Source organism: Coenobita brevimanus, chromosome 20, assembly GCF_032717465.1.
Source record: "Coenobita brevimanus isolate Jiangsu-jjx chromosome 20, ASM3271746v2, whole genome shotgun sequence".
NCBI lineage: Eukaryota > Metazoa > Arthropoda > Malacostraca > Decapoda > Coenobitidae > Coenobita > Coenobita brevimanus.
The window spans coordinates 2,945,636-3,017,724 of NC_136973.1; the positions used below are offsets into that span (position 1 = coordinate 2,945,636).

Consider the following 72,089-nt stretch of genomic DNA (forward strand, 5'->3'; position numbering starts at 1 on the left):
AATAATAATAATAACGGATAGGTGAAAAAAATCTTTGTATCTGAATTTGAACTCTGCCTTCAGAAAAGTGACTCGCGAAATATCAATAATTCGGTTATTATATATCTAGCTGATGCCTTGGTCACTCCCAGGACACCCCTAGACAACATAACACGTTTATTTATGATGCGTTTGTGTTGATGCTGTGCTATGTTGTGTTTATCTATGTTTATATGCTGTTTGTTTATGTTGTGCTCATGCTGTGTTTATGATTGTTTATGTTTGTGAGAAAAAAGGCAGGAAATTGGCAAGAGAATAAGGGAATGAGGTTCACGGAAGGTAAACAGAATAAAGGAAGCCACTGCCTTGCATTGGATGGGAAACTCGGCTCCTCTATCCACAGAATACGAGAAAAACTGACGAAAATAATAACTCACCGTACTAATACGGCGAATCAGAAGGAGCTCCGAGGTAACAGGCACTTGGTTGAACAGGAAAGACGGGGGAAACACTTGACAGACGCACCACACTGTAAAAATTAACATGTCAAACAATATGTACCGCAACCTCTTCTTCCCTATCGCGTTCGGCAGGGCCTGGGGGATTCCTCGCCCCTTGAATTATTTATCGTTGTAAAAAGGTACAGAGCGCCTTTACATTAACTTATTATTTTCTTGTTACAGTGGATTTCGTTTTGTTGATTTAGCACTTATTGTTTATTATTTTATTTCATCATTCCCAGGCTCCCCCTGTCGCCGTACTATCTCATCTTCCACATGTAAACAAACGACTGAGCAGAGCAATCCGATACGCACTTTCTCTCCCGTGGGAAGTTACAAGTACACTCCGAGTCGTTCTTTTTTTTTTTTCCTAATCACACAGGGAACACACGAGAAATAAAACATGCAAGGAATACATTGAGGTGGTTGGTCCACGAGGGAGCATGGAGCGAGAGACTAACGAGGAGTGTCTGTGCGTGAGGCGATGGGGGTGAGAGGGACGGGGAGACCGAAGATGAGATGGAGGGATGGAGTGGAGAGATATACGAGAGAGGGGATGGGGTGAGCTGAGGGGAGGGCAGCGAAATGGCGGGGGACAGGTAGAAGTAAAACTGAATTGTTTGTGGCCACTCCTTACGGGATTAAGGCGTCTGCTACAGGTAGATAGATACATAAATCATGCGTGTTATGAAGAAAGTGAGCATACAAAGTGCACAGAAGTAAAAATGATAACTGTTTTAACGTCAGCAAGCAAACAACAGAAGTAAAAGTTGCAATTTACTTTTTTCGACGTTAGAAAAAAAAAACAACACTGGTAAATCAAAACTCAGGTAAATTAAAACACATGTAAATTAACCCCTTCGCTTCAAGAGGCTTTCATGAAGGGAATAAAATTAAAAAGAAATAAAATAAAAATCCGCCCTAGAAATGAAAGACTATAAAGAGCAAAATTCTATGCTACTGTGACGTCAGCAATCTCCTGTTGTGACGTCAGAGAACAAACAGAACACAACAGAACTAATGGCGTTGTTCTACGGTTATGACGTCACTAAGAACATAAAGCACGGTAAACATAAAGCAGTATTACATTGTGCAACGTCAGCACACACACACACACACACACACACACACACACACACACACACACACACACACACACACACACACAGGATCACGTACGGGCCTCACAATCAAGCCACTACCATTGCTACTACAAACACTACAAACATTACTACAAAGACTACCACAAACTCAATTTCAGGTGGAAAGGTGGTCAGTGGGTCAGGGAAGAGTTGATTAGATTTTCAGGTGGCTACGAATCCGGATGCAGGAATAAATCATACGTTTTATTGGCGTTGACGGAGGTATGGGCTCTAGGAGAAGGTAACTGGGCAGACTAAGACCGTAGAATTAATTGACTATGTGAGACCGTAAACGTATTCGTCTGGCAGGAAAAAGGAATGACAGCAGTGAATCATAAATTTTGGTGGCGTTGGTGGAGATATGCGTTCTCCGAGTGCTGTTTAGTTTCGGATGAAGAGGGCAGAATAGTAAAGGGGTAAGAGATGGCTGTATCGAACCCCTCCAGCTCAGCAAGACTCCCCTACACTGAATAAAATCGTCTGGAGATGGAGGGAATATAATACAAACTACAACGTTGGGTAATATAAGTAGTAGTAGTAGTAGTAGTAGTAGCTCCAGGTTCATTTGAAACGTAAACTCAATGGACTGTAGGCGGAAGTTACCCTCCTGCAGTCCACCATCATCCTTTTGGGGGATAGGCAGGGAGGTGAGGAACTTTTGTATAACTGGGCAGTGCCGTCTGGTTAAATCGGTGCCACCACGTGAAGGCGTCCCTCTCCACCTCAACGTCATCAGACTGAATGGGTTAAAGGCTCCCCACCCTCACTCCCTCTCACTCAAATACTCCACACTCCGTCATTCCCATTAACTCACTCATTCACTCGCCACTCATCCCCCCCCCTCCCTCGCACACACACTCACTCCCCACCCACTCACTCTTTACTGACTCACTAACTCATCCACTCTCTCTCACTCACTCTCATACAATCCTCTCCACTGTTTCCTGTTCGGTATCAAGGACTTTCTCTCCTTTCTTCGTTGCGACATTTTACTGAACCCTCCCCCTCCTCTCTCTCTCTCTCTCTCTCTCTCTCTCTCTCCACTAAGGCACCTAACCCAACTACGATAACGTCATTTATCATCATCATTATCATCATCACAGTCCAAACAACGAAACAGGGCAGGTAGCAGCAGCAGCAGCAATATACTAGTAGTAGTGGACATTTGTATACCCAGACAGCAGCGCCGACTGGTTATATCAGTGCCACTGCAAGAAGGCGTCCCTGTCATTACATGGTAAGGTAGGATCGAGAGAGAGAGAGAGAGAGAGAGAGAGAGAGAGAGAGAGAGAGAGAGAGGACACTGATTAAGGCATCCAGTCTATATATGTGAGCTATTCACACACACACACATACGCGCACACACACACACACACACACACACACACACACACACACACACACACACACACACACACACACACACACCGCTCGCTGGTGCAGTGGTAACGTTCCCGCTTGCCAACTGGTGGACGGGAGTTTGCGCCTCGCTCAGGTTGCGAAAAGTTTCACTGACGAAGTGGGTGGTTACTGTCCCCCTTGAGCAAGGGGACGGGTGTGTGCGTGTGTGAAGGTCACAGCCTTGCCCTTAGATCGGACTATATGAGCTCTCAGCTCCCTTCCGGGAGGGTAAAAGCTGACGATCACGACCATCAAGTGATCCTGACCGACCCGGTGAATTACACACACACAGAGTCCCATGTATTCAGTCACGGGTGTATGGTTTATTGATGGTTTACAAGAAGACTGGCAGCCGGACCGTGGATGGCTCAGGCGTCATGTCACTGATAACCATTTACAGGTTTTAGGCAGTCAGAGGCGCTGAACAGGAGCCTACACTTGGTGGCACTGTGACCCTGAGTGAAGCAGCTGCGGCGTCCACACGGTAGCCAAACCTGCTCATATATCCCTGCACCTTGCTGTGAGAAGGACCCTGGTCCGACCCTGACGGTGAGGTGTCTACCACTAGGGGGGCCGGATGCCAGCACCTTGTATATGTACAGTACTGTGGCTGCTGGATGACCTCACAGAAGCAGTTACGCTACGGGTACACTCGGTCAGACAGATCTAGGTTAAACAACAACAACAACAACAATGACTTGGACGACAACGACGACAATGACGACGAACACGACGTTACTGCTTCAGCCCCGAAAACAGATAAAGAATCCACTGAGTAGCCCTAAAAACGCCGGTGGACTGCAGGCTGAAGCTGCCCTTCTCCTTCAGTTCACCATCATCTTTTCTGGGGACAGGCAGGGAGTTAAAGGATATTTATTGCTGTTGTTATCGTTGCTCTACTCCGGCCTGTCTGGATAAGCAGACCCATCAACCATAACCAAGCAGCCGCCTTCCTGTGGCAGACACTGCCTGGCCAGGGTGGGAACAGGGCCCTTCCACATGGCGAGATGCAGGGAAAATGGAGGAGACACAGTTCCCAAGAGCATGAGCTGTATATAGGAGATACGTAGAAGTAGTAGCCCCAGCCTGGATTCTGACTACTTGGTAAATGTGGTTGAGTTCCCCTCCTGGGAGTGTCGTGCAAGGCCAGCTACCGGGCCTTGGCACCACGTCACTTCCATGGTAGTACCTCCCGGGACGATGGTAATCACCCACCTACTACCTTTTTGGTGGGCTGACGGGTGTTGCACCTTGGCCAAGGGTGACCCGGGACTACGCAGGGCAGGGGCGTCCGTCTTCCCTGAGCCGGGCACATGCTCTGGCCGCATAACCTGACGTGATCAACCAGATTTTGCTTGTGAGCAAGCTTCTTTTGTGGCATGTGTCAAATATTCTGTTAAAAAAGGCTCCTTTCGTCCGCCTAAGTCTGAAATAGTCATTTTTTTTTTTTCTTTTAGTCGTCCATGTGTCAAAATTGTAAAAAAAAAAAAAAATCATTCTTTCGTTACACCAGAGTAATATACAATCATGATGTACTCTTTTCGTCTCTTGTCAGATATTGTCAAAAATCCTCCTTTCGTCGCCTGTGTCAGGTATTGTATCAAAATCTGGTGTGAGAAGGTGAGGGTTGACAGGGTGAAGAAGAAGAGCAAGGTGACAGGGTAGACGGAGATGGAAAGTGAGGGTGAGGGGGGTGTGAGGGGGGTCGTGAGGGGTCGTGGGGGCATGACGAGGGGGGGGAGTGGGATCTGGATCAGTCCTCAGCGGGAGTATAGCGGGGCAGTATCAAGGTCGTCGCCGCCAGTATGGTATATAAGAGCACTCCGCCGCCACCAGCGTCACACAGCAGCCGCCACCACAGCCCACTCACACCATGGCACCCTGGACTAGCTTGGTAATCATCATCATCATCATCATCATCACCTTCACCACTACCATCATCATCATCATTATCATCATCAACTTTATCATCACCATCATAGTCACCTTCACCACTACCATCATCATTATCATCACCTCCACCACCACCACCACCATTATCATCAACATCATCACTATCATAACCACCACCACACAACCACCATCATCATCATCATCATTATCATCATCAACTTTATCATCACCATCATAGTCACCTTCACCACTACCATCATCATTATCATCACCTCCACCACCACCACCACCACCATTATCATCAACATCATCACTATCATAACCACCACCACACAACCACCATCATCATCATCATCAGCATCACCTGGTTGACGCGCCCTGACCCACTACACCACCGGCACCCACTCGTCAGTAATATGGCCACCACAGCATCAACAAAAAGGAGGCCTCCCCACCAGACGCTCGTCCTCGGTGTTCATCTCTGTATCTTAGGCCTTTGAACCAGTGGCGGGTTTTTCAGTTTTGGTCCGCATTCACGTCGAGGCTCCCTAGCACCTTTTCCTCAGCGATTTATTATTTGGAGATGGCTGGTCAGCACTCTTTCGTAGGTTATATATGCAGAGTACGGCGATGCTGGAAGGATTTACGTAAAACAGAAGAGGACAGTCAGGTGTACACGCAAAATAAATAGCGTAGGAAAAGGTGTTAGGGAGAATACGGATCTCAATGTGGAGTCAGCGGCAGATACAGTTATGAGCAAAAAATCGCTGTAATTGTGTGCCGTCATAAAAGAGGGAAAAGAGGAATATATAAGGAGGAGGAGGAGGAGGAGAAATCCAGCCCACACAGCATCTTCCATTCCCACAGCAGGCAGAGAAATGTGGGCCAACTTTTGCTCATTGCTGTAGTCACCTACCTCCTATCGCAAAAAATTAATATCCTCTTTGCCTCGCCTGCCCAGTTGCCTTCAAGGTGCATGGCCGAAAAAACTGAACACGCAAACATGACGAGTCTCAGAGGCAACGATTTCGCACTGTCACTTGGCTTTCCCGCATAAACACCCCTAAGAAGTACTCCTCCTCCTCCTCCTCCTCTTCCTACTACTACTACTACTACTACTACTGCTTCTATACTACGACTCCTACTACTACTGCTAAGGTATCCCGCTCCTTACCACAGTCTTTCTTCTGAAATATGGACGAACCACTGTGACACAAAGGCCACTGTAATATAAATCAAATATTTCCCTTGGTGCTACTGCAAAATTACATAGAACACCGAAATACAGAAAATACAGGATGCTCTATGTCAGGGGTTCTCAACCTTTTTAATCTTACGTACCCCTTGAAGTCTTTCAGTATTGGTCACGTACCCCTTACCCACAATGCAGCATCAGGAAGGGTAAAAAGAAATGCATGGTTTATTGACTTAGTTTATTGAGTTTAAATTGTGTTATATAAGTGGAGCAGACAAACTTTTCAATTAATGTATATCACTATGAGGTGGTGTTGATAGGAACTAGTTCCTGTCATAGGGAAACACTATGTGACTGGCTGCTAGCATGAAATACATTTACTGTAACAGAACTATAGCAGACAGTTTTCGATCATTGTGACAGTGAACTAGTGCTGCTTGCAGCTAGTTGCAACTTGTAACTAGTAACAGTGATAGGTAAGTCAGTGTGTGTGTGTGTGAATAGCATAAAAAAAATAATAAAACAGAACTAAATCAGACACATTTTTCCAATAACTGTGACTGTGAGGTAGTGGTGTTATATACAGCTTATAACTAGTCATACTGTACACCACAGTAACACTGCACACCACAGACAAGTCACCACACCACACTGTCACACTGCACACCACACAGACAAGTCACCACACCACACTGTCATACTGCGCACCACAGGGTAATACTGCACACCACACAGTCACATAATGGCAACAAATGTACCCATCAATTCCTTGGTACACTTTCCCAGCAAACTTGCCCAGGAATTCGTCAGAACATAACATATGCGTCCAGGAATTCATCAGTTAATAATAACAAATGTGTCCATGAATTTATCGGTGTGTGATGACAAAAGAAATCTGCTCATAAATCTATCAGTATATAAAATCTATTACTGAATGTGCCCATGAATTCATCAGTACCGTACGTAATGACAGCAATAATTGTCTGAGAATTTATGGGTCAGTCAAGGTCCTATAAGAAACTTACACCCACCCCACTCATGTGTGCTGGGTACGGTAATGAATATACTAACTAACAGGCAGACGGACAAACATACATACATCGATGATCACAGTCTCTGCCGCAACCGCCGTTGGCAGACGTAATTGAAAACCACAAACTTGGCCATGAAACCATTACCAGTTATTATGGCTGCAGTGTAGGCACATGACTTCGTAGCCGCAAGCAAAATCCATGACAACTTAAACGAGGGGAAAAAATCAGACTACAAATACACTGGAAACCATGAAGCAGATCTCAACGTACCTGAGAGTGAGGGTAGTGAGGGAACAGTGGTGAGTGGGTGACAGTGAGAGGCGAAGTGCGTCTCACTCTGGTACCTGTTCGGTACGCGTGGCGCGAGACGTGATCGATAGAAAAAGCAAGGGTGACTACTGTATTATGGGTTTGCAAGGTTGTGTGGCAAGTGTAGTCCAAGAGAGCTTTCTCTCAAATGACATAACTCCAAGAGTTTCCTTGTTAACGTTGTCATTTAGTGTCCTGGTTCTAATGGAGGACACATCTAGCCTAGCACATGTAGGCCACTTTCTACAAACAGGTTTGCAGTTATCCAAAACCGAAGTATTTTGAGAAACCTGTCACGTACCCCCAAAATTCCTTTCACGTACCCCTGGGGGTACGCGTACCCCAGGTTGAGAACCCCTGCTCTATGTGGACACTGTAATCTGAGGTAACAACTTACTAGGACAGTCGGCATTAGAAGCCCTGTCGTCATCTCCTGCTTTTCTCTTCATGGATATCGAAAAGTAAGCGCGGGTAATTGGAAGCAAGCTACACTTACATTTTTTTTCTCTCTTCTCGGCTACAGATCATTTCATTAGTGTGGTCTGGTGTGGATTTACAAGATTAATTTTCAATGTCCATGGACAAAAATGCAGGACAGGCGATATGAATTTGTGCCGACTCTCCAGTTCGATTTATGGATTCCCCTTACTTTCACATCCACCAAACCCCTGGGACGCCACGATTTTTTTCTTTCCCTGGGTGTACTCGCAACTTCATGTTTCCACCTCACTGAAAGTCCGGCTCCCATTTCTAATACACCCACTCATGTTCTTTTCTCGCTCTCAATCTGTGCTCCATATACCTGAACTGACAAATTTTTCTTTCATAGGACTCCACGACATTCCCTCTTACACCATCACGTCCACACCAACCAAACTACATTCACTCTTACAATACCATATCCACATCGTTGTTCATCAGTCCATCCAGCCGACTCAATATCCACATTAAGAGTAACCTGTTCATCATTTATATACATAATTTTCTCTTCTGTATTACTAACAACTGACTCGATTTTATGAAGTATTATAGTCTACTTACACTAAGACGATTTCCTACTCAATCACTAGCAGTAACAGGATTAAACGTATTCCCCGTTACCCAAGCCTAACCACACAAACCCAACACTGCCACACCACACTGACACTACCTCCCAGGAGCTCCACGTCACCTGTAGTAAGAACTATCCTTTCTTTGCAGGCGCTGTTGTCCGTTGTTGCGGTTAGCGCGCTGAGTTTGCCGGATGGTGCCTACCAGATCCCCCAGGTGGGCACGGGCAGAAGGTCCCAGTACTACGTGCTGCACGATGACGGAACTTACAAGTATGGCTACGACACGGGTGAGGGAGCCTATGAGGCCGCCCACAGCCACCGCGTTGGTGAACAGGACGGGCAGTTTGGCTACCGTGACCCCGACGGTAACATAGTCCGTCTCCAGTATGAGGCAGATGAGGGTGGCTTTCGACCTGTTGGTGACCACATCCCTCAGCCTCATCCTGACTTCCATGCTGCACACGCTGCTGCTCGGGCACGCCCGCCCTTCGTGGACCCACTGGCCGATCCCAGTGCTGACGCTTCCTATGACTTTGGTTTTGCTGAGGCAGGACTTGCCCGACAGGAGCAGAGTGACTCTGACGGCAACGTCCGTGGTTCATACACCTACACCGATGAGGAAGGTCGCACTCGCACCTACAGCTACACCGCTGGACGAGGAACTGGCTTTGTTGTCCAAGGTGATGATCTTCCTCAGGCACCACTGGCTCCTGGTGCCACTCCTGCTGCCACAGCTCTCGCAGCTGGTGCTGCCGCCTCTTCTGCCTTCCGTGCTTCAACCTTCACTCATTCCACAGCTGGAGTCACATCTACACCATCTCGCATTCCTTCTCGTCCCTTCACCTCCACAAGAGCTGGTGCTGCAGGATTTGCCTCCACAAGGACTGAGGGCGCAGGATTCACCTCCCGCACCGACTTCAGACCTGATGGATCCTACTCCTTTGCCTACGACGCTGGCGATCACGACCGTGCCGAGTCTGCTGATGCTGACCTTAACGTGGAGGGACAGTTCTCCTTCGTGGCAGATGATGGCGTGAGGCGCCAAGTGACTTACGAGGCGGGAAGTGACACTGGCTTTGTGGCATCCGGTGACCACCTTCCTAAGCCACACCAGACTGCTCACTCCCGTGGGCCTCACGCAACGTTCCCCTCTACTCGTACCTCCACCCCATCCCGTCCCTCCACCTCCACTCGCACCTCCGTCTCCACCCCTACCTCCACAGCCCCACGCACTCCTTCTTCCTTCCCCACCCCCTCTGTCCGCCGACCCTCCACCACTTTCCCTCGTCCTCCCAGCGGTCCTGTAGAGGTCGCCAACACCCGCAGTCAACTCAACCCTGACGGCAGTTACGCCTTTGCATACGAGACCTCCAGCCACTCACGAGCTGAGGCTGGAGACGCAGCTCTCAATGTTGATGGAGACTTTGACTTTGTTGCCGATGACGGAGTGCGACGCGCCATCAAGTATGAGGCTGGATCAGACACTGGATTCATAGCTGAGGGAGCTCACATCCCTGTGGGACCTCCAGTGCCCGGGGCTCCCTCTGGCCAGCCCACCGGTCGCATTGTGCCCGTCCAGGAGGTCCCCTTCATCGACCCCCTGGCTGACTCCAGTGCTGACGCTTCCTACAGCTTCGACTTTGACTCAGAGCAGTACTCCCGCACGGAGACTGCTGACGCTGATGGCAACGTCCGGGGCCAGTACACAGTGGTTGATGATGATGGCACTCGCCGCACCTACCAGTTCCGTGCCGGTGAGGGTATTGGCTTTGAGACCCAAGAAGTGTCCGTGTCTCGTGGACCTCGCCCATCAAGGCCGACCTCAGCAGCAGGTGCCACTTCCTTCACCAGAGCTGGTGCTGGTGCTGGGGCTGGGGCCGGGGTTGGGGCTGGAGTAGGAGCTGGGGTTGGCACCTTCACCCATTCAGCTTCCTCTGCCACCTCGACTGGTCATGCTGGCGCTGCCTTCAGGCACGCCACCTCAACCTCAAGAATACATCACCCAGAGAATTTCCAGCTACGACAGTACGATGCTTCTGAAGGGCGTGGCAAATACGGCTATGTTCTCACCTTCGATCGCTAGACCAGTGTTGGACCTCCTCACATAAGGGTCATTTATCCTGGCCCTAACACGTACCTCACTCCTTAACTCTCCTCTGACTGTTGGGCACACGTCCTGTCTCCAGTCAGTTAGTCACAATTCCCATACTCATACTCTTCATTGTTGTCTCATGCAAGGATGAAAATGGTCTCAGACGGACCCTAAATATTATATTATGCTTGGCTGAATGTGCAATAAGAAATCGAATAAAATAGAAAAAAAGCAAATATCTATGGGTACTTTTATTATTCTTTTTTTAGATATTTAGTTCTACTCTTTTCTTGAGTTGATTCAGGATTTTTTTTTTTTCCCTAGGAGGCAGGATTCCAGGGGCTTCAGTGGTGAGTGAATGGGAGTGTGGCTCATTCTCCTGGGCAAACTTTGATTGGCATCTCATTACAATTTTTTTTTTTTTCCTGGCTCTCTGGACCCTACCTCATCCTAACCTGGGATGGGTAAGGAAAGAGGTCTGGATGATGATGATGATGATAAATGATGATGATGATGATAATGACGGTCCAGGAATATGTCACGTTCATCCTTCAGTCATCAGAAAGTATATTTTTAGGGAATAAGGACTGCAGAAGGTGAGGACAAAGTAAAAAATATCTCATTCTGTGTAAACGTCCTAATCGTGAATCGTATTTAGGAAGCTGTCTATAGTATCTTCCTTTCCATACTCCTTTCACCTTATCTTGGCCTAGATTTTCGTCCTATTGCAGATTATTTCACGTACGTCAGAGGCAGATAGACATCTCAAAATGATCGGATCTTGAATTTGGCTCTCTGTTGTATTTTGTTTTTCTCTTGGAGGGAACTGTTACTGCGGGCTCATGGCCTTTGGTTCCTTCTTCCTCGCATTAAAAAAAAAAAAAAAAAAAAAATGTAGTTCTATGGCTCAATATCCATCCCACAGCACTTCTTCGTCATTAGCGTCATACTGTCGCGTTAATCTTGTTACAACTCAGGCTTCAGGATGGACAGACGGCAATTTTTAGGCCAATTTAGAGTGAAAAGTTTAGTGAGTTATATTTACTTATTTTCTGAGAGAGATATAAGTGATAGGCGGTGGGGTAGACATATTTCTGTGCCATTTCCCCCCCCCTTAATGGAAGAAAGGAGCCAAAGGCAAGAATCCAGGAATAGTTGCTCCTTTAAAAATAGAATAGATAAATAAACAAGTAGGTAAATAAAAAGACAAATTGAGGTGTTCCTACCTCCATTCTGCCTTTCAGCTGACATACGTTACGCAGGGAATAAGTAGGTTGTAATATTTTTCTTTATTCGTGGAAACTATTAAGAAATTATATTAAATAAGTTAGGTATTCTTAATTATAAATCACTGTTCTTTTCTTAGGCATTCTTAATTATAAATCATTGTTCCTTTCAAGCATATTACTATAGTGCAATCATTTTTACTTGGCGAAGATTTGCAGTTTATTTCCCGTACCTCGTTGACTGAAAAAGACAATAACATGGCTCTATATCCTTGCCATAGCACTTATTCGTGACTAGCACCGTACTCTAGTGTTTTTGTCCTAATGCAGCTTATTCCCCGCACGTACTCATTGGCTGAAAAAGACAATATCCTTACCATAGCGCTTATTCGTGACTAGCATCATGTTCTAGTGTTACTCTCTTATAACAGGTCTGCATTCATGACGCAGATAGGCAATTTATGTCCTACTGCCACCGCTACACCCACGCCCACACCTGCCGTCCCCGCAACACACAAGATACCAGAAAGTGAGTGGAGCGCAATTTACAGACCACCCTCTATGTAACAGACGCCCAGGAAGCTCCCTAGCACCTCTTCCTTAACGATTTATTTTTGGATATAGCTGGTTAATATCCTTTTGTATGTTCTTTATGCAGGTATGGCGATATTGGAAGGATTTGTGTAACAGGACTGTAAGGTGTAATAAACAAAATTAATCGATTAGGAAAAGGTGTTAGGGAACTTCCTTAACCAACAGGAATACGGATCCTAGCGTGTCGAAATTTATAGCTAAGAAATGCTACTCAGGGACGAGAGACTGATCATCCTCACTTTAAAGGCCCGGAGAAAGCCTAACCTCGGGACTCTAGGAGCCTGATGGAGCAAGAATATGGACTGGATGATGTAAAGATGTATGAAATGTACTTTATATCAGTAAGTAAATCAATGACGGGGAAAGAGCGCGCACGCACGCACACACACACACACACACACACACACACACACACACACACACACACACACACCGCTCGCTGGTGCAGTGGTAACGTTCCCGCTTGCCAACTGGTGGACTGGAGTTCGCGCCTCGCTTAGGTTGCGAAAAGTTTCAGACGAAGTGGGTGGTTACTGTCCCCCTTGAAGAAGGGGACGGGTGTGTGCGTGTGTGAAGGTCACAGCCTTGCCCTTAGATCGGACTATATGAGCTCTCAGCTCCCTTCCGGGAGGGTAAAAGCTGACGATCACGACCATCATGTGATCCTGACCGAACCGGTGAATTACACACACACGCTCACACATAAATATGGTTTAAGACAAGGGACAGTACGAGCTTGGCTCATTCCTGTAAAAATACAATTAGGTAAGAACACACACACTTACCTTTACCTATAGTCATGTTTGCCACTAACCCGGCTGTCAACTGTCACCCGTCCTCGGTGCGCAGGTGCTCTCATGCCTGTAATGCAGCATTGACGACAGCGTCGCGTTTGCTACCACAGTTGTGGATCCTGTATTTGTCCATAGCCGACCCCATGTGTTCAATAGTATTTAAAACCGGGGATTTGGCCGGATGTGGCAACCGAGCTTGCAGCAGCAGCAATAGTAGTAATAGTAATTATTGTTGTTGTGGAAGAGTAAGATGATGTAAAAACGCGACATTCACTCTTCACCATCATCATACTGTAAACTGCGTCTTGAAACACAGGAAATGAAAAAAGCATACAGTACAAATAGAGACCCTGAAATAACGTACAATACCTCTATAAACAGCAGATGACGCGCTAGAAATATGATCCGCAGGACGCCACCCATCAAACCAGCTCCGTGTGTCTTCTTGCCATTGTTTTCCCACCCTCTGTGGTCTTGCTGGCGGCCTTGTTTCCGTCTCGCGTTGCGTTTTTTTTTTTTTTTTCCCCTCCCTGCCGCCTGCGGTGTATTTTTTCTTGCCTTGTTCCTCTTCGTCTCCCCCATTTTTCTCTTACTTTTTCTTATCTTCTAATTCTTACCCCACATTCCTTCCTCACAGTTTATTCTCCCCTTGCTCCTCCTCCTCCTCTGTGCATTTTACAGTTAGTTGGCCATGTTGAAAGCGAAGTCATTTTGATCGAGTCGGTGCCTACGTATGTATATAGTAAACTATCTTGTGCATGTCAGACCAGATCGATTCCATTATCACTCACCTGTTTCTACAGGAAGAACTAAAGGCATGGGAAATTTCTACACCGGTTTCTTTGCTCCATCCATCATCCAATCCTATATTGCCCCATGAGGAGCGTAGGAGTCCGGGGCTATATTAAAAAAAAAACAAAAAAAAAAAGTGATCCATTTCTCCTTTCGTAGGAGGAACAATCGACACCGGAAGGCATCGTATTTTCTTCATAGTTAATTTTTAAAGGCTCCAACATGCTTGCATGCGTCGGCCTTGGTCACCTAATGGCAGTTCTCCACGCTGCTCAATCTCTGGCAGCTATCCTATTCAGTCCCTTATCCCTTAGGTCACAATCAATGATCTCGTTCCAGTTTTTTTTTTTCGGCCTATTTCTCGCAACCCAACCCTTTACAGTAACGCTTCGTACTTACTGCACCCAAGTATCATCTCCCATCCTCTCCATATGCCCAAACCACCTCAATGTACCTCTCCACATCACAGCATCAATACACTGCAGTCCCATCCTACCCCTCAACTCTTCCATTGCAAACCTAGCCCCTCCCAAGCCTCACATTCAGGGACGCGCTGCACATCCACCTAATCATTGTCATTTCTGTACGTTTGAGGCTGCAAATATCCTCTTCCTTTACTGCCCAACTCTCACCACCATACAGCATTACACTCCTATAGTAGCCGCAGCGAGAAATGAACGCTGTGGTGGGGCAGCCGGGATGACCGGGGATTCCCCCACTATAGCCATATCTACATGTCACCGACCATCGGCCACCGCTGCAGCCCCGCTCCATGATCCTTACCCTGTGTCTCTGGCTTTCTCTTTCTCTCTCGGTTTCTATATAAACTGGTGTATTTCCGAAACTAATTATGAAATTATTATGACTTTTGTTCCACACCACCACTGAGGTAAAAATCAAGGAGAGTTTTCTGTATAAAGGTTTCCCCCCCCTCCTAAATGTGGCATATGAGCGGGGGAGTGCGGCCTTGCCGATACCTCCGCCTGACCTATAATTATACACTCGCCAGAACTGACCTGCCCTCAGACAAGGGGGGGGAAACCTTTATACAGAAAACTCTCCTTGATTTTTACCTCAGTGGTGGTGTGGAACAAAAGTCATAATAATTTCATAATTAGTTTCGGAAATACACCAGTTTATATAGAAACCGAGTGAGAAAGAGAAAGCCAGAGACACAGGGTAAGGATCATGAAGCGGGGCTGCAGCGGTGGCCGATGGTCGGTGACATCCTACCTCTATGGTCGGTGACATGAGGATATGGCTACAGTGGGGGAATCCCCGGATGACCGGCTGCCCCACCACAGCGTTCATTTCTCGCTGCAGCTACTATAGCACATGCTGCATACAAAGATCCCTTAGCACAAAGGGAGAGCCCTCTCAATGTCAGGAGAGGCAACAGCTCCCTGAACTTCTTCCAACCACTCCTCAGTCCAGAACCACCTCTAGCACATAACATGTCTCCCAAACAAAATTCTTTCACGTACTCAAGAGACTCGCCAACAGTTCAATCCTTTCTCGCCTGACATTCTCTACCTGCTCTCCCAAACACACCACACATGAAATCAGCATTATCTTGGTCTACCTCTAATACCACTACATCTCTTATGCACCCACTTATCACAGATACTACACAAGTAGATGGAATTACTTCCCATGCCCTTGTGGCAAATCGCACATTGACACTCTCCCTCAGATCCGCCTTCTTTGACAATACCGCCACCAGTCCTACATACCATCAATTTCGTTTTATCTACTTTTACGCCCTTGTGTCCCATACCATTTCTCCACTTCCTAAATCCTTCCTCTGCCTCCCTTTCATTCTCTGCAATGAACACAAAATCAGCAGCATACATCTCCCACGGGAGTCCATTTCTAAAGTCACATGAGAGGGCTTCAAGTACCATGATAACTAACCTCATTTACATAGGGAACCGATCTTGTGTTTCACAATCCCACTCAACAAGCGAATCTTGTATAAGTTGGAGCAAAGGTCCAGGTCGAAGCTCAGCGTGTGGAAAATCTGATGAATTTCCAATCTGCAGGGGGGAGGGAGGGGAGCAAAACTGACTCAAGACGATGGCTACTACAATACCCCCCCAAAATTTCACCCTATGTCGATACAACTGGTCTCTTAAGGAGGTCATATATATTGCTTACTTTATATTTCCTAGTAAGTACTGTCTGCATACTTATATTGCGAAGGGATAAGTCGTTTCAGAATTTCAGGTGTTATACTGATCATTTTTATATATAACTGGATCCCTCCAGTGCCATTAACTCTCAAATCTGAGCATGGAACCGGGTAGGAGACAGAAGTATGAAAGAATATGTCTAACCAGGTAAGGTGATATACCTTAACCTCTAAGTCAATGAGGCCTAGTTGTGAACGATTTAAAACCGCATTATGTAAACCACTCAACACAACCACTGAAAAAATGCAAGTACAGTATATAAAGTTACTTTCTCCTATTTTTCAACACCTCTACTCCTGCAGTTATAAGCATGAATTAAAATCAATGAATAAATAAAGAAGCCAATAATAAGTTAAAAAGAAAATATATAAATAAAAATTGTTAACCTGTGCAGCAGGAACTTCTAGAATGGGTACAGGAACAGAAGTTTGAAAACACCTTCTATAATGGACTTAGTTTACATGTATATACAAACACCAATATAAGTTACCAATATTTAATACACAGATATAATAAAGAAAATCTTTTGACTACTTAAACTGAAAAAACAAATGGTACGCTGAAATAACTATCATAAGGTTATTAATTTATACCAGCCATTTAAATTTGTACAGTAACTGCATACAGCCAGTCACGAAGCAAAACAAACTCGGATTTTAAAACTATGCTCTAAAACACAATACAGCATATAAGTCAACAGTGATGGTCACTTCAAAACTATCTTAGTAGCATACATCCTGATCATGCTGCAGCTTTAAACATGGTAATAAATTATACTGTATACCATAAAATAAATTGCTTACAAGGACAAAGTACGTGTCCCAACTACTGTCCTCTCTAATATACATCCATTATGGTCTAACTCATTCACACAATACTGGTAATACCAGGCATCTTAAATCAATAATGCTGTATGTCCTGATTAAAATACTAAACTACAACGGATAAAATACTACGTGATGACGAGACCTGAACATAAAGATCACTGTGAGAAGGGTGATCGTCACAAACTGCAAAAATCTTATGCTGACAAATATGACAGGGGAAAGCAAGGTAATGTGTGGCCACTTGGGGCGAGGCAGGGCAGGGCAGGGCAGAGCATGATACGGGTGCTCTACCGGCGCTGGCTGCTGCTAGTGCTGCTACCATAGCTGCTGGTACCACTGCCTCCCCACTGCTGACGGCCATAGGCGCTACTACTTCCCCCCCACTGCTGCTGTCCACTGCCACCCCAGCTACTGCCCTGCTGGCTCCAGCTGCCACTCCCAGCAGTGCTAGACTGGCTGCTACTGGAGCTCCCATATTGCTGACTAGGACTGTATCCTGTACCGTAATTGTATCCCTGCAACATAAAACGAGTCCATTAGCTGGCACACTCGTCAATACCCCAATCATACTTCCCACATAGGATATGAAATATGACAACTTTAAGTTAGGATGAACTATACACAAGGTAACAAGATATGTGTCAATACTCACAGCACTCCAGTACTGCTGCTGCTGTTGCTGTTGTGTGCTTGATGGCTGCTGTTGCTGTTGCTGGTAGTACTGCTGGTTCCAGTTGCTACCATAGCTCCCTTGGCCATAACCACTGTAGCTTCCACTACTCCAACCCTGGTTGCCTGAGTAATTGTAGCCACCACCATACCCTCCTCCTTGCTGCCCTCCCTGCTGGGAGGTGGCCCATGAGTTAGTAGAGGTCTTTGTCTCATTATTCTGGGCCAATGAGACAGAGGGAAAGAGAAAACAAAACATAAGATAACAGAACAGAAATAATACAGTACTTACAATGGTGATAAAACAAAGTGATGAAAAGGAAGCAGTACAGTCACACATTTAAGACAGCTGAGCACTTCTATGAAATGCAAAAAAAAAAAAGAAAATGGCAGACAATATCTATTTCACGCACCAAATATCGTAATTCACGTACTAACATATACAGTATATTATTTTATATATATATATATATATATATATTTAAGACGAGTGACCAGCCTCACTCATCCCTGAGTGGCATTACTCGAGCAATAAACCCCAACCACCCCTTGATATATAAACCTACGCAGGCTCAATCTGACTGGAGCACCTTAATTACCCACTAAACCACCAGGCGCCATAATTTGATTACATGGTTACCACCCAGTGTAGTAAATGGTTTCCTGGTGTACAGGAAACACCATTCATATTTTTCTGTTTTCCCCCCAACCTTATAATATCCACAAACTTAATTTTAGTTACAAGCAGTTTTAATGCTTAGGTACCAAGCTTTACTGAGACCACCAACACAAGGCCTGTTTCATCTAAAATCACTGGCCTATGGCACCAGCAACAGCAGACTGTTTGCCATGACCTCTGTTACTTGCAGATTTCAGTGTGGGTTACATTAGTAAAGAGTCAATAAAAACACTGAATTTTTTAATGTTTTGCAAATTTTCAAGATTCTTTGCCTCCACATATGATGCCCTATACTTTGCAGTCATGATGAGGAAATTTATTAAAAATCAAGAGCTTTTCTTCTACCCAAAATGAACATAAAAGTGAAAATGTGATTCTGCCATTAAAAAAAAAAAAAAAAAAAAAAAAAAAAAAAAAAAAAAAAGGGGGGGGCTGGGGAGGCATTCATTGTGATCACTATTTGGCATATGATGACAAGGTATTGATGTGGAAACTTTGAAGGGTGGGTTGGGCTAATGCTTGTGGAAACTTGTGAAGTGACTGTGTTTGTGAGAAAAATCTACATACATCAATGAAGGAACTACGCATAAAGGGACATTCTACTCTACCCTCTTACATTTCTATCCCCAGGTGATATCAAACTCTGGTCAGAAGGAATGGCTGGCACAAAATACTGACTATGCCCCCTGATGTTCTGGGTGTGGGCTTTCTTCGGTGCTCTTAGTATATATAGTAACATTTGTGCCAAGAAAAATAACTCCATAGCAGCTTGCAACTGTTTGGGGGGAAAAAAGAAAAAAAAAAGAAAAATAAACAATCTAGCTAAGTAACTACAGTATATACAAATAAATGTTTGTAATCACTGTTCACTTTGTTTTATTCAGGACCTCAAAATAATGTTTTCTATGAATGACCCAGGCAATGCTAAAATTAATCATCATCATCTAAACCTGTGTAGCCCCATGAGAAGAATAGCAGCCCAGGGCTAGGCAAGTTGGTCCTGTCATTTAAGATGAGAGTGACCAGCCTCACTCACTGCTGAGTGGCATTACATGAGCAATACACCCCAACCATCCCTTGGATATAAACCTGCACCAGCTCAATCTGGCTGGAGTACCTTAATTAACCACAAAACCACTGGGTGCCAAAATTTGGTTATATGGTTACCACCCAGCATAGTAAATGGTTTCTTGGTGTACAGGATATCATATGGCTTGTCACTCACTGTAGAGGCACTCATAGACAGAAGGAAGAGGAAAGAAAGAAAGAACGAAGGGAGGGAGGAAAGAGCAGCTATCCAAGAGCAGCACTACACCAAGCAAGTGGATGGCAAACACCAAAAATACATGTAAGAGATAAAGGTGTCTGTATCTACTGCCTGCATGGTAACCCCACTGACTATGTCATTCAAGAACAAACCGGTTTTCTTGTCGATGGTCTCAGCTCTGCCCTAGAGCATACAACTCTAAGACAAAAATTAATCTGCCAGCCACTCACAGTGCTCCTGTTCCAGCTGCTTCCCTGGTAGCTGGAACGGCCACCACCACGGTCACGGTTGTAACTACCACCGCCCCGGCTGTCACGGTTGTAGCTCCCACGACTGTTGTAGTCTCTGTTGTAGCCACCGCCGCCGCCACCACGTCCTCCATCGCGGTTGTACCCACCTCGATTGTAGTCACGGGAGTCACGGTCACGATTCCAACTGCCTCTGTCACGGCGGTCATTGAAGCCTCCACGTCTGTCGCGGTCCCACCCGCCACGGAAGCTGCCACCGCGGTTACCTGTCAACACCACCACTCATGTCATCTCTCATTACACTTCCATCAATTTCTACATTAGTAGCCATCCTCTATTTCATCAACATGCAGCAGTCAAACAATACATCTGATGTGGCCACATTAGTATAGACACTAAATAATCTTCTTGAAATCTTCTATGCAGACATAAAGTTGCACAATCCTGATACAATAAAACCTCCACATAACAGACTTCGATGGACCGAAATTTGCTTTTATTAGAATCGAGGAGCTACCGAACTAAATTCTTACATATTGGAAAAAGTCTGATAAAGGTAGTAGTAGTCCGGACTGCCTGAGCACTTCAGCTATGTTCACCACAATAAGGTAAATAAAAGACATGTTTATCAAAGTACAGTACAATATTATTACATACATTATACCATCTGATTATTGTAGTGTATAATACAGTCCAGTACTGTACTGCAATGGGAGTGAAAACAGTTTAAAAATCATTGGTGCGATCCTGACTAACCTCTGATATATTGGAAAAACTTCGGGATAGCAAGGGGGAAGTCTGGATGTCGTTTTTATCGGAACGGCTTGGGCTGCAATTAGTCCGTCATAGTGAGGTTTTACTGTACTTGCAAGTCTACCTCAGAGGAATCACTTACCAGCTGAGAAAGCCCATAATGCTATCATTTCCCCTCTACCCAATTGTACTGGAGGTAACTGTGGCAATTTGGTCACCATATTCCTACCACAATAAAGGGAATTAAGACTTCCAGTTCCCTTCTGTCCCTTAACTCCCTCTCCTTAAAAAAAAAAAAAAAAAAAAAAAAAAAAATGAGATACCTAGAAGCCCAGGGCTAGGCAACTTGGTCCTGACATTTAAGATGAGTGACGAGCCTCACTTATCCCTCAGTGGCATTACATTAGCAATAAACCCCAACCATCCCTTGGAGATAAACCTACTCAGGCTCAATTGGATTGTAGTGCCTTAATTACTCACTAACCACCAGGCGCCACAATCTGGCTACCGAATACGGTTGCCACCCTGTGTAGTAAACGGTTTCCTGGTGTACAGGAAACCATTTGGCTTGTCACTCAGTGTAGTCACCCACAGGCAGAAGGATGAGGAAAGAGTAAAGGAAAGAAAGAAAGAACAGGGAGTGTAAAAACATCCGTGGGCAGAAGGACGAGGAAAGAATAAAGGAAAAAAAAGAGAAGAGGATGAAAGGAAAGAAGGATGGAGGAGAGGAATACATATAAACAAAACTATCACAAATGTAAAAATATAAAGAGGACTTTCAGATAGAAATCATAGCAATTTTTTTGAAACTCAGCAAGGGCTTAAATACCAACACAACTATGAAACATCAAGATGAAATGAGCACTTCCTGTTATAAATCAGTAATTTTTCCATTATTCAGAGGGGGGGGGGGGATCATACCTAACAAGGACTGCTACAAAGCACAGCAATTTTTCTTTTAGCCAATGGGACTCAATGCCAGTCACAGTAAGAGCATCTTACCAAAGCCTCCACGGCGGTCCATGAATCCCCCACGACGGTCTGCAAAGCCTCCTCTGAAGCCCTTCTTCTGGCCAAAACCAGCCTCTTCGCCCTCCTTGTTGTACTGCTCCACCAGTTTCTGTGCCTCCTCTCGCTGCAACTCTACGAACTCCACCGAGTTAAACAGATCCCCTGCTTCAGGTAGCTTGAAGTTGGCTGTACACACACACGCGGCAAAAAATCTTAGTACATGTCCACCACAAAACCCAGCAGGCTTCCACTTACTTTGCCAATGCCTTACACAGTTTAAGAAATACAGCACTTGAATATTTCTCTGACTTACATGAAAAAGCATTTGGTTGGTATCTGGTGGAGGAAATTTAGTACCAAAATTGTACAAACAGAACTGACCTGCACACATGTTTTAAAGAGTGTGGTGATAACATACCCCTGATGTGATAAGTAAGTGAAAACCTGCTCTCATTTTTATAAGACTACTGTACTGATAGGCAAGACAAACAAAACTAAACATAAATAAAAACCCTTAAAAGTGTACGGATAAGTGTTTATAATGGAGCAAGCATCAGAACACATAGAAAACATAGATTGTTTGCCAAAGAAAGATGACAATACAGAGTGACGAACTTTGTACCATGACAGCACCATGGCCAGTGTGGGTTACCTGCCTGCAACTCTATTTACCTTTCATCTCGAGCACAGCCTTGTCCGGGACATCCTTCCCTTCCTCCCTCTCTCGCTTCTCAGTTCGTTTCTTCAGGTCCTCATCACTGGGACAAATAACAACTGCACGTCGTTTGAAGCCAGCAAAACCCTTCATTTTACGCCTCTGAGCCGATGGGTATACATTCGTCTGTTACGTATCAGAGGAGATAAACAAGAAGCCATTAGGCAACTTAGGGTCTTTAGGTTCTGCCCCAAACCTAAGGGTTGTGAGTTGGCTTCACCCTAGCCTCTCTCTGTCTCTCTCTCTCTCTCTCCTCTGTAAAGACAGTCTGGAAGAACAGATTAATAGCGGTTCCTCTGTTCCTGTTCCCTCTCCCACCCAGACTTAATGCTATCATACGTACCTGCCAGAAAAAGCGATCAAGACCTGCTGAAATGATCAATCACTGCTTTATCCACAAATACATTAAGTACAATTGGCCTCAGATTAATGTCACCTAAATCTCATATGGTTCTCATTTGTTATTTCATCCAAAAAACACTTATGTGCATCAGTTTTGAATCTCTGTCATCTGTGCTCCTAAGATCCTACACTTACCACAGCTGAGACCCTGCAATTTAAAGAAAATTAGCCATTTCTTTCCTTACATACGATTTTTCCCATCTGCACATTTCTTCTCCAGTCACCCTAGGGAAAGATCTCCATATAAGAACATGGTTTCCTGAGTAATCCTCAAGGAATACATTGGTCTTTTGCCTTAAAATCTATGGGTAATATTATCCTTTCCATCTTAGAGTCTAAAGGAAATCTAAACACAGAGCCAGTATCAAGCAGAACCATTTTCTATCCTCAGCACACTGTTGATTCCTTCTGTTGTCATCCTAGTTTCACTTAGTCATTGTCATTGACAATCTTTTCTGGTTAAATGACTTCACAAACAGCTGATGATCATCTATCATTCACCTACAAACTCAGTTCACAAAGCTGTTTTTTTGTTTTCTTTAACCTCATGAATATCTATATAGCTGTTCATATAATTCATAAAATCCAATCAGCACCTGAATAAGTCTGTACACTAATAAGATCCATTCACTGTTTACAAAATGGATGATATTCACTGAGGATTCCAACCATTCAAGCAAACATAATTATAGTATATAATTCATCTGCAGTCCTTTTCATCTGCAGTCCTTACCTTACACCTCACCAATTCCTAGCACTCCAAACATGAAATTTGTACATTACACAGCCTACAGAATAAACAGCACAGTACTCCTGTCATGAGCTAATCAGCGGAGAAAATTCATCAATACTTGCTTCCAAAAACTGTAAAACTGCCAGCAGAAATCCATCATAAAATTCTATCTGAATGCCCTAAAAATTGTTTCATATGTCCTAAAAATTATTCCAGTTTCCAAGTTACGGAGACTCTCATTCTCTATCATAATTAACAACAGTGAGCTCCACCTTCAATTTTAGCTTTAATGAGAAAAGCTCACTGGAATATCACCATCAGAATCAAACGACTTAAAGACACCGGACAAAGTGGATACTAATTTCTACAGTTACAGAAGGACAAATCTGAGAATGGATAACCCTGATAGGAGTTAAAGAAACTATCCTCAATTATAAAATTTTTGTCATTAAATAATATTCCAGGTACTGCCATGCAACTTCATTCAACAGTGAAGCCTCCTCCACATAAAACAGTAAAGACAGGTCCAGGGCCCAGCCAGCTAGCTGTAGGGCAATAATTTACTACCAGACTGAGGGGAATAATTCAATGCCATCACTTTGGTTTGTGTTCACAATGACATTATAATTTTCAAATCATGAGCAAACTTCACAAACACTTCGCAGACAAAGCCCTATACTTCTGCTACCTCACCAAACATCCATTTGATCTCCTCTAATACTTTTGCTTCAAACCGGTATGTAAATTTTCCGATCATAAGCAAACTTCACCTACACTTCAAACTGGTATGTAAATTTTCCGATCATAAGCAAACTTCACCTACACTTCAAAGACAAAACCCAATATTCCACACCAAACTACCTCTTCTCTCTCCTCGCATACATTCCCACATCTTTTTTCACCTCTACTAAACCCATCCTCAAAACAACTTTTTTTGTCCTCAGCTACTTGCACTTACCTTTTCGCATGCTCCCTTATGCACTTCCACTCTCCCACACCTTTTCGCACGCTCCCTTATGCACTTCCACTCTCCCACACCTACTTCAACCCTTTTCTACTTCCCATACCCACTCCAACCCTAACTACTTTCCGCTAATACCATTCCACAGCAACTCCACCCTCCCAAGGCAATTTTCAACTTCTCACACTCACCTATCCACTTCAGCGTCCCCGTATCAAATCCACATAACCTTTCAGACACCTAGACATCCATTTCTCGCTTTCCACAGTGACCCATTACCATCTTCTTACAGCCACTTAAACATGTCCAACACTCCCACATTGCTTGCTCCAACCCTTCCACACCCACATCCTTGTTCTAACCCACCCACTTGCTTCAACCCCCCCCCCCACCAACACCCACCCACTTGCTCTAACTCTCTCATTTATTTCAACCCTCCCACTTGCTCCAATCTCTCACCCACACCCATTTGCTTCAATTCCTCCCCCCCAGACACCCACTGTTTCAACCCTGCCACACCCACATACCCACTTGCTCCAACCCTCCCACATGTGCCACCCACCACCATCAACAACCCATCTTCTTGTTTATACACCACAAACTTACATCCACCCACATTATCCAAGCAATCTCTGTAACATATGACCCAAGGAGCATTCAAACCGAGGTTCTTGTTAAGCTAACCTACTTCACCCCATCAACCTGTTTACTCCTATAACATATTATAATTTCATTCTTGGTATCAGATATATTTACTCATCTTTGGAGGAATTTTTATAACTGGAAGGCTTAGTAACTTTTTCACAACTGGGGGTAAAAAAAAAGGCAAGAATAAAATGGAAAAATATTATAAGTTAATGGGCAGGTGATTGGCATACTCATTACATGGCTAAAATAAATTAATTACTACTTCCACTCGTGTGCTTCTATAAACCAAACCCACTCACTATCTTTTAACTTTCATCCTCCAAGATCTTCTAGCATCCATCTTCTTTATCATGCCTATACCCTAACATCCACTAACTATATATACCAGCAGCTATCTTTGCACCCTTCCCACAACAACCCAATCACATTCCCCTTCACACTACACCCACCTACTTCAGCCTTGCCACAGACTCACCCACCCACCACATTAACTTTTGGCTTTCCCACATCCATCCTCTTGCATTTTCCTACAACTGCTCATTTTAATTTTCCTACACCCTGATGGTCCACGTAACTCTTTAATACTTTCATCTCTCACTGGCGTATGACACCCATCCATCCAATGACATCTTCCTATCACCATGATTCATTTCAACCCAAACAGCACTTGATTGTTCTACTACAACCTATTCATCTCTGCCTTCACTCACCTACTGCTCATTCCTGTCTACACACACCTGTTTTCTTCTACCTTTCCACACTGATCCACTTATATCTCACAGCCCCTTATCCACATACATCAAGATTCCTACTCTTATTGTTTTCAGCATCTTCCACATCCACCCACTCACTTCATTTCTAAACCCACCAACTCAAGTCTGATTTTCTCACATCCACCCAATTCAAAAAAAACCCATAACACCCACCTCATAACCACTCATTCACCCTTACATCTTCCCCCACACAGCAATCCTTCACCCATTCATTAACTCCAGTAAGCTGCCCACTCCAAACTCCCTCATCCACCTTCCCAAACCCACCCAATTCCACCTTCCAAAATTCACCCCATTCTACCTTCTCAAACCCACCCCATTCTGCCTTCTCAAACCCACCCACTTCCACTCCCACACCCACTCATTTCCACGTGTCTCTCTCTCTCTCTCTCCCTCTCTTTTTTTTTTTTTTTTTTTTTTTTTTAAATGTGTCCGACTCTGGGCATAGACTTCACAGCTAGCTCCCATGGCCCAGCAGTCCTCCTACATACAATGCACCTCTACGTGTCACCTCTTCGGTGCTAACACTCACTGTCCATATTAAATACACGCTAGGGCTGTCTCATATAGGACTAGTGTGTTGGTATTTGCGAGGGTATTTTTACATGTCGGCGGGTCGTATGGTAGATCAGTAAAGAATGTTTTTATTAAATTCAAATCCTTAAACTGTTCCCTGCCCCTGCGGGGATTTGAACCTGGGTCTGGTAGGACCGCAGGCGACCTGTCTACCGACTGAGCTACCGCCTACCCATGCACTCCCAAACCTGCCAACCACCACCTTCCAAACCTGCCTACATTCACCTTCCAAGCCCGCCAACGTCCACCTTCCAAACCTGCCTACATTCACCTTCCAAGCCCGCCCATGTCCACCTTCCAAACCTGTCCAGATCCACCTTCTAAGCCCGCTCACTAACATCCTCCAAGCCCACCCACATACATCTTTCATACCTGCCCATGTCTGCTTTCCACACCCACTCACTAACACCTTCCATGCCTGTTCTCTAATACCTTCCAAAAAGCCTGCCCATGTCCACCTGCCAAACCCACCCACGTCCACTTTCCAAACCCACCCACGTCCACCTTCCAAACCCACCCACGTCCACCTTCCAAACCCACCCACGTCCACCTTCCAAACCCACCCATGTCCACCTTCCAAACCCACCCACGTCCACCTTCCAAACCCACCCATGTCCACCTTCCAAACCCACCCACGTCCACTTTCCAAACCCACCCACGTCCACCTTCCAAACCCACCCACGTCCACCTTCCAAACCCACCCATGTCCACCTTCCAAACCCACCCACGTCCACCTTCCAAACCCACCCACGTCCACTTTCCAAACCCACCCACGTCCACCTTCCAAACCTGCCCACCAAGACCTTCCTTCTCAAATACCCTCACTTCTACAATATTCAACTTTTCCTATGCTCTCCATCTTACTTAAAACCTCCATTAAAGATATTTTTTATTTCCACTAAACACAGTCTTAGCTTAGTTTTTTTTTTTTTTTCATGGAATGGTTAAATATACCAGACATGAATGTATTCACAATGATGAATCCCCTTTAAGTCTGGGGTAACAATACTAAGACATCATAACACTGAAATGGTTAACCTTCCATAATTCACCCACCACTTCAACCTTCCTGCAACCACCTACATAAACTTTCCCACACACCCCTCCCACTCGAATTCTCACTTTCTCTCCTTCTCAGTCCATAATTCATCATTCATATCAACCCATCTAAATATAATCCCACTCACCTTTCCATTTCTTCGCAAACTCATCCATCCTACTATCATCTCTCCCACATCCCTGACGCTGTCCTTTGCTTTCAACCACAATCCTTGTAATAACCTACTTATTCCACTTAATCATATCACACCTTCTCACCCTACTAGATGTATTTACACTCAGTACCATTCTGTTTTTAACTTCAGCATGGAGACATCATTCTGCAGTTTATTCCTGAAGCTACCAGATGACTTTTATTCAGTTTAGGCAAGCCCATTTGCAGTGAAGGCATTAATGAAGGATACTTCTAACCTCGAGTTCCAAAATCTCATCCTATGATGAATAGAACCACACTGACAGGAAGACTTTAAACACAGGAGAGTCATTCTACAGAAAAGGTTTATACTTCATGACCCCTTACTAAAAGACTCAGTGTCTGTTTAACACTATCTGGTACAGACTCTCAGTGACTTTTTCAGCACATCTCTCGCATCCACATCATTGGCTGGGTACCACACGAGTATTACAACAAACAAAATCAATGTGCCTCCAGAAGATACATCCAGATCAAGCACAAAATACAATTATCAGTAACTGCACTACCATTTCAGTCCCCATACATCTGACAATTCCTAAATTTTAATAATCTCATTTTCTTGAATGTTTATAAGTACTAATTAAAGCTAAATATTCCACCTCAAGGATACTTTGGTAGTTAAATTCCACGTCAAGGATCCTCTGGTAAGTTTCTAGTTCATGGTGAGACTTCATTCTTAGATAACACCCCCTATCAATCAATATAACAATATTTCAAAAATAAATTTGGAAAATAGTATAAATTTTATGTTATCAATACAGTACTCTGTTTCACCTACTACTACAGTACCTTGTACCAGCACAAATGGACTCCAACTTGTTACGATGATGTTACAAACCAATAAAATTCATCAGGCCAACCTCCTTTTCCCCGAAATATGTTAATTACTTTGCTGTTCTACAATTATATTCAACTCATTTCTATTACGAGACCTTGTTGCAGCCCATAATGTGATTTCCATAATTTGCACTGAAGAAAGAAAAAAGGTAATCAGAACCCTTATACGGCATATCTTGACCAGCCTGATTTTTCTTAGCACCAGCTGCTTTAGACTGCTGTACGCTTATCATGACTTACTATGCCTACAATTTCAAAAATTTAAGGGTAAGCGAAGTAAATGAAAGCGGAACATGAATCTCAACCCCTTCAATTCAATGACACATTTCAAACAACAGTCTTGCTATCTTTAGACCATTTTTTCATTCACTCTAAGATAAATTTTTCCAAACGGAAGGAGTCAGACACAGCCTTGATTTTCCCGCCCTCACTATTGGGGTAATAAAAATGAAATAAAAATGGTACTCCTAGTGATGGAATTTAGCCTATCTCTTGGCAACAATGCAATGGGATGAAATACCGACATCTACAGGGCTCGTTTGGCGAGCCACAGCTCGCAAAGGCGAGTATTTTTTACTTTTGGTGAACAAATTTTACGTGCAAGTCGGGTTTTGGCGAGGAGAAAATACATGCACTTCAAAACCCAGTAAACCACACAATAAGTAAATCTCACTTAAATGAACTAAAAGGCACTTTATGATCAATTATTAAGTCTTTCCTTGTCGCCAGTGTCCTCTTCTTTTCTTTTCGGCTCTCCCCTTAGGGGTCGCCACAGCGGATCACCCGTCTCCGTCTTACTCTGTCTTCTGCATCTTCTTCTCTTACACCTACCACCCACATGTCCTCCTTCACTACATCCATAAACCTTCTTTTTGGCTTTCCTCTCTTTCTCCTGCCTGGTAACTCCATTTCCAGCATCCTCCTCCCGACATACTCCTCATCCCTTCTCTGCACGTCTAAACCATCTCAGCCTCGCTCCTCTAGGTTTGTCCCCAAACTGACTTACATGCCAATGTGAATGTTTAAAAATAGACAATGTGTAAATAAACTAATAAATATATTCATGGCTCGTAAAATATTTCGGCTCATAGTCAATTTGGCTACTAAAAATCTATTTGGCTCGTAAATCTGAAACCTGAGGAGCCAAATGGCTCACAAGTATCAGCAGTTTGCAAGAGCCCTGATCTAGACAATGGTATGATGGGAGTGTGTCAAATGTCTGATATACTGTAATACAAAGGATGAACATAAATGTAAAGAGTTAAAGATTCAAGTATTCAGCAGTGTTATCAAGATGAAATATATTTTTATATAAGCGCAAATTTATACATTACTAACGAGCTGGTGCTTAAGCTTAGTAACTAGTTAATTCAGGAACAGCATTATTCAGCTTTCACGAGGAAAATTTTGCCAGAACTTGTTTATTCTGGAATTACTATTCAGTAGGTAACCTTCAAAACTACCATGCGTGAAGTGTTTCCACTGCCATCCAACAACCTCCGCTCTTACAGTCTACTGTATGTCGACTCTTGTGGTGCATTTGTCCCAACCTGACAAGATCCTACCCCTTTTTAGCTACACTGAAGGCCATGTGTAGTTAGACTGGAGGACTCATGAGTAGCAACCAAGGAGAGTCACTCATTCCTATCTTAAACCTAAGGCTCACCGAAATTCATGAAACGGCAACTTAGTATTCAAGTTGTGGGAGTGACTCAGTTGTCAGGTGAAAACAAACCAACTATTATTAAAATGTGCCACTCATCCACTCCCAAGTACTTTACTATACCATTAACCATTCATTACCTAAGTAACTGATGCTGCTGATATAATAATTCCAAATACCACATAGGAGGAAGAGTATAGTGTAAACTAAAATTACAAGAAATTTCCTAAACTTCTAATGTGGCAACTACATTTCACTGTTTTTGTTGTTGCTGAAACCCAGTTCATCTGATCATCAGATCCATCTACCACAAGTAAGCAACTGCCCTAAGGGGTTGTCTCCTAAGTTCCCTACACCATAGGCAGTATGTTGTATTGTCCTGCACATGAAGTGAATATATAGGTGTCTTTGTGCAGTACTCCATTTCGTGTGTGATGCTGTGTGGGCCTATGCTGCAAGCTGGGTGTATTATCTGTGATTCCACCCAACTCAAACCCAAGTTGCCAGCTGGGGAGGGCTGAGTGAAGTCCTGATATAAGCCTACCTACATCAACTTAATCATATCTATTTAAAGACAACTCCAATGGGTGAATGTTAGGAGGGGGGACTTGTAATATAATGATCTCACTGAGGTGTCATACTGCCCTGCACATAAAAGTGAGTACATTGGTATTTTTTCATTGCTGTAGTTTTAGCACAGTAAGCTATCAGCAGTGAAAAGTTTGACCCTTTCATATCATGTATGCACCACCTTACTGATAGTTTTACTACTACAAATGAACTAGTGGCAAACAAAACCACAAATACCATAAGCTTCCAAGATATCACTATTTTTAGCCTAAGTATTATCAGTTTTATCACTGTACCTCCTTGAATCCCATGATGCATTTTAAAATCCTGCTGGCAACCAACATTTTCATTCACCATAGAAGTGTGATGTATTGAGGCTGTATCCAACTCTTCCAGTTCAAAAATATTCTCCGAAACTGAAGTAAATCATTTGGAGACGCCAATAACGATAAGAATAACAATTGTCATATGTTTCTCCTAGGTGCCAATTCTTCCAATAAGGAATTCACTACCACTCAACACCTTCAACTTCAAAAATAAAAATTGATAAAAAATGCCTGCATGCTACACTGACCATCTCCTCTTCATGCAATCTATTTTCATTTAACCTAAAAAAAAAAAAAAAAAAAAAAAAAAAAAAAAAAATCCCTGTTCAATTCTTGAGGATTAAACTGCTGCACTCTTACAAGTTTTCCAATTCTGCAGATTTCCCTACAGTTTATTTTATTAAGTGTTTAAAAGGCATTTACATCATAGTGTCAAATATCTGTTCACACTAAAATTCCAAACTACCAACCCTGAGATATGGCTTAACTCATTTCCTCTCATTCAAACAGTGCTGATCACACCTACATCAGCTTTAAATTTTCTTCAGTAACAGTTTTGGCAGTAAACCTGTTAAACAAGCCCATCTACTTCTGATACAGTACTTGAAAAATAGTTTCCCTAAATCCCTACAGTCATATTTCATATCAGCTATCGTGCTGCTATTCATACGAATTCCAAACTACACAAACAATTGTTATCAGGGTTCCAATATTTCTACTCACACAAGTCAAGAACAACCAATATATATAGTATATCTTTTTCCTTTACACTGCTAAACCTTCACAATGAGCATCATGCACACCAGTAACCAATGAACATTATAAAACTTGTAGTAAGCATTAATTTCTCATTCCAAACCAAGCTATATGCATCGTGTAGATTACAGTCATATTCCTATGGCTTCATTTCATGCACAACATAAAACTGCTAGGGATAGACATGGCCTGCTTGCTTTAACTGGCTCCATTAAATTCTAGCTCACCGTCTTCAATCACCATAACCAGTTCAATGTGAAGCTGGGCTCTGCCAAAATCTAAAATAATAACCTAATTCTCTTAGGGCAAAACAGTAAAGTCTGATGTCTCCGATTATTAAATATAATGAGCCCTTCTATGGCCTTAAATCTAATACACATACAGGGTATTACTATTACCTTAATTACTACTACTTCCAAACCTATCAAACTGTAAGGCAGACTATAGTCTTTATCTAATATATGTCCATGTTTCACGAAATATATTTCAGACTAACAGTGCCACCTGGACTGCCAAGCTATGGTACTACGATAACACAAAGGTCAGACTCACCACGTGCCTTACCTAAGTGCAGCACTGTTGGACTCGGGAGGGGAAAAAAAATAAATGTACATACCTGGGCCTCTGAAGCGGAGGGCCTGAAAACTCCAGAACACTTACCTTAACCACCTGAAAGGGAAAGTATTGTTAGTAGACCTACCGTGGATCCAAGTTCGCTACTGCCGTCTTCCTGTTACTTACTGCAGGCGTACTCTGCAGTGACAAAATATACTCCCTTTGATACTAGACGGCTGGCCACGAGTTTGACTGCAGCTGAAGAGCAGTCTGCATAGCCCATGTTCCTTGAACAGCACTGTATCAACACCATTACAGGCCTAGTACAGTGCTGGAGCCCACAGGAACATGACTGCATGTTGATGTCAACTCACCCCAACCCCTGCTATCTCTGCTCAGCCCCTACCCTGATACCCATCTGACTGCCATCCCCCTGCTCTTACCTGGTCGATGATAAAGTTACGCCTGCGTTTGTAGCCCAACTCAAGCAGTTTGTTGAGGCATTTGGTGCAGCGCTCAATCAACACCTCCCATCGACCAGCATAGTTGCGACGACGAGGCAGCCCATTCACTTTCATTTTATCAATGAGAAAGTTGGTACCCAACACATTATATTTCTTGTCCAAATTTTCTCTACAGTAATCATCAACCCATGTAGTCTTCCCTGCTGCAGGTAGACCCACCATCATGATCACCTGAAATTAAACTTAGCATTACCCTTTTACCAGGCACTCAGAGTAATCCATGATGAAACTTATTTTTGATGTTATATCCTGAAAGAACAGCAAGTGTAGTCCCTTCTAGGCCTTTATGCCCAAAGTAGGTCAATATGCCAAGTAATTTATATTAATTAACTGAAAAACACATCGCGCCCATGCTGCAGGGCGTCACGTAGCCTGCCTATCCCACCCTCACGACCATAAACATGCATAAAAAATAATTCACAGAAAATACTTAAAAAAGGGGGAGGAGGGCAACCCCTTTTTGGCTCTTCAGGGTAAAAACATAGAAATAAAACAAAGAAATAAGAAAATAAATAAATAAATTGCTATACCAACCTCTGCATTCTCTCTCTTCTCGGGTCCCTGTGAACCAAGCACACGGTCTTCAAGTGGAACATGTGCAGCAAAGGTGTAGCCTGTTAGAGGCTGAGTCCATGGAGCTTCTTGACCAAAGTTCACCTGGCAAATGAATTTTAAGTTGGATCTGTGTATTCATATAACCAAGACAATCATGTTACAAGACTTTTGGTGCACCAGAAGTTTACATTTCCAGAAAAGTAATAATCATGTACATGACCAGCACTTAAAAAACATTCCAGACTAAGAGCCCAAAAAATTATGAAGAATGAGCTATCACTACATAAAGGACATTACAAATGTGTTACCGGTATCTCAACTTGCACAACAAAGTGGCTACACAAACCTTGAAGCTTGCATTCTTGGTAACGATATGAGGGAAAAGCGCTTGGTCGCCAAGTTCCGAGTGATAGACTTCATAAGCAATGCCTTGATGTTCTCCATTTACAGTGAATGACATCACAATGGGCTCACTCTCCAGGTCCAAGTAGCAACCCAACGTATCACCCTTCCCAAACGTCCTACCATAGTCCTGCCAAACAAATCAATAATTAGTTGCACTTTTTAAAGGATATATTTCCCACATCATCATTACCATTATCTACATTCTTGAACCACCAGAAATAGAAATTTGTCATCCTGACTGCATTAGCAGTTGTGATAACTAAAATTAAGGTAAAAAAGAACTTGTCACTCTTGCAAGCACTTGGAGAAACAGCAATAAGAGCAACTTAAATATTGTATGACAAACACTAAATTTAATAAATCACTTAAAAAAGGGATTGCCAGCAGCAACTGAGAAGGTTCACTCATTATCCTACAGCAAGTGTTTGAGAGACTGACCTTAAATCTCAGGTTGGTGGATGCCTTGCCAGTACCACCATAACCATAGCTGAGTGGGTCCTCTCCCAGCGTAAGTCCAGCATCATTGACAGACCATCCAACACGCAACACATGAGGGTGCTGCTCCTCCTCCTCCAGCTGGGGCACCGGTAGATAGTCATCCACACGTACCTGATCACATAATACAATTTTTAATTAAGAACCAGATGAAAGAATATTTTGAAAGTCTGATGAATGGGAATGGAGAGAGCAAAGCAACAACACGATTGGTTTGGGGGTGTACAGAGAAGGAATGTAGTGCCAGGAAATGACACTTGCAGGGGTGAAGAAAGCTGTGGAAAAAGGCAGTGATTGTACCCCTGTACAAAAATAAGAGTGAGTAAAGTGAGTGAACGAACTATCGTGGCATAAGTCTATTGAGTGTTGTAGGGAAGGCATACTGTATGGCAGAACTGTTAGTCAACCCTCGAATCAATGAACCAATTGGAGGGGACGAGTGTCCGTTGCTTGAAAATGAAGGAAAAAATAGTCTAAAAACAGCAAAAGAAATACAGTGGCATCGAAGATGAGGCACAGCGACGCTATCGCAGACTAGTTTACCTCACAATACCCCGTTTTCTATGGACCCATTATATTACGATTTGCTTCAAGGTGTACAGTAGAGTCTTCATACAACACGAGATAGGTTATGCAGAACCTCATGCAATGCTAGCTGCTATTGCTACTACTACTGCTTCTAGCTACTACAAATCATGTACCAACAAGTCAAAGAACTGTGCTCTGGACCCATAAGGATGATTTTTATTTCTGTTCTAACTGTAAAAGGTTTCATTCACTCATGCAAAGATGCCACAAGTTGAATGAGTTAGAAACAAAATCATTTAATCATTTTTTATTTCAGGATGCCTCTCATCTTTCTCTGGATACCTGAATGGCTTTATTTCATCTTGCAAAACACATCTCAGGCTGAAAGAGTTACTGGCGAAATCAAAGTTAGGATGACTGTTATATGAGTAGGACATCCAACCAAAAGTAGAGACGTGTAAGATGTGAAGTTGTGAACTATAATAATGCCTATGAAAACCTGAGAATCCTTACCTGATAGCAGATGCGGCCACGAGTATATCCATAAGTTGCCCTAACGCCATGCCACACATATCCAAACCCTTGCATGGTCAATGGTTGTGCACTCAAATAGTCATCTTTGTTGATCACCAAGCTCAGGTCTGAGTTGTCTGTAAAGGGATAGCAGGTACTTATTATAGTACACTTAATTAAATGATATATATATATATATATATATATATATATATATATATATATACACATAATACTTCATCCATACTATCATTCCCTTCCTGGTATTAATTAGAAATTATAAAGCCTTACATTTTGGTGGATGGTGGTACCCACCATCATTTAAATCAGTACCAGTACTATCCACAGGTGCCTACAATGAGTAACAAACCAAAATGTTTACTGTACATCTGGAAACCATTAACAGTTTTACATGAGTGGCAATGGCATAACCAATACACCCATAATGTGCTGGCATTATAAGAATTCAACCACTGCAACTTAACACTTTCAGGTCTCCTAGCCACGATCGTGGTTTGCCTATCTGAACAAGTCTCAAAACTGTGATGGGAAGCTGGTGAATGTTACCAGTATTTCTCTCAAAATCTACTCATTTCCTGGGTATTGGATAACCCAATCAAGATGATATAAAAGAGTTATGATTTTAGGTTAGCAGGAGTGTTTCTCTTTCATTTTATAGTAATGCAATTATTTGTGACACCACAAACACTTGCTACACAACTTCCCATCACTATTATGGCTCTTGTATGGTAAGTAGAGCCCTATCTTGTAGACAGATGCATATCAGTCCCTTATATGTGAATATTATAATTTCTTGTAAATTAATAAGCCCCATTTTTGTTTTTTGTAAAAAATGCAAATTTCCAGCCTGTACATAAGGATCTACTTGCAATCCGTAAGGGTTAACAACAAGCAAGCTCAGGTGGGCTTGGTGTTATCAATTACTACAATACTATCAGTCTAGGGGAGAGCCCTGCCTGCACTAGTGGGTACAGGACACTTTTTCATAACCAGTTATCTAAGTAATACTCACACCAGTCAAGGGTGACTAGAGTTTGATCTATTTCTGGCTCATCTTCCAACCACACTTCCTCCACCTCAGGACGGTAACGTTTGGCTTCCGGGGAGCGGGAACGAGACAGAGGGCGCTTCTCACCCCTCTTAGGTGCTACTTCCTCAGTTTCCACTTCTTCCTGCTTCACTTCCACATCCTCCTGCTTAACATCAGCATCCATCCCATTGCCTGGCTCCTGCTTCACATCTACAAAATCATACATGACTTTAGAAACAACCATCATTACAGAATGTTCTCAATTTTATTGTAACAAACCAACAGTTGATTAACTCAGTGTACAATTTTCTGCCTTATCAACCTCCTCATGCACAAATGTTAGGTGCATGTTTGTCTGGCACATTAAAAATAAAATCAGGCATCATCGGTAAACTGTGCCCTCTCTCACACACACACACACACACACACACACACACACACAAAGTTCCATTCCATGCAAGCAAATAGAAAAACTAACCAACATTGTCCATGGGAGCATCCTCATAGCCAGTCTTGTCCTGAGGTTCCTCTTTAATGGCTGAGGCAGCATCAGACGCATGTCCCTCTGTCATCTTCTTGGGAGACTGCTCGGCCATTCTGTGAGAAGGCTGTGTCCCAGGTCCAGGGGATTTCATGGTGGGCTTTGGAGGTGACTGCACTTCAGTCTTCATAGGGGTCTTCTGTGGGGACCTGAAAGTCTCGGGTGCTTTTGGAGGAGATTTCTGTGGCGAGGGGGTTGCCTCTGGCGCCTTGCGAGGTGAAGGCTCAGCTAGCTCATCATTTTCATCATCTTCTTCGTTAACATCCTCATTCCCATCCCCTCCATCCATAGGCTCATTTCCATCTGCAGTATGAATTGTTCTTCCTAAAAAAAAGGTGCAAATGGATAACATGTCCCACTGAAAAAAAAAAAAGTTTTTTTTTTTAAACTCTCTCCAAGACCCAGTAACCACACATGGCTGTATAGGTACCAGGTACAGTAGCTTATACCACATTCCTGTACAGTACATGCACAAAGCTGGACCTCATTATATTAAAATATCATCAACAAACTTCATTTTTTTGTTTCTGGAAAAAAAAATAAGAAATAAAAAATAACAGCTCTTCTCCACAATACATTTCTCATTTTATCAGCCTTAGTTATCATACACTTGAAGCCATTATAAGTGCAGTGCATCATCAACCGTAAATTCAAGAATTTAACAATCTTTGTACTCTGCAGTGTAGCTATCAATAACAACTGCCACTTTCTTCTTCTATACCGTACCCTTTTCTTGTATTGCCAACTGCCTTTTAATATTCACCCCCCACAAGATTAAGGCATCTGGCTATAGATGGAAAAATAAAATTTTGCACAAATAAAGGCCAACTGTGACATAAGGTAGTGATATAAATGTAGATGCTACCTGAATACTTGTTGAAAATCACTTGTTGAAAATTATCATTATGGCTGAATTAGTTACAGAATGTCTGAAGAAAACTAAATATTTTGAGTCTACAGATTTTTATAAGATAATGACAGCACTTACAACCATTTCCCATCAATAATTTTTGAAGGATAGGTACTACATCCTTTATCTCTGGTTGTTAGTTCTGTTTTCAATGAAAAGGTAAGCTACACACTCATTTCACTACAGGGTGTAATGAGAACTCATTTTCATGAGAATAACAGTGACACTAAAGGGCTGTCATACATTTGTTAAACTTGCATTTTTGGATGGTCAGGGTTATTCTGATTTTAATTCTAACCTAATCTAGCCTTACCCAACTAAGTTAACTTAATTAAACTAACCTAACCACTCTAACAGATAGCCTAACTAACACTACTAGTAAACTAACCTACTGTAATTAGTCTATGTGAGGGGCGTGACTGTCTGAAACTGCAATAATACCATATACCGTACTGTATTCTTTTATATGACACAGCAACAGCTACGCACAGCAGTGTGTATCCTAATAACAACGGTATTTATAGCTTCACTGATTTATCATCTCATTCTCCCTGTTCATATATGGTACTGGTAACCTAAATCAGCTGATTTCACCATGACTCTACCCACTCAAGCCTCCAGCCAACAGGAGCACATTATGAATGGTCTACCTATCTATTACCAAATGTCATAATCCCATAAGGGGTGGCCATTTAACTCTGAGTTATTTGTTTTACAGGGAGGGGCACTAACCCTCCACCAACCCACTTGTTGACATGTAGGGAGCACATGTGGTTTGGTTATATGGTTACTACCCAGCATTGTAAATGGTTTCTTGGCTTACAGGATACCATTTGGCTTGTCACTCAATGTAAAGCCAACTGTAAAGGAAAGAAAAACAGTAAGGAGTGACAGGAAAGATGGTGGGAGAAATAGGAAGAGGAGGGCAGGCACAGAAAAAGAATGATAAAGGCTAAGAAAGAAGTAGGCACTACATCAAGTGAGTAGTATGATGGTCACCACCACTACTTAAGAATGGTACAGCTCTAAAATCCATTCTTGCAAGCATAATGAAGGTCCAGAACTCTTTGATGGTCTAATAATACCTCACGAAAATGCAGCTGTGAAGTCACTGAATTAAAAGGGGGATAAAAATTGTTTCATAATAATAAGAGGTGGTTCTTCTGTCCCCCTGAATATTATCCATTGCTTATTCTGTACAACAATAAAATATATCTCCTACGTTCTCAGATACTACCATCCATATTACCCCAATTAATGCTACAGTGGAAGTTTTCTGTACACTGATGAATGTGATATTCCTTTTTTGTCTATAAGTGCTGGCACTCTAATCTCTAAATGGAAATTGCAATTAGAAACCTCATTGGTGGCAAATGTTCACGTGACCATGGCTTTAACCCACTGACTGCGGCTGTATCATATATGATATCTGAGTCCAAACGACTCTCACTGCAGCTGTATCATATATGATTTCCTGCAATCAAAAATTAAGCCATCAGAAATGGCACGAAATAAATCAGCTAGCAATTCATGGCACCCTATAGAATATTGCCATACATAGATTATGCATTTTTACAAGGTGTAGAGCTCAGCTCAGTTACCTACAAAATGCCAAAGGTAAAGGAACGAAACCTTCTCCATGCCGCCTCTACCGTAGCAGCAGCCCATGCAAATATTGGATGAAATCTCTGGATAAGTTTAGTAATGATAGTGATTTGTTGTCAGATGATGACAAGGATGGTTCAGATGCTGTTTGTCGTTTTACACCTTACCTGATCGCAAGATTGACACTGAGGACACAGTGCAACCATAACACATCGTTCGCCTGGCACCACCACACAGGGAATATTTATTACTTCACGGACCTGTATCAGAGGTTATTCTTTTGTTTGCTATTGTTATATACCATTGAACTCTGGATTTTTTTCTCTATCTTTTGGCAATATTATTTTTTTTCTAATATTTTGTACTAAATATTTGAAAACTGCCACATTATGTAAACAAACACTGACGCAGAGAATGGGTTAATAACTAATATCCAGCGTCAAGGCCAAAACAATTCGGCTAGGTTACGCTGAAACAAATTTCTTAAGACTACAAATACTTCATAACTAATTCTTTTGCAACCCAGAAGGCAAAGTCATAGTGGTCGGCTGACGCAATTATTCATCGGCGAATAAAATAAAACTGTAATGATCTACAATGGATGCCGGCATCTAAGGGAGATCCGGCCACGTTACGCTAACTAAACATGGCAAATCCACCGCTCAACCATCACTAAAGCCCCACCAAAAAATTATTTCATGGGACTGTAGCACAATTGACTACATTAACTAATCCAATATGACGAACAAGCCTTTGGTCTGCTTCCTATAACAAATATTTGATTTTTTCCGCTTACCTGAAGCCTCAGCCTCCAGAGCTTCCTTCAGCCGCTCCACCAGCACCGGCTTGTTTCCCTTCGTGTCTAGGCCTCTTTTCTGCAATTCCGCCCTCAGCTCCGCTACCTTTAGCTTGCTTGGATCAATGGCGTCACTCATCTTGCTTTTATCGCCCTTAGGGGCCTGAAACTCACCTCAAACACAGGGAACTTTGCGCCTACTCACTGTTTCCCGCGCACCTCCTCCACTAAACATCCAATATGGCGCCGCGTCGCTATAGTTTACTTTTTCCCAGGCGTCATGTGTCCAGCGCCCTCATTGGTGCACGGCGCTGGGAGACCTGCCTTAATATCCCACCATCTAAGTTTTGATTGGTTGGCGGTGAGGTGGTCGACTATGCCTGATTCTCATTGGTCAGGGCAGTTGTGGCGTTCTTTATTACACCGTGATTGGGTGGTAAACCCAAGCCGCAGGCGTAATAAAAACGTATAAAAAAGTACTTGGTACATTATAGAGTTTATAAATATATTTCTTGGCACTCTTCACTTAACTGTAGTTTTTATCAACAGCAATAATATTTATTACGTTCTTTATGAATTTTGTTGAGTATCCTCCCATCAATACGCCCGCCAGTTCGAAAAGCCTAGTTGGTAGCAGAGAAGAGAACACCGAAATAAATTATTCTACTTAATTAAACATGGAAACGACATATCTGTGCACAGTCTACTGTCTGATAAGCCTACATACAGTACAGTACTATTTCTAACCACTCACTAAGGATATAAGGGTCCACCAAGCGTGTAACATGCAATAAATACAATCGACCATCAAAATCAAATCCGCCATCCAGTTGTGCGTTGCCTTAACAACAGAAACGTATAAGGTCTCGGTATTAGACTACTTAATTCAGACTAAGGGAATGAGACCGTTCACTCACCCCGAGTGGTATTTTATGTACGCAATGACTTGTATCACTCCAGTGACTGAACCACATCTACATTCAGTTGGAGTGCCCTAACATACTAGATCACAGGCGTTGATGGTTATGGATACCATTCAGCGTAAATGATTTCTTGAAGTAGAGGAAAGCATTTGGATACCTTACCCCGAAGGGCATTATATTATTCTTTAAATTGTTAATTCGGATTTTCTCTTTTTTTTAGTGCTTTGTCTCTGACGGACAAGTACAGGAATATTAACATTTATAAACTTCATTTATCCCTTTATAAAAAGGACCATCTGCCCATAACATATACGCGCATTATATATAGTGCACCTCATTTCCTTCGATTTCAGCATATATATATATATATATATATATATATATATATATATATATATATATATATATATATATATATATACAGTGTATTTGCTTCCTAGACATCTAAATATTTATGAATAATATTATAAGAAAGCTGATTAATCATGTAGAATACAGCTCTACATAATATAATTAAAATTGACGAATTTGGGCGCAGCATATTTTGCTCGAAATATTAAATTATTTCATTGTCGCATCACGAGAAGGATAAACTAGATGCCTTTGGAAGAAAATTTGAGCACATTGAGAAACATCCCTCTTACAAGTAACATATGATCAATTGATTTTGCAATTGTATTTGCTATACGTAGCACGTACTGCTAACGTTTACTGCAGTAGCGGCTGACACTACATCACAACATTACGTGGCCTTTCCTCTCCATCACTTCATTCAAGCACCTGACCTTGGATAATGTGACCTATTTATGTTGGTAAGCAGTTTTATTTTGGCACACTGTGTTAAGGCTGATGTAGTTAGACATAAAGTACCTCTTTTGAAGGTCAGGAACCTGCCAAAGTCACTCGTTTAACTTGGAAATTTTTCTTACCCAAATCTTTGTGATTTAGTTGCACTTGTCTCCTGCTTTCCTTATAAAGTTGTTAATAAGGGATCATCGCATCAGCCAGATAATGTGACATGCATTATTCTTTTGTCAAATTAGCATGGATTATTCATTTGTTAAATATGGAACAGACTATTTCTTTATCTTCAAGAATTTGGTTATACATTACTTGCCTGTTGTTGTATATTTCTGATTAAATATTCACTCAACACTATTTTTACTAATTATGTTTTTTACCATGGTCTGTTATACTAGCTTATTTTCCTTGATGGTGTGATGTTCATTATTGCTTAAGTGGATGTATATAACTGAGCAATTATTTAGCCACAAGTGGAGTTCAGTTATATCGCCACCTTCATAAAGAAACTGCCTAAGTCATTTTATCTACTTTTTGGGAAACTGAAAGAAGACTGTCTCATTTTCTTAATTTTCAATGACTTAGGCTGAAACTTAAGGCCCATTTTAGACCACTCACACCCTAGACCTGGCAAAGGCAGCTACACCAATAGGTCCACCACGTGATGAAGAATTGATTTAGGCACAAATCTAGAAATTGTTGAAAAATGACTTAGGCAGTTTCTTTATGAGGGTGATGATATATAACTGGGTACATATTTAGCCACGGGTGGAATTTGAGTATCTTACTGTGGAGTCATGAATTTCTCCTGGGTGGTTATTAATACCTCTAAGGGTCATTTGGAACTGAATTTTCATAACAGAAGTGTGAATAAATAGTGTGGTATAAACATAAAATACTTCAAAATACTTTAATTCCACTCATGCCATCTGGTAAATATTATCCCACACATGGGTGTGTATGAAAGGTTACCTAACTTGGTCGAAATATTATGAACATACAGTTACTTATTTTAAGAGATATCGTCTCTTCTCATACAGCATGACAAATGTTGCCTGGTATTGCTGTGAACCAGATCATTGGTAAATTTTTACCTTCAGGCAAACGTAAGTTTTGTGGATAAAACAAGATTTTCTTATGTTTGTGTGATTGATTTTTGACCCTCATTTCTTGTGGAAATCCCTTGTTTCCAAAACTGATGGAATAAAATAAACCCTACGTTACTATGATATGAACCGTCCAGAGTGGTACTGAACTTAACCTTGAATAGCCACGTACCCCGGGGAGAAGGTGTTGATTTGGTCTTGCTGAGCAAGCGAGAAGCAAACACGACCAATCCAGTACGATGATGCTCGGCATTCAAGGCGGACAGATGGCAATTTTAGGCCAAGTTAGAATAAAAAGGGTATAGCATTATATACTAGTGTTAATCTATTGCTGCAGCTCGTAAATCAAGATGGAGGAATGGTAAACATGAACAGAGTACAATATAGTTAAAGAGAATGAGCACTAGTAATGTAGGTGTTGTTGGCAGAGGTGTGCAAGATGATGCGGTTGGTAATGTGGGCGACAGTGGCAGTGGCGGTGTTGCTGATCCTGGCTCCAACCCAGACTCACTCGCAGGTTGGTACATCCTCGGAAAACCAGGTATGGGATCCTCAAACATGCGGGGGAAATGTGCAATTAACGTCTGTAGCAGAAAATAAATAAAATTCTTGATAAATGATGAAAAGAATAAAGCAATAAAACTTCAAAAGTGTCATTCTAGTGATGAGGTTAAGCATTACAGTACTAGATTATGTACTTCAGCGTTGGATTGTAATTTATTCAATTTATCTTCATGCAGTTCTGTTTAACCTAGGATTGTGCTGAAAGGATAAAGAAGGTGATAACCGTGATATCTGATCTAACCCCTTGAGCTGGAGAGGGATGCCTTCTTGAGGTGGCACTGATATAACTGGTTGGCTCTGTTGCCCAGTTATACAAGCATCCTTCAGCTCCCTCCTTGTCCCCTGACAGGAGGATGGTGGATTGTAGGAGGGCAGCTTCATCCTACAGTCCCACTGGGTTCACATTCAGAAGACCGTGGGGTTGTAAGTAATACTTCTGTATTACTAAAACCGTTGGGTTGTAAGTAATACTTCTTCTGTTACTACTACCTCGTCAGCTGCTTAGTTCAGTACCTTAAAATTGTTTGGGGAAAAAAAAAAAAAAAAAAGACCTTGGACAGAAAGGTTTAACTACCATATGTTTGCTTCACCAGGAACTGACAGAATCTGGTACAGAGAAAGTGGTTGACCCAAGTGATGGCACTGAGGAGCACATAGCCACAGATGAGGGAGGGGAGGCGAGTACAGTGGGGGAGGAAGAGGTGACAACAGGCAGTGAAGGAGGCAGTAGTGGAGAGGAAGGAAAGAAAGACAAAAAGCCAGAGCTGACCCAGGACCAGATTCGAGGTATGGGATATAGTGGTATGCTGGTTATAATTACCCCATAGGTAGTGGCATATCTGTCAGATGGGATGACTGTATTTAGGATGATTTGAGAAAAGCAGATTTTATACACTTTAAGAATTTTCATGGGAATATTTATCATTTGAGAAATGTGTCACTTTTGAAAGTATTCAAGGGATTTTATCATAGAACAAATGATACTGACTGGAAGACTCTTAAGCACTCCTGTTAACAGAGGTTGATGACTTGCACATACCTTACCACATTTTTGGCCATTGGAGTATGTTTTAACCAACTACTGCCCTGGTGGGCAGGAAGTACTGGGTAGCCATTACAGACAACCACATGAGACAGGTTGCATCATCCCATGTCAGGTATAATTTTGAAATGTATCATATTTAGAAAAATAACCACTGTATAACAGATGTCATGGGAAGTGCTTAGTGCAGTGTGTCAGGTGTAAATAAAGTAATAATGTTTTTTAATTGTATTTGACTGTCATATCAGCCAAGGAACTGTATGAAGCAGCCCTGAGTCTACTGAACCAGACCAAGGAAGAGGAGAGACGAGCCTACACTTTACTGGAGGCTGCTGCTGAACTGGGACACACAGGTGCCCTAGACAAAGTAGCCTGGGCCAGCCTACTGGGACGCCACCTTGTTCATAATGTCACCAGGGCTGCCATAGTCTTCGAACAGCTTTCCAAGCAGGGACACGCTGATGCACAGATGGTGAGTTGGGGAGTAAAGAGGTTAGGAAGAGAAGAGACGTGTGGATTATAAATAAAGGAAGATAATAAAGGTAGATGGACGTTGGTAATTCAGAGAATAGTTGTGTGGATATAATGAAAGGAAGATAGTATGGAGAGAAGGCAGTTGGTAATTTAATTGTTTAGTGGTTTGGCTAGATAAGTTGTGCTCTACAAGCCACCCTTATCATAACCGAGTGTAACTTTTTCTCCTTGTTTCCTAGGGACTGGGATTCATGTATGCCACTGGTATTGGGAAGAATTCTAGCCAAGCAAAAGCCTTGGTCCATTACACATTTGGTGCTCTTGGTGGCAGCCAGTTGGCACAAATGGCCCTTGCTTACCGTTACTGGGCTGGGATCAGCGTGGCCGAGAGCTGTGAAACTGCCCTGACCTATTATCGCAAGGTCTCACACACTGGTATGCTAATACTTTATTCTTATGTTTGGTGCCGGGGAATGAGTAGCCTAGCCCTGGGCCCTTATACTCCTGTTTATATGGGGCAGAATGGGACTGGATGATGGCAGTGGTGGTGGTGATGCTGGAGGGGGATGCCTTTACATGGGGGCACTGATATAACCAAGTGGCTCCTCTGCCTGGTTGTACAGACCTTCTTCAGCTGTGTAACCCCCAGGAGGATAGTGGACTGCAGGAGGAGGACATCTTCAGTCTGCAGTTCACTGGGTTCACATTCAGAGGAGCCTGGGGTTGCAGCCACTAATACTATTATTACATTCTCACTCTGCTCAGATCCCTTTCTTTACAATAAACTTTCAGTCTCAGTTTCTTTGCCATAGAAATGCATCACAGTCTAGACAGCCTATAAAGGACATTAGCATATTAGTGTCTGAAGTTGTCACAAATATTTTTTGGCTTGTTTTTTTAATATAAAGGACCAAGAGGTACTGTTTGGTTGTGATGCTTCTGTCCATCCCTTGAAGATCCTTATGGTGCTGTTGGCTTAGCTATAACTTTTTAGACTCTTCATCATAACTATAGTCCAGTGGCAGAATTTGACAATGCTATGATTCAGCGTTCCTTCCATAGAACTTATTCATGACTAGCATCATATTCTAGTGTTAATCTCTTGTTACAGCTCAACATTCAAGATGGAGAGATGGCAGTTTTATGCCGAGTTAAAGTGAACAGAATAAAGACGCGTTATTTGTACTACTTTTCACTTTCGTCTATTTGAGTCACAGCATATCTCTCCCTCTCACCCTGCACACACGTATGTATCAGTGCATACCAATAGACACACTTATATAGTTTTCTCTGTCTCATATTACCGATCCTCCCCATTTCCCTTCCACCATACCACTATCTTTTCATAATTACATTCATCACCATCATAGTTGTCGTCGTCATCATCATCATCATCCTGACATGTTTTCTCACTGGAAGATGGGGTGAGGAGTACCATTTATTTTAACTTATGAAAACACTTGAGACCATTGTAATCTTCCTACTCACAGTTGCCGACGAGGTTTCATTGACTGGGAACCGGGCTGTGCAGAAGGTGAGGCTGCTAGATGAGGCAGACAATCCTGGGTCAACATCAGCCCTCTTAGACGATGACCTAATTCAGTATTACCAGTTCCTCGCTGAAAAGGGTGATGTGCAAGCTCAGGTACATTAGTTCAAGATTATTATTATTATTTTTTTTTAAGCATGCTCTCATTTTGTAACTGTGATGCATTTTTGAAAAATGATCATGTATTGATTGATTGTATAATGAATTTAGCATGGTAGAAATCGTGTAGCAAGAAAAATTTGTGTGTAATGAGAAATTGAGCATCACAACAACTGTATAAGTGACAAAGCAATTGTGAAGTGAAGAAGACCCTAAATTCTTAATGACCATATACTGAGCAATCATATATTTCACAATGATTTGTTGTTTTCCAGCAAATGTTGGGAAGTAGCTAGCTGATTTGGGCATGTAGTTTAGCTTCCAGTGCATGGAGAATAGGCTGTCTGCTTTTAAAGGATTACTGTGATACATTTTCACAGGTTGCACTAGGTCAGTTACACTACCAGGGTGGGCGAGGTGTAGAGCAGGACCATCAGCGCGCCCTTAACTACTTCCTCCAGGCTGCTGAGGCAGGCAACGCCAATGCCATGGCTTTCCTCGGCAAGGTGGGTTTTCACCATTACATTTTACTGTATTTTGGTTCTAGACATAGGTTCTAATATTTTACATTGTGAATGCGATTGAAAGCAAGAACAGAAATTCTCTGAGATGGTTTGGGCATGTGGTGAGGATGGAGGATGATAAACTGACTAGCAGAGTGTATGTGAATGAGGTAGAGGAGGGGGAGGGGGAGACCAAGGATGTAATGGACGGTTGGAATGGAGCGGAGAGATACACAAGAGAGGGATGCGAGTTGGAGGGAGGGCAGCCGGATGAAAGAGGTCAGGGCGACATGGAGCTGTTTGTTTCTGGCCATCCCTCACATGATTATGGCATCAGACTTTAGATAGATCTGCTTCACACTTAGGACGTGACTGTTACTTTCCTCCCTCATGCATCATATTGAAGAGTTTTCAGTGGGCAGTAAGAAATGATAGTGGTAAAATGATTGACAAAACTGCATCCCTTAAAGTACTGGCTAAGAATGACAGAGTTTTTATTATCTTCTTCTTTTCATTACATGCCTTACTCATCTTAATACCCACATTTTGGCTGAGATGTATCTTGATGTATTGAGAATGACGAGAGTATTATTTAAATTATCTTTATTTTTACGTGTCTTGCTTGTCATACATCTAAATCTTGCCGCAGATGTATCTAGAAGGAAGTTCAGTGGTGCGTCAAAGCAACGAAACAGCATTAAAGTACTTCAAACGTGCAGCGGACCAAAACAATGCTGTGGGGCAGAGTGGGCTTGGGCTGATGTACCTGCATGGGCGAGGTGTGGAGCAAGACTACCGATTGGCATTAAAGTACTTCACGCTTGCTGCTGATCAGGGCTGGGTCGATGGACAGCTGCAGCTTGGCAACATGTACTTCAGTAGGTTATCGGGATGAAAGTTTTCAGAATTTGTGGTCTTGAAGTCAGTTTGGGGTCCTGAAGTCAGAATTTTGGAGTTAAAGTAAAAATTTTGGGGCCTGAAGTAAGAATGTGGGGCCTTGTAGTCAAACTTGGGTCCTTGAAGTCAGAATTTTGAGGGCTTGAAGTCAGAATTTGGGACCTTGAAGTTTGCATATAGCATAGGTTTCATGTGAGAGGTGAGTGGGGAGTTATTGGTTGTGTAATACCGGTACCGCTCAGGGATAAGTGAGGCTGGTCACTGTTGCCTTGAATGCCAGGACTACGTAACTTAGCCCCAGGCCCGTACACCCCTGTTTGTGTGGAGCAAAGTGGGACTGAATGATGATGATGGTGATAAAAGGAAATACCTGTATGACTTAGGATCCAGGGTGAACAAAGCATCAATAAAGTTTCACCTTTGGGTATCCAAATTTTTGGTGACTAAGCTTTATAACACTTTACTTAGTATGTGTGTGTGTGTGCTTTTTTTTTTTTTTTTTTTTTTAATACCCATTACACTGTGGTATTATATTTTAATATTAGCATGGTGCTAGAGAGGGACCCCTTCACATGGTGGCATCAGTATAACTTGGTTGGTCTACCGCCTGGATGTACAAACATCCTGCAGTTCCCTCCCTATCCCCCTAAAGGAGGATAATGGGATGTAGGTTCCTGTGACTTACTCTCAGCGAAATGAAATAATACGGCATCAGTACAAATTAATTATCGAGTTGTCCTAGACAAGAAAGTATTAGTATTTTGTGAGAGTTATCCTGAACATTGGAGGGTTAATATTGGTGCTTCTCTCGTACAGGTGGGCTTGGTGTGCGCCGAGACTACAAGATGGCCATCAAATATTTCAACCTGGCGTCACAGTCAGGCCATGTCTTAGCCTTCTACAATTTGGCCCAGATGCAGGCGTCTGGCACGGGGATGGTCCGTTCATGTCTTACCAGTGTTGAGGTAATATTCACCCTAGAGATGTACATTTCTTTTATCATTACCATCATTTTTAAATATCTGCCTATCTATAGCCAGATGTCTAAGCCTTAACCCAGTCACTCCAGAGATGATATTTTCCGTTTTATCCTTACCATCTGCACATCTGTCTCTGTAGCCAAACACCTTAATTCCCAGAGAGTGGGCAGTGAACAAATGCCTTCTATGTCATCCTGTCTTCCATCATCAGACTGCCTCCCTCCAACTTACACTACATTTATACTTCTCTATACCTCATATGTGGTCTCCCCTCTCCCTCTCTTCATGTCTTGGTGATATTAATCAGGTTATGACAGACCTGTAGCATATTGTAAATATTCAGGGTTGACTCAGGCTTGTAATGTCCTGCCCTCTATTATTGTATCATACATTTCTTTAAGTTTGAGAATGGATTTGTCACTCAGCTTCATATGGTTGCTGGTTCCAAGAGTCAGTTGCCCTCTTTGGAAAACTGTACTTCCTGTTGACCTATTTATAGGTGCTGGAGAGGGGCATCTTCATATGGTGGCACAAACAGAACTGAATGATTGAGTTGTCTGGTTATACGAATATCCCTCATCTCTCCCTGCCCTCCAAAATGAAGATAGTGGACCGCATTAGGAGGGCAACTTCAGCTTGCAGTCCGTGTGTTCTTATTCAGATGAGCCAGGGGATGATGATGATGGTAATGACAGTCCTGCTGCTGCTGCTAGTTATATGTACAAGTACCATTTTCTACACAGCTGTTCAAGAATGTGGCAGAGCGAGGACGATGGGGTGAGCTGTTAATGGAGGCACACGCAGCATACTGGTCCGGTGCACATACACAGGCACTGGTCACTTATACACTACTGGCTGAGTTGGGGTATGAGGTGGCTCAGAGTAATGCAGCATTCATTCTTGACCGCCACCACACACATCTCTTCCATCAGCCTCAGGCCTTTGCTCGTGCCCTCATGTACTGGGATCGAGCTGCCTCACAGGTTTGTGTGTGTGTGTGTGTGTGTGTGTGTGTGTTTTCATAGGCTTTCAGGACCACACATCACTCCACCCTAGGGTGGGAAGGGAGGTCTTGATGATGATGGTGAGGATGAATTTTTTGTTATACTGTATACTGTATTACAGTACTTACTTTAATTGCTTTAAGTTGTTGATTTGTCTTTAGTGTCCTCTTTGTTTTATTTTGGTATATGATTTAGATATGTTTGCACTTCATCACTGAAGTTTTGCATTTTCTTTTATATGCCGCTGTTATTGCTGCTGATAATTTTCATTAAATTTGATAATGGTGACTATTACAGGGATATGCAGTAGCACGTGTTAAGTTGGGAGACTATCACTACTATGGGTATGGGACATCAGTAGACTACGAAGCTGCTGCAAATCACTACCGCCTGGCATCAGAACAGCAACACAATGCTCAGGCCATGTTCAACCTTGGCTACATGCATGAACAGGGCCTGGGTCTGAAGCAGGTACAGTATCCCAGACACTCTAGTTTTTGACTGCCTAGGTCTTGTTCTTTTGGGCACTGAGTGCACCTGTACTGTTTTTACTTTAACTTGGCTCAAGTTCTTTGTCCTTATGCAGCTTTTCATGTATATCAGTGACAGGAAAAGACAGTGCTGTGGCTCATCCTTTCCATAGCTTTTCTTCATGACCAGCATCATATTATAGTGTTAATCTGGTCTTACAACTCAGAATACAAGATGGAGAGAAGGAGAGTTGGTGCCAAATGGAAGAAGGTGTTGTACTAGTACTGTACATGGATGTCCATTAGTATGTGTGATCCCAGCCAATTACTTTAGCATTAGCATTGTCATGTTACAACATAAAACTGATATACTATAAGACTGGATATAGTAGCTGTAGCTAAAGTGATTATTTATGTGATTTGTGACCCCTTAGGACATGCACCTGGCCAAACGATTCTATGACATGGCAGCCGAAGCTAGCACAGATGCACAGGTTCCAGTGGCGCTGGCACTTGCCAAACTAGCACTTCTTTTCTCATTCAGATATCTGGAAGATGTGAGTATCAACTCATGTTATATAGTATACTGATTAGTAAATAGATGTTTTTATTATACTTTATCCATGTTTTGGATCACCCCAACCCTCGTTGAAGTAATTATGTTAGTGGAAATACTGTGTGAAATTTATAAAGTATTACCTAAATGCAGGGTGTATGTGCTGAACTAGAAGATTTAAGCAAAGGTTAATTGTATGTTTTACTGTAATTTCTCCACTTTTTGGTATGAATGTTTATGCCAGAATCAGAAAGGGACACTGAGAAATTGGTTTAAAAATAAAAACTTGTATCTCTATCTATTTATTGCCAGACGCCTCAATCCCGTATGGGGTGGCCACAAACAAATCGCCTCCACCTCACCCTGTCCCCACCATTTCACTGCCCTGCTCCCAACTCACACCCCCCTCTCTCATATACCTCTCCACCCCATCCCTCCATCTCATCCTCTTATATACAGGTATCTAAATAACTAGTTAGCTTTTTTTTTTTTTTTTTTTTTTTTTTTTTTTATGCGAGGAAGAAGGAACCAAAGGCCATGAGCCCGCAGTAACAGTTCCCTCCAAGAGAAAAACAAAATACAATAGAGAGCCAAATTCAAGATCCGATCATTTTGAGATGCCTGGACACACTGCGTTTGAAAGACTGGAGATCATAGGCAGGAGGAAATACAGACAGAGGGAGACAGTTCCAGAGCTGACCTGTTGCATGAATGAAAGACTGGGAGTAACGGTTAACTCTTGCATTAGAGAGTTGGACAGAAAAGGGATGAGAGTTTGCTGCCAGACGGGTGCTACGCGCCCGTCGTAGAAGTGGAGGAATGCAAGCAGACAGTTCAGAGGAGCAGTGACCATTAAAGTAGCGATAGAAAAGAGATAAAGTTGCAACAGTGTGGCGAAGAGACAGAGGTTGAAGGGAGTCAGTAAGAGGAGGAGAGTTAATGAGGTGATAAGCCTTTGACTCTACCCTATTGAGAAGAGCTGTATGTGGGGAGCCTCCCCACACATGAGAGTTGTACTCCACACAGGGGCGGATAAAACCCCTGTATAGAGTCAACAATTGTGCAGGGGTAAAGAAAGAGCGGAGTCGGCTTAGCACACCCAATCTCTTGGAAGCAGATTTTACAACAGATGTAATATGATCTTTCCAAGTCCCGAGTAAATGAAACCCCAAGCATGTTCAAGGATGATGCAGGATTAATCTGAATATTATTAAACATTAGTGGGTATACCTGTGGAAGATTTTGTCGGGTTGATAGGTGTAAGAACTGAGTCTTAGAAGCATTAAAGACAACCATATTATTTTTACCCCAGTCAGAGATATGAGCCAAGTCAGACATTAGGTGTGCCATAGCCTCATCCCTTGTTTCTTGAAGTAACTGTTGAGATGGGCGTTGCGGGAACCGAATGGAAAGGTGAAGGGTGGAGTCATCAGCGTATGAGTGGATAGGGTTAGATGTACAGCTTAGAAGATCATTGATGAATAAAAGGAAGAGAGTTGGTGATAGGACAGAGCCCTGAGGAACACCACTGTTGATAGATCTAGGAGAAGAACGATGGCCGTCCTACGACAGCAGCTATAGAACGACCAGAAAGGAAGCTAGCGATGAAGGTACAGATAGAAGGATAGAAACCGTAGGGAGGGCAGTTTGGAAATTAAAGATTTATGCCAGACTCGATCGAAAGCCTTTGAGATGTCAAGTGCAATGGCAAAGCTTTCGCCAAAGTCCCGAAAGGAGGATGACCAGGAGTCTGAAAGGTAGGTGAGAAGATCGCCAGTGGAGCGTCCCTGACGGAACCCATACTGACGATCGGAAAGAAGGTTGTGATAGGAAAGATGCCTTAAAATTTTTTATTAAGAATTGACTCGAAAACTTTTGAAATACAGGACGTTAAAGCAATTGGACGATAGTTGGAGGGTTAGAGGGAGTGGTCACCCTTCTTTGGGACTGGCTGAATGAGAGCAAACTTCCAGCAAGAAGGAAAGGTACAAGTTGACAGACAAAGGCGAAATAGTTTACCTAGGCAGGGTGTAAGCACAGAAGCACAGTTTTTGAGAACAACAGGAGGGACCCCATCAGGCCCATATGCCTTGTTAGTACTGAGGCCAGTAATGGCAGAAAATACATCAACTGAAGAAATTTTAATGTCAGCCATGAGGAAGTCAGAGGGGGAAGTGATGGAGGAACAGCACCGGAATCGTCTAAGGTGGAATTGGAGGAGAAAGTCTGTGCGAAGAGATCTGCTTTATCAGTAGAAGAAATAGCTACAGAACCATCAGAGTAGAAAAGAGGAGGGAAGGATGATGAGGTAAAGTTGTTAGAAAGATTTTTGGCAAGGTGTCAGAAGGAGCGGGAAGAATTCGAGTTGGAGAGTTGAGAGCATTTAGTATGGATGAAATTATTTTTAGTAGAGCGAAGAACAGACTTAGCACGATTCCGGGCAGAAACGTAAAGATTATGTGATTCAGGGGTGGGTTGGCTCCGGTACCTTTTGTAGGCCTTCTCCTTGTTGCGGACAGCATTAGAACAAGCATGATTAAACGAAGGCTTTCTTGCGTTAGTCAAAGGATATGAGAAAGGAATGTATGCTTCCATGCCCGAGAGAATAACCTCCGTGTCATGCGCAAGGCACACTCAGATGGCTCACGGCCATGGAAGCAATAATCATTCCAGGGAAAATCAAAGAAGTACTGCCTGAGGGCCTCCCAGTCCGCAGCTCCAAAATGCCAGAGACGACGTTTCCCTGGAGGGTCCGCAGGCCGTACTGGAGCGATAGGACAGGTTAAGGTAATAAGGTTGTGATCGGAGGAGCCCAACGGAGAGAAAAGATTAACAGAGTAAGCAGAAGGATTAGTTGTGAGGAAGAGGTCAAGTATGTTGGAGCTCTCTCAAGGCGGTCAGGGATACGGGTAGGGTGCTGTACAAGCTGCTCTAGGTCATTAAGGATAGAAAAGATGTAGGCTTGTTCACCAGGTGGATCCGTGAAAGGAGAGGAGAGCCAAAGGTGGTGGTGAACATTGAAATCTCCAAGAATGGAGATTTCAGAGAAAGGAGAAATGGACAGAATGTGTTCCATCGTAGAAGTAAGATAGTCGAAGAATTTTTGATAGTCAGTAGAATTAGGGGATAAGTAAACAGCACAGATATATTTAGTCAGAGAATGACAGGAAAGCCGAAGCCAGAGAGTGGAGAATTCAGAAGAATCAAGTTCAGGAACACGAGAGCAAGATAAGTCGTTGCGTATGTATACACAACAGCCACCTTTGGCTTTGAAATGAGTATAAAGTAGGAGGATACAGAAAAGGGTTTGCTGTCAGTTGCCTCAGACAGCTGAGTCTCCGTTAGAAAAAGAAGGTGAGGTTTAGAGGAGAAGAGGTGGTGCTCAACAGAGCGAAAGTTAGATGAAAGGCCGCGAATGTTGCAGAAATGAAGAAGAAGAGAGTCAGACAGTGGTTCCAGGCACCTCGAGTCGTCACCGGGAGAGGGGCAGATGGCGGGGGCATTTATGGTCCCCCCCCCTGGGGACTCCGAGGCTAGGTGAATTGACGCCATTTTGGTAAATTTTGAATAGGAAGTGTAGTGTGTACTGTGCATGTAGTTTGGTGAAGATAGATAGAGAAATTTGTACTGGAGAGCATGCTGGCCTACTCTCTGTGTAACTGAGACACTGAAAAAGTTCAGCAAAGGAGGATGGTCAGGAACTAGTCCTGAGGGCTGATGAAACGGGAGCTCCAGCACTCCCTGTCATCAGCTTTCCATCCACCTCGGGAGTACTGCCCTGCTCTACTGGTGCTACTGTATATATAATTCATATTGCCATGTCAGACAGGTGAGTGAAGTAGTAATGAAAAAATAGTATCCATTGGTATTCAAATATTGTGGTTAGAAGTGACCTCTGTGCTCAGTATTGTGTCTGCCCATTAAGTTTTGTTTGGTATTGCATTGTAATTTGAACTTTAGCAAGTGACAAGGTGTTTGTACTAGTAGACCAGAGTTTTAGTATGTTGTGAATTACCGGTATGTGGTGTATGGGGGTGAGATGAAGGGGTGGGGTAGAGATGTATATAAATGAGGCTGATGTGAGTTGGCGGGAGAGTAGCTGATGACAGAGGCCTGGATGACATGGAGGTGATTTGTTTGTGGCCACTCCGTCTGGGAATAAGGCATCTGGCAATAGATAGACAGATGGATGATTGGTAGATAGAAGAGATATTTGTCCATCACTAACTTGCTGGTTAGTTTCAGTGGCTGTGGAGTGGCGAATGGAGTGTGGAAGAAACACTGGGGCCAGACTGGGACATCTATGTTATGGCTGTCCTAGCGGTGCTCATCGCCACACTCATCCTCCTGCGTCGCCCTCCTCCTCCTCGCCCTGCCTGAGGAGCTCCACCCATCACATCTGTTAAACTCTTACCTTGCCCTTCCCTTCCCTTCCCAAACCTCCCAAACCTCTCATTATTTTTGTCCCAGCCATTAAAACCATCACAGTTCTTCCCATACCTTTTCTACCCAGACACCAAGCCCATTCATTATAATACTTGTCCCCCCATTATAACTGATCCCCTGATATCCATCACAACTGTTAGCTTCTTGCCTTACACTTCCTTACCCAAACTCTAAGACCTATTATTATTTTTTCCCTAGCCATTAAAACCAAAACAGAAATGTCCATCACAACTCTCTTGCCGTATTGTTCCCTACACAAACACCAAGACCTATCATTATTACTTTTGTTCCAGTCACTACAGCATAGACCATAATAGCCCATACACCTCATCCTCATCATCCACTGCCTTCCACTTTCTCTTGTCTTATTGGACCATTCCCCTAGTATCACCCAGTGTTATAAAATGGAAATTGTGGTTTAAAAATATTGTTCAACCTTCATGCATTGTTCTCTAGCCTCTAAATCTGAAGTAATTATACAAAACTGACAGATTCTAAAAAATTTCCAGCAATGATGTTATATACAGTATCACAAATGGGTTTTAATCAGTGTCTGGGGAATGGTTTTGTGGATTTTGAACAGTATAGAATCGTCACTTGTAGCTGGATGATGCCTGTGTTTTAAGCAGTCAGTAACACCAGCATTACCACCAGATATCACGGTAGATAGAGGCATCATTTAATATATTTGATATCTGGAAATATCCTAAATGCAAACCACTGTACTAGAGGAAGCCATTTTGTGTGTGTGTGTGTGTGTGTGTGTGTGTGTGTGTGTGTGTGCGCGTGCGTGCGTGCGTACGTGTGATCCGGACATGCATATTATGTAATACTGTATGTACTGAGTACTGGTGTAGGGCTGTCTGTCATTATGGCCTGCATTCTGGTTGGTGTGGGGAGGCATTTTAGTACCTATTCCTCACTGATTTTCTTATTACACCTTCTTATTCTATGGTAGGTGCTGGAGAGGGATGCCTGCATGTGGTGGTGCTGATATAACCATAAAGATCCAATGCTCGGTTATACAGATGTCTTTCAACTCCCTATCCCCTAAAAGGAGGATGGTGGTTTGCAAGAGGATGGCAACTTTGGCCTGCATCCACTGGGTTCATATAAGACAAGCCAGGGACTGCAACTACTACTTATAACTACTGCTATTACTACTCCCTTGTTTGTTCTTTTATATCTATTCAGCACTGCATAAACAACACTAGAGCAGCACTCAGAGACCACATACCTCAGCCAGTGCTGGATCTGGATCTGCTTCCAAATTTAATAATTTTTTTCTTGGCCCATGGCCCACCCTTCCACAAATTTCATTGAATTTCATTGAGAACTTTAGAGAGACTGTGTGGTAGGATCTGGATCTGCCCTAAAATTTAAAGAATTCTTTCTTGGCCCAAGGCACACCCTTCCCCAAAATTTCTTGGAAATTCATTGAGAACTTTTGGACATGGGGTGTGGAAAAAAAAAAAAAAAAGGATCAACCAAAAATTTGATTGTTCACTGGGCCGTATCTTATCCCTCCAAAATATTTCAGCAAATCCATTCATAACTTTTTGAGTAATCATGCTAACAGACAGACAGACAGACAAACCAAAGGGGTAAAACATATACCGTGCCTCCTGGCGGTAGCAGATAAAAGAAATATTGGCATACTAGATACAGAAATAAACTGCTAAGGAAGAGGTGCTAGATAGCCTCCTTAATTGACAAGAGTGTTTCCCTGTGGCTCCCTGCTCAAACTGACCAAGAACACTGTAATCGTCACTTCATTTCCACCCCCTCCAGTGTTTCTACTGTTTTATTTGTATTCTCCTAACAGTTTTTTTTGGGATTTTACTCTGTCCTTTTGAGTTACCAGGTAGTTTCTGTACTCACTGTTAAATCTGAGAATGGGATAATGTAAGACATCCTTTGTGATTATTGAAAAGGTTGATAACAAGTGTACCAGTAATAGTGATCTGTTGACTTAGGTTTTCTGGAATATAGTTATTGTATTAAGGTGGCTGCAATCTTGTTACAAGCATTGTAGTTTACTCAGAACCTACCTCATCCCACCTGTGGGTAGGAGCAAGAGATGATGGTGATGATAATGATGAATTTATGATAATGATTTTGCGGCACCACTTAATGATATTTTTTCATTTTACACCACTTCAGGTCATATCCTGTGAAAATTTCTGTAGCAGCTCAGGGACTGCGAGAGAAGACCCGTGTGTCTGTAAAATGGATAAGCGATAGACTTGCCATTGCCAGACAAAATGGCATTATGAATCAAGCAGAATGTATATTTTAGTGGCAAATACACTTGTTGTTTGAATAATTTCAGAATGTGGTTTTTAATAGGTGTTGGTTATATTGAAAATACTCCATAGCTTTCATTCTGTACTGGAATGAGCTCATGAAAAAGGATTGTTGCTAAAACCCTCCAATCCGATTATATATTTCTTATCTTATTCTTGCTGGCCTCTGACGATTTTACATATCGTAGATGGAACCATAGACAGTACAAGAGGCTGATGAAGGCTGCATCTAATCCCAGCAGTCAGAAAAGTCCCTCCTGAGTTGAGTAAAATTGTCAGGTGTTGAATAAAATGAAAACTGTCATCGGATACAAGGGGTTAGCTTGAACTGGTTGTATAAGTAGTATGTAATTTTACCTCCTACAGTAAAGTACAATTGTTTATGCCGTATTGAGCGTCCCTTTGATATAAGCTGTTACATTTTCATTTTTTTATTGTACTGTCGGTGAAGGTATGCATATGTTTTTCAGTTCTGTGGTAACCATTTCATTAGCTTTTTATATGGTGATTATGTAATTCCCAAGTTAGACTAGTCACTTGTGCTTACTGTGTGATCTCTTGTTGTGAAAGTACATCGTTGGGGTCCTATGGCTTGAAGGACTAGACTTTTTTTTTTTTTTTTTTTTTTTCACTAAATCCAATTTTTTGTACTACATGTAATGTACATGAAAGAGTTTTATTGTAAATCAGGTCATATGGACTTCCCTTGTGACTGGATTAAATGAAATGTGGTCTAGAAGTCCTGCCCCACATTTTTTTTTTCTAGTAATGAACATTTTTAATATTGTCATTTATTATCAGCATTGCCTGATTAAAGCATAATTGAATAATGTACCTGACTGGTATTCAGCCTAGATCATCGCCTATTGGGGTAGAATTTCTGGGCCAGTCTGCTTATTAAATTGTATGGCACAGGCCCTGAAGGTAAAGCAGGCCTTGGCTCGAAATGACTGTTGTCCTGTCTGTCCCACTGTAGGATCTGTACAGTAAATGGCTGTTGTCCCAAAGACCAGACCAGCATGAACCTTGGCACGTCACCTGGCTCCATCACATCTCATTGTAAATACCTCCACTGAGTGAGTGTGTGTGGTATGACTAGGTGGATGTCTTATGATTTATGTGCAAATGAATTCAAAGAAGAGGTTCTGTAGTTTTCTTACAACTTGTCATTTGTGTAGTGCTCGAGTGTGGGCAACACAGATTGATGTTCATAAAAATGATTTTGAAAAGCCTCAATTAGGGTGGGCCATCTTATGAGCTTAGAGGTAAAGTAATTTAATAAACAAGCTCAGAATTTCTACTTTTCTCTTGTCCATAACTTAAAAAGATAAGTGACTGTTTTGTATATTTCCAGGAGTATAATTGTTTAGAAGATCTAAGTAGACTGTTCCCTTGTGGGTGTAGTGAACACATCTGCAGGACGACCATTTTTGGTGGTTGATGATGGTAAATGTTCGAAAGCACCCAGATATATAAATTTTTGATGACCTAGAGTCTTTAGTTAGTAGTCAATTGTGTGATACTGTATTTCATTGCTGAAATAGAGGTACATGTATGGGTTTCAGGGATTTCTGTTCCAATTGTTGATAATTTCATGTATACTACAGTACAGTGTTTAACTTCACGGATAGTTTTTATGTGATGGGCGGTGACCAAAAGTGTAGAAAGCTGTGTATTGTTAAAATAAAAATTGTCATAAATTATCCCCTTTTCCTTTCCCCCCCCTAAAATATGCAAGTCAGTGCTAGGCTTCCTCCTAATAAATCTGTGATGTAAGCACACCATCATTCTAACATTAAACTCTTGAATCCAATGATATGGTTATACTGTATTCTAGTCATGCCCAGACAGCTTTACTCAGCTCAGGAGAGACTTTTCAAACTGGAGAGGTTAGACATAGCTTTCATTAACAGCCTTTTCAAATGGAGGTTAGACAGCTTTCATTAACAAAAACTTTCCAAACTGGAGAGGTTAGACATACTCGTAGCTTTCATTAACCCGTACATTACTGCAGAGTCTTCCTAAGATGAAAAATACCATTAGGTGATAGCAAGATTAAAATATAAAGATGGCATTGGTTCAAAAGGATACTCTCCAACTTATAAATAAGGCAGGTTATTGTGTGGCTCCAGGCTCACTTGACCTTGAGCCTGGTGAACTGCAGCTGAAATTTCCCTTCTCTGGCAGTCCACCATCCTACTGGGGGACACTGGGGGTAGATGACACTGTTCAAACTCTGCTCACGTATTCTGTACCCTCATAAACCCTCTGACTAAATTTGTAACTGTTAATCCCATTTTGTTGCTTTTGGAGTGTATGGATCCAATGTTATACTACCGAAGTTCAGAACACTTGTGGGCAGGAGACTGACTTATGTCCCTGGTTCCATTTACATGATACAGAAATATTTGTAACTCAAACAATAGTGCTTAATCCACAGTACATTCCAACTTGAGTGCTTCACCACCGTTTAAGTTTCCCACAGTGGTTGAAGAAAAGAGAAATGACCCAGCTGAAGTTCCTGTGTTTTATATACTGTACTGCCTTTGGAAATAATTGCGAACATATAGCAAGTGGTGTCGTATTCTAAGTTGATGCTATACCACATTGAACATGGTGTTATGGTATGTCACAGGAAACCAATTAAACTCAACCTTCTTCAGGATGAAAAGCAAAGATGTAACTAATATGTTTACATTTCAGTAGCTTAAGCTTGTTCACATGCCAAAGATAGGCTATATACCTAATTCAAAGAGTTACTGTTGCATATTGAACTGCCAGTAACTTTAAATAAACTACGACCAAATATAGTCGTTAGGTTGACGTGAACTAATCTATATGTCTATCTATCTATAGCCAGACGCCTTACTCCCGTAAGGGGTGGCCACAAACAATCCGCCTCCATGTCGCCCTGTCCCCTGTCACTTCGCTGCCCTTTCCCCAGCTCACACCCCCTTCTGTCATATACCTCTCTACTCCATCCCTGCATCGTATCCTTGGTTTTCTCCTCGCTCTCCCCCCTCCATCTCACTCACATACACTCTCCTCGTTAGCCTCTTTCTCTCCATCCTCTCCACATGGCCAAACCACCTCAATGTATTTCTGTTAACGCTATTCGAGCCTGTACAGTATATACCTCATTCTTTGCTGGATAAAATCGCCTGGTATTGGCAGGTTATATAATTTCACAGATAGCATAAAAAGTTAAAAATGCCTTTATGTTTCAATGTATTGGTTCTTGGCGATGACTGAAGGGCTATCATCATCGTTAAGCTTATGCAGTCCTACCGGTGGCTGTTGGACGGAATATCTCAATCAGAGGCGATGAAGCAGTCCTGATCCTTGGAGGTTGACACACGTGGAGCAGGACTTCATGTCGCAGTTGAAGGTTCAGGCTTACCCTCATCTAGGAGAAGTGGGAGGGAGAAGACCGTGATTCCCAAGGCACCAAGGCAATGCTGAAAGTTGGTGGCGCATGCAGTAGAATCTTGGGCAGTGCAGCATTAAGTGGGCCACTGTTTCATCTTGGTCTCTGCACTACTGACAGTAAAGGTCTGGGGTCAACCGCAAGTCAGGTTAGTGAGTGCCACATCCAACATATCCACATCCAACATATCGGTGTCCATTGACCTCAACTGGCGCCGCATAACAGACACTGACAGTGTGAGCCTAACAGTTTTAAAGTATGCTAAGAATTAAAATAAAATGTTTAACAGTATCGCTTAGAGAAATGAATTTTTCAAATGTCTGTATAAGGCTTCCATGATACGGGTCGTGTTCATAAAAGATCAAATAATTCTTACAACAAATTTACCGGTTAATTATTGTCTGAAGTAGTTCTTGGTCACATTTTGTACTATAGTGTTCATTGTATTTTTTTTTTTTTTTTTTTTGGGGGGGGGGCATTTTTTTATTAGTAGCTGTATGAGTGGAAAATAAGAGTATAAACAAACAAGACTAAGCGGTCTTTCACAGCCTGCGGAACACTGGTACGTATTTCTTATAATATAACAGAAGTATGTGTTATTACTAAATATTTCCAGAATAAAACAAAGCTCTATGTTCTTACTAGGAAGGCAGAGGAACGTAAGTAAGTGTTATTTCAGTGTTAATCCTTTGAGGAGTAAAAAAATCTGAATGTAGAACCAACGTTTAAATATTCGGCATGCACGGGTAAAGGATCTTCCCGGATTTTCTTAAACAGGACCAGAAAATGTAAATAAAGGAATCAGAGTGTCATACCGCGAGTTATAAATTATTCTCATCCATTTTTAGGAAGAATCCTCTGTAGGGGGGGAACTACTGGGCTACTCTGGTCTTCTTTTAAATCTCATTGTTTATTCTAGATTAGCTTAGAAATGTCTGGTAGCCATACGAGGGAACAATTGCCTTTGGTTCCTTCTTCTTTGCATGAAAAAAAGCATAACTAGAAAAAACACTTAGTTTGGATTACGGGTAAGTTAGTGAAGGAAATTATTCTTCATTAATCATGTATGAAAATGAAATAAGAAATAGAATGTTTGAATTTCTACTTCATCGCTATCATACACAATCAGAGAAAAGCTAATTTGAAATCCCTGGCTGACACACACACACACACACACACACACACACACACACACAAATCGCATAACTGTTGCAAATATATCCTTCAGCAACTACTCAAATTTTCCCGTCTCTCGGCCTCAAAACTAGCAACCTTGGCAACACTGGCAGGCATACGATTATCAACACATGCCAAAACTCTGTCACGTTTAAAATTAATTTACCAGCGCCCGTCTACCATCACAGTTTAAGAACATTGGGTATGTTTACTGTGTTTATCAATGTGTTTTAAGGTTTACATATGGATATTCAGTATTTTTAAGGCCAGTTTGGGAAAGTAAAGGCAGGTTTGAAAGGAGGGGTGGCCATTAGGGGTAACGCTAAGGAAAGATGCTAAATTCCCTTTTTGCTGCATCCAAAGGAGCGGGGAAATGCACTGCTTGTTCCTTTATAACTGAGCCATTCACTCACTTTTTTTTTTTTTTTTTTTTTTATAAATATGGTGTGTCTTTTATAGCGCCATTTCTCACTGCTTGTAACTTTCTAATATTGGTGAATAATATAGATTTTTTCACTCTCCAGTCAGCGCACACCATGGATCCAAACGAACAGAAATGTAAACAATCTATTCCACATATAAACCCAATTAAGGACACAGATTTTCGGAGCCAGCAAAATAAAATAAAAAATACACCAAAAGAGGAACTGAAGGGGAAGAAAAAGACCAAGAAACAAGAGGAAGAGGAGAAGCAAGAAGATAAAATGATAAAGGAAGAGGAAGAGAAGGTTAAATATGAATCCGTAAGACCTAATAGGGACATTAAGGAGGAGGAGGAAGAGAAGAAAAAGACGAAGACCCGGAAGAAGGAGAAAGAAAAGACAAGGCAAAAAAACAAGATCGTGAAAGAGGAGGAAAATGAGAAGGAAGGAGTCAAGATCATAAAGAAAGGAAAAAAAGAGAAGGAAGGAGCCAGGATCGTAAAGGAGGAGGAGGAAGGAGCCAATATGAAGGAGGAAGAGGAGGTTATAAGACAGAATCGTGAAGCAACTAAAATGAATCCTGGAAAAGAGGAAGAAGAGGAGGAGAAGGAAGAAGAAAAGATGGGGGAAGAGGAAGAGGAAGAGGAAGTTGAATTTAAGTCCCTAGAGCCTAAGAAGAAACGTATAAAGAGGAAACGAACACTAAGGAAGAAGATGGAAAAATTTGAATCAGTAAAAGAAGAGGAAGAAGAGGAGGAAGAAGAGGAACTGAAGAAGAAACAGGAAGACATGATAAAGGAAGCTAAATGCAACTCAACAAAAAACAAGGAAAAAAATACGAAGAACAAATTAACAACGATAAAAATTAACCTACACGACCCAGTTAATGACCAGGTAAGGCACGTAATTAACCTGACGTGAGCAGGTAAGGCACGTAATTAACCTGACGTGAGCAGGTAAGGCACGTAATTAACCTGACGTGAGCAGGTAAGGCACGTAATTAAACTGACGTGACCAGGTAAGGCACGTAATTTACCTGACGTGACCAGGTAAGGCACGTAATTAACCTGTCTTGCGGAGCTGGTGGGCTGCGGGCTCACACTGCCATTCATCAGTCCGCCATCCTCCTTTTGGGAATTTTCCTTCTTCTACACCTTCACCTTCATCATCATCATCATCATCAACATTATCATCTTCTTCTTCACCATCATCTTCTTCACCTTTTTCTTCTCTCCCTCTTCCTCTTCCTCCTCCTCCTCCTCCTCCTTTCTTAACCCCTATTTAAGTCTCACACAATACTGTAAAAAAATATCACTTCCACGTATTAAACTAGGTAAAATCCCCACTTCTTTTTCATTTTTTTTTTTTTTTTTTTTCACAGGACCAACGGACGTCGAATTGTCATCAGCCTGCGTCAGAAATTCCACAGAGGGCATGCGACGTAAATATTAAGGTATCATTATTATTATTATTATTATTATTATTATTATTATTATTGTTGTTGTTGTTGTTGTTGTTGTTATTGGTGGTGGTGTTATTATCATTAATATTTTTTTTATTATTATTGGCATTTTTGATAGTAGTAGTAGTAGTATCAGTAGTAGTAGCAGTAGCAGTCGTAGTTGTAGCAGTAGTGGTAGTAGTGGCGTGCTAGTACTACCATCATCATCACTTCTGCTGCTGCTGCTGCCAGTACTACTACTACTACTACTGCTACAATTATCATTAGTATTATTATTATTATTATTTCTTTTCTTCATCATCTCCCTCTTTTTCTTCCTTATTTATTATTATTATTATTATTATTATTTTACAGTACGAGGAGCCCCCAGATGATATAATGGCCTACGGAGCTGTCGCCATGATGCCAGGCCAGCCAAAGGTAAGGCGAGTTCAGACAAAAACAAAACAAACCCAGTCCCGTCCGAAGTACATTTAAAACTAGCGATAAACACTGAAAATCCCTATCTCGCCCAACGCCGTTTCAGATATATTCGATTTTTCTCCTATGTCTTCGCTCAGGGTGGATTATTGACGTGTCTTTAATTCGCTCGCTTTAAATGCTTCTGAAAATGTTATGTACGAGTCATTTGGAAACGGACGAATTGTTTGAAAATTATAGCCGCCTGTGGTGATGATGATGATGATCGTTATTATTATTATTTTCACTATTATTATTGTTATTTTCATTATTATTATTATTATCATCATCATCACTTTTATTATTATTATTACAACGCTGGGTGGTAACCATATAACCAACCCATACGTGCTCCCTACGTGTCAACAAGTGGGTTGGCGGAGGGTTAGTGCCCCTCCCCGTAAAACAAATAACTCAAGAGTCAAATGGCCACCCCTTACGGGATTATGGCGTCTGGCAATAGATAGATAGATTGATTATTTATTTATTTATTTATATTTACAGAGAGAGAGGCCCGTACTAGATGTGTTTGTGAGCAACGTTGCAACCACTTTCACAGTCTCTTGCAGCATAAACCTCCATCATCTTGCAATTGACGGACAGAATGTGGAGTACCAGAAGAGAAGAGGGGTAGGAAATTTCACCTGAACAGTTGATAAAGTCCTTTCATTCTAACCTGGCTTAATTTTCCTCCTTATTGAAGCCCATTTTCTGTTGAGCAAGGGATATCCAAAAAAGGGCGGGAAGGGGCGGGAAATTTGAATATTCCAGAGGGGGATGATGAGTTTATAATGGTGGTGATGATGATGATGATGATGATGATGATGATGATGGTGGTGGTGGTGGTGGTGGTGGTGGTGGTGATGATGATGATGGTGATGATGATGATGATGATGATGGTGGTGGTGGTGGTGGTGGTGGTGGTGGTGGTGGTGGTGGTGGTGGTGGTGGTGGTGGTGGTGATGATGATGATGATGATGATGATGATGATGATGATGATTATTAACCTCATCATCACCATCATCATCATTACGACTTCTCCTTCCTCCTCCTCCTCCTCCTCCTCCTCCTCTTCCTCCTCTTATCTTCTTACTACCCCTCCTCTAATCAATGTTTCCTTCTCTACAGGTGCTCATAAAGAAGCTACGTAAGCCTCCCTGCACTGCCTTTATCCGACCGACTGGAAAGATAACTAGCACAGGTGAGGCGGACAGGTGTGGGCGGTGTGGGCAGTGTGAGCTGGTGTGGGAGGGAATGTGGGCGGTATGAGCTGGTGTGAGAGGGAGTGTGGGCGATGTGGGAGGGTGTGGGAGGATGTAGCACGGTTTGGGAGGGTGTGGGAGGATGTAGCACGGTTTGGAAGGGTGTGGAAGGGTGTGGAATGGTTTGGGACGGTGTGGGAGGATGTGGGCGGGAGTGGGCGGGTGTAGGCGGGTGTGGGCGGGAACGTCTATGAGCTACGATAAAACACAACTCCCTCAACAGCACGCAACCTTACTACCACCACCACCACCACCACCACCACCACCACCACCACCATTTCTACTACTACTATCACTACTACTCTAACCCCAGCTCTTTCTCCATTTCAGGCTCTCCGTCCGAACTGCAGGCCAAGGAAGGATGTAGAAAAATAGCACGATGGATTCAAAGACACGGGTACAAAGTCAAATTCAAAGCGTTTAAAGTTACAAATGTCCTGGCCACCTGTTACATGCCTTGGGGAGTGAGAGTGGTTCCATTCTGCCTACAGTACAACCAGAAGGCGCGGTAAGTGTGGAAGAGACTAACTAGGAGAGTGCGTGTGTGTGTGAGTGGGGGAGGAATTTTGGCCTGGGTAAAAGCTGAGTGGTGTGTGTGTGTGTGTGTGTGTGTGTGTGAGAGAGAGAGAGAGAGAGAGAGAGAGAGAGAGAGAGAGAGAGAGAGAGAAGGAGAACGAGGAGGTGCAGATCTTGAGATGGTTGGGTCATGTGGAGAGAATGGAGTGAGAGACTGACTAGGAGAGTGTGTCGGTGAGGAGGGAGAGAGAGAGAGAGAGAGAGAGAGAGAGAGAGAGAGAGAGAGAGAGATGGAATGGAGAGAGATATGAGACAAGGGGGATGAGCTGGACGGGGGGGAAGACAAATGACATGACAAAGTGACACGGAGGCGATTTGATTGTGGCCACTTCTTACGGGATTATGGAGTCCGGCTATAGTAAGACAGACAGACAGACAGACAGACAGACAGATAGATAGACAGATAGATTAATATACTTTTTATTTACAGATACGAACCAGAGCTGTCGACGTGTGTAACTTATCAGATAGAGAACCCGAAGGCGAAATTAAAGATCTTTCACACTGGGGTTATTACGGCTGCTGGTGTGTATTGCTAGGTCTTGTAGTAGTAGTAGTAGTAGTAGTAGGAGGAGGAGGAGGAGGAGGAGGAAGGGGAGGAGGAGTGGCAATGGTAGTGTTGTTGTTGTTGTTGTTATTATTATTATTATTATTATTATTATTATCATTATCGTCATCAGCACCACCACCACCATCATCACCACCACCACCACCACCACCACAACTGTCCTAAATCTTTCCAGCTCCCAGTGCAACCAACATCGCTTTGGCCATTGAACACGTGTACCCTAGGCTCCGTGAACATATGATGATCTTCTTGACTCGAAACCAGCTCAAGAAATTCTCAGACGAAGGAGGAGAGTTGGAGAAGGAGGTCAAGCTTATGCCCACGTGTGTCATCCCCGAGCAGAGGTCAAGGAGAGGTCAAGGAGCCGCAAGAAGAGCGTCTAGGAGTGATGTCAAGTACGAAAAAGAGACGGAGGAGAGTGACAGAGAGGAAGGAACAGCAAAAAGAGCGTCTGGGAATGCTGTCAAGTACGAAAGGGAGACAGAGGAGAGTGAGAGAGAGGAAGGAACAGCAGGAAGACCATCTTGGAATGCTGTCAAGTACGAAAGAGAGACAGAGGAGAGTGAGAGAGAGGAAGGAACAGCAAAAAGAGTGTCTGAGAATGCCGTCAAGTGCGAAGAAGAGACAGAAGAGAGTGAGAGAGAGGAAGAAGAGGATGTGGAACGGCTGGTGGGTTTGAAAAGAGCAAAGGATGAAAATGGGAAAGGAGAGGATTTAGGATTGCTGTCTAAATGAATATAAAAAGAAAGGCGAGACAGGAGGACGAAGAACCGAAAGGAGAGGATGTGTAATTGTTGTCAGATCAGAAATAAGTCTAAGAAGAGTTTATTGCTCTTTTGTGCGTTGTCTTTATTGCTCTTTTGGCTTCATTTTGTCTCTTGCTCTTTTTGCTCTGTCTTTATTGCTCTTTTTTGCTTTATTTTGTCTCTTGCTCTTTTTGCTCTGTCTTTATTGCTCTTTTTTGGTTTATTTTATGGCTTTATCGCTCTTTTTTGCTCTATCTTTATTACTCTTTTTGGGGGTATTTCTCAGCCTTACTGCTTATTTTTCTTTTTTATTTATATCTTACGCCTTTATTGCCAGTTCTTCCTGTTTATCTGTGACGTCATTGTTTATTCTCCTTTATTTCTCACTCAATAGACTCCTTGCTTACTTGTTTCTTTGCTTGCTTCTTCTTCTTCTTGTTTATTTTGTGGTTCCAATGGCTTGCTCCACCTGTCTGTTTTTTTTATGTCCTTATTCCTTAACGTTATTATTTTACCGATTTATTTATTTACTTCATGGGCGTAAATACAAAAAAATGGGCCCCAGGCATATAAGTGGATCTGTTGGTTTCTTAGCACCCGTTTTGTAGTGGTTTATTTTAGTCACTGGTTTTAGTTTTTTTGTTTTTAATTGATGTAAACTGTTAATATTAAAATGGAACTCATCCCTTATCAGTTTTATAATGGCGGTTTATTTTTTTACTTGTTATCTGTGCGTTAGTATGATTGTGATTACAGCAGCGGTAAAAATGCTTCTCTCTCTCTCTCAATAGCGGTTATAAACAGCAATTTTTATGACTGCCATTCAGCTTCGTTAATAAAGTAGGTTATATGGTCGAAAATCCTTTATCAGGTACGTTATTTTGTACTTTATTTGCATTTACTTGATCCTTAGTTGGGATGGTGATGACAGTGACCATAATGAAAATAATGATGATGATGATAATGATGATGATGATGATAATAATGATAATGATCCATGATATCTTCGGCTCTTGCTCGCTTAATTCCCAGTACATCAAGATCTAGTGGTAGGTGGTGGCGACCATCATCCACTCACTTGATGTAGTGCTGCCTACGTCTTCCTAAGCCTTTATCATTCTTTTTCTGTGCCTGCCCTCCTCTCTTCCTATTTCTCTCATCTTTCCTGTCACTTCTTATTGCTTTTCTTTCCTTTACAGGTGGCTTTACATTGCGTGACAAGCCAAATGGTTTCCGGTAAGCCAAGAAACCATTTACAACGCTGGGTGGTAACCATATAACCAAACCATACGTGCTCCCTACGTGTCAACAAGTGGGTTGGTGGAGGGTTAGTGCCCCCCCCCCCCGTAAAACAAATAACTCAAAGTCAAATGGCCACTCCTTACGGGATTATGGCGTCTGGGAGTAGATAGATAGACACCAAGATCTCTGAATCGTGGGCTGTAGGGAGCGTCTAGGGGGAGGGGGGTGGATGCCTATACTCCCCACCCCCACCCCTGTAGCTACGGTACTGCTCAGCTCCCTCCCTATCCTCCAAAAGGAAGATGGTGGACTGCCAGAGAGGGCCGTGGAAAGCAGATCACCTTGCCTAGCCCTGGTCTCCATTAATAATATGATGATAACGAGTTGACGGGGTTACGGTGCTGAGGGGAAATGGAATAAATGGCGGGGTACTCAGTCATGTAGTCCACCTTGCCAGAGTCGGCCCGGAATGTGCTGAGTAAACAGATGTAAATGGATGTAAACGAGGCAGCTTCTGGTTGTCTCAATGTCTACCGGGATGAAGCTGACATGCAAGTCCACGCGACCAAATGTGGAGTCAAATTATTAGCCGGGAAATTGCCATCTGCCCAAATTGCCATCTCTCCATCTTGAATGCTGAGTGGTAGCAAAAGATTAGCCCTAGATTATGCTGCAAGTTAAAAAGAAGTGCTATGGAAAGGATGTAGAGCCTTATAGTACTGTCTTTTTCTGGTGCTAGTAATAAAGAAGTGTTATGGAAAGGATGTACAGCCATAGCACTGTCTTTTTCTGCCACTGAGCTACGTGAAATAAGCTGTAAAAGGACGAAAGTCTGGGCCAAGTCAAGGTGAAAGAACTATAGTGCTGATCTCTTCTTACAGCCCAGAATTCAAGATGGCGAACGTCAACTTTGCGCCAAGTTTAAATGCATAAAATATACCTACAACGAAGAAGCACAACCAACACAACACAACACAACACAAAAGCCAGGGAAAAAAAGGATGAAGATTTTTTCAAGAGGCAAAGTCAACGCCAGCCAAGGATGTGGGCAGAAAAAGAAAAAAAGAAGTGGAGGAGGGTGGAGGGGGGAACAATAGGGCGGCGGTAATGTTAAAACACGCCCGTGGACAATAACAAACAAAGCCGCTGAACATAAGGCATGGGCCGAATTTTCCAAGTCTGTTTACATCTGATTACTGAGTTGTGGCTACGTGAAACTGAAAGGAGTACAGTCTTCCCATGTCTCCTACGACTCTGCATCACTCCCATTGCACTTCTTCGTGACTAGCACCATCTTAGTGTGATCCTCTTGTTACAACTCAAGGCTGACCAAACATATCGACCTGAGTAGCACGTTCAGAAGAGGAAAAAAATCCAATCAGAGTTTTGCCTGTCAATATTTATAAGGTTAGTGAGCGGTGCTTGACCTTGCCTGTGTAATATGCGTGTGTGTGTGTGTGTGTGTGTGTGTGTGTGTGTGTGTGTGTGTGTGTGTGTGTGTGTGAGAGAGAGAGAGAGAGAGAGAGAGAGAGAGAGAGAGAGAGAGAGAGAGAGAGAGCATATGTAAGATGTTTTTGCCAACTAATTATATCGGGCAGTGGAGTTACCTGGCTTTATCGATGCCACCACACGAAGGAGTAAAAAGAATATACAGCCCCCTTCATGACTGGGTTAACTCGTCCTGCCCTGCCCCATCACCAACCACTCTCTCATCCAATGTCACCCAGTTCTTTCAAAATACTTTATTTCTCGCTCCCCTGCCTCTGACTTGCATCTTTCTGGCCTCCCTATAATGCCTATCTTTACGGCGCTTACTGTACTTCCCCCGGCATCCCCCTTCCCCCCCACCCATGACCACCTCCGCCCATCCTGCACACTCATTCTCACCCACCTCCGCCCATCCTGCATACTCATTCTCACCCACCTCCGCCCATCCTGCACACTCATTCTCACCCACCTCACCCATTTTTGCTCCCCGGCTCTGACTTTCACCTTACTGACCTACGTATGGCAACCTTCATCTTAATGACCTACCTATAACACCCTTCTTCATCTTACTGACCCACGTATGACACCCATCTTCACCTTACTGACCCACTTATGACACCCATCTTCATCTTACTGACCCACGTATGACACCCATCTTCACCTTACTGACCCACTTATGACACCCATCTTCACCTTACTGACCCACGTATGACACCCATCTTCATCTTACTGGCTCACGTATGACTCCCGTCTTCACCTTACTGACCTACGTATGACACCCATCTTCACCTTTCTGACCTACGTATGACACCCATCTTCACCTTACTGACCTACGTATGACACCCATCTTCACCTTACTGACCTACGTATGACACCCTTCTTCACCTTACTGACCTACGTATAACACCCACCTTCACCTTACTGACCTACGTATAACACCTTTCTCCATTTACTTCCAGGGACATTGATCAGCAGTGCACCTCGAGGTAAGTTTCAGATCGCATAAGCAGTGGACACGAAAACTATCACCTCTTCATATTAAATGCTGAGCTGTGATATGAGGCGTAAAATAAGTCCTCAGCTCTGAAGAAATATTACGGAAATGATGCAGTCACGTAGTATTTTTTTCTGCCATTAAAAAAACATGTAACAGACTCAAAGAAGACGCAAATCTAGTCAGGGAATACGAATCTGACTAT

The 72,089-nt window shown here is 42.6% G+C and overlaps 3 protein-coding genes across 5 annotated transcripts in view; 2 read left to right on the forward strand and 1 right to left on the reverse strand.

Moving 5' to 3' along the window:
• The window catches only part of LOC145391815 (uncharacterized), a 16,118-nt gene extending 5,530 nt beyond the window's left edge, over positions 1-10,588 (forward strand). The window contains exons 3-6 of the mRNA XM_080266303.1: positions 1,741-1,862; positions 3,551-3,797; positions 4,859-4,916; positions 8,654-10,588. Coding sequence (XP_080122429.1) covers positions 1,741-1,862; positions 3,551-3,797; positions 4,859-4,916; positions 8,654-10,588 — 2,362 coding nt within the window. The remainder of the gene's footprint in view (positions 1-1,740; positions 1,863-3,550; positions 3,798-4,858; positions 4,917-8,653) is intronic.
• A 6,571-nt stretch (positions 10,589-17,159) lies between these two features.
• On the reverse strand, positions 17,160-40,576 carry LOC145391960 (heterogeneous nuclear ribonucleoprotein U-like protein 1). Of its 2 annotated transcripts, none has more exons than XM_080266459.1 (13): positions 40,343-40,576; positions 36,969-37,334; positions 36,473-36,700; positions 35,440-35,576; positions 34,342-34,512; positions 33,845-34,030; positions 33,478-33,600; positions 32,863-33,114; positions 22,322-22,490; positions 21,641-21,835; positions 19,868-20,151; positions 17,675-17,911; positions 17,160-17,537 (listed from the first exon to the last, which is right to left on the reverse strand). In XM_080266459.1, exons 1-13 carry the CDS (start codon positions 40,479-40,481, stop codon positions 17,310-17,312), a joined length of 2,715 nt encoding a protein of 904 aa, XP_080122585.1. In that variant the 5' UTR covers positions 40,482-40,576; the 3' UTR covers positions 17,160-17,309. The 2 variants fall into 2 exon arrangements, with proteins under 2 accessions (XP_080122585.1, XP_080122583.1); XM_080266457.1 differs by having other exon boundaries at positions 36,969-37,355.
• Positions 40,577-41,981: 1,405 nt separating this feature from the next.
• Positions 41,982-56,238, forward strand: Hrd3 (HMG-coA reductase degradation 3). Of its 2 annotated transcripts, none has more exons than XM_080266460.1 (13): positions 41,982-42,077; positions 43,601-43,689; positions 44,330-44,522; positions 45,027-45,250; positions 45,492-45,687; positions 46,743-46,897; positions 47,281-47,406; positions 48,053-48,281; positions 49,117-49,265; positions 50,024-50,263; positions 50,582-50,755; positions 51,189-51,311; positions 55,550-56,238. In XM_080266460.1, the coding sequence occupies exons 2-13, from the start codon at positions 43,612-43,614 to the stop codon at positions 55,688-55,690; spliced, it is 2,028 nt and encodes a 675-aa protein (XP_080122586.1). In that variant the 5' UTR covers positions 41,982-42,077; positions 43,601-43,611; the 3' UTR covers positions 55,691-56,238. The 2 variants fall into 2 exon arrangements, with proteins under 2 accessions (XP_080122586.1, XP_080122587.1); XM_080266461.1 differs by having other exon boundaries at positions 55,556-56,238.
• Positions 56,239-72,089: the final 15,851 nt, after the last annotated feature.

What these genes read in the sequence shown, in the direction of transcription:
- LOC145391960 (XM_080266457.1), bottom strand. Translation starts at nt 40,481, where the DNA reads ATGAGTGACGCCATTGATCCAAGCAAGCTAAAGGTAGCGGAGCTGAGG. An exon ending in TCTGGAGGCTGAGGCTTCAG is followed by an intron (nt 37,356 to 40,342) that starts GTAAGCGGAAAA and finishes CCTTTTTTTTAG; the next exon opens with GAAGAACAATTCATACTGCA. An exon ending in AGCAGCAGTACTGGAGTGCT is followed by an intron (nt 17,538 to 17,674) that starts GTGAGTATTGAC and finishes TTTATGTTGCAG; the next exon opens with GGATACAATTACGGTACAGG.
- Hrd3 (XM_080266460.1), top strand. Translation starts at nt 43,612, where the DNA reads ATGATGCGGTTGGTAATGTGGGCGACAGTGGCAGTGGCGGTGTTGCTG. An exon ending in TCGCAAGGTCTCACACACTG is followed by an intron (nt 45,688 to 46,742) that starts GTATGCTAATAC and finishes TCCTACTCACAG; the next exon opens with TTGCCGACGAGGTTTCATTG. An exon ending in GCTTGGCAACATGTACTTCA is followed by an intron (nt 48,282 to 49,116) that starts GTAGGTTATCGG and finishes TCTCTCGTACAG; the next exon opens with GTGGGCTTGGTGTGCGCCGA.